A 72,089-nucleotide genomic window follows, 5' to 3' on the forward strand; every position below is an offset into this window, starting at 1 on the left:
ATCGCAGGCAGTGCTCTACTTACCAGAGCCGGATGCGGTGTCAGTAGGTCCGCCCCCTAGGCTTGATGTAGTGATGTCACAGGTGGAGGAGGTGGAGAAAGAACAGGGTGCAGTGCCGTCTTGTCATAACACTGCGTGCCAGGTCTCCAGGTCTTCCTGATCATTTCTGCAGTGTTATCACCAGACACCAGAGTAGTAAGCACAATGTATGGTGTAGGGTGTATGGTGTACGGTGTGGCCCCCTGGACCCATGTGCACTGCAACCAGAACCAATGGGCTAAAGGCTTTATGATTCCTTCTTAAATGGAACCCTAAGCAAGACAGTGTCACAAATAAATGATTCACATTTGTCTTTAGTTTTAGAATGCATAAGTGATTAGGAATGTAAATGAGCAATATTAATGTATTTAAAAATGAATGTAGTGATAAGTCTGTAAGGTTCTAGACAGGTATAAGCTTTGAAGGACATAGCAACGTGAACATATTCATCATGACTTATTGAACAAAGATAGAACTGGCAGCGTTGCCTAATTACCATTAGTACTTGCTGTGCTTATGTGATAAGAACCAGTTATTTATCTATTCCTAAGGGGAATCTCACCTCATCTCTCAATGAGTGATTAGGGTATTTCACATCAAGGCAATGATACTCAAGGAAAATATGATAGTGCATCTACTGTATATTGGGTGCAGGGTATACACACCAAACCCCCAGCATGCATTTCTTAATACTTACTGCTCAGGAATCCTACATTGGAGGTAGCAGCCCAGCTTCGTGCCTACAACAGCTGCCGTTTCCCTTAAGGATAGGCGCACTTACTGGTACTGATAAAAGCAAGAAAAGAAAAGAATGTCCCAAGGCGCAAACTGAGAGTCCTTGCAGCCCCAACGTTAATGGAGGATCGCTGGATGTCCTCCTTTTGTAGGTAACTGTTGCTGGAAGAATAATGTTGATGGCACTTGACTCCGTATGTTATGTAGCAATATAGATATAACGTGGTGGATAAAGAAAAGAAAAAACGGTGTCAGTTACTCTGTCAAGGTTTCTGATATCTGATGCTAAGGGGGATACGATGACATCGTACCAGACTCGCTGGGTAAAATGGTAAGATCCTGTGCATCAAGGTTTCTTAATCGGGTCACCCTCTGTGTACAAATTCATATATGGGTAGGTGGCGTACCATACTCACATAGGGATAGAGGAAGAGAATCCTATATTGGTTTCTTTTGGGTCCCTTCCAACTCAGAAATTCCCACAGGGATTTTTCATATGGTGATAAAATGCCGAATAGAGAAGAGAGAAATGTTTGACTCGCCTGAACCCACCTATGTATGATCGGGGATATAGGGGGAACCACTATGGCGTACTGAACTCACAATTGACAACACAGTACCAAGTGTGTAAAGGTTTCTTTTAGGGATATCACCTCAATTGGAACAATCCTTAAAATGTGCCAATGCGTACCGTTACTTACAACAAGATAAGTGGGTACATATATATATATATATATATATATATATATATATATATATAGCGGTTTCTGTCTTGATTCCTTTATATATGCTGGTCCTTAGAGTGACTGAATTCTTCCACCTGGGTTGTGACCCTGTCCACTCCTCAGGTCAGGGACGTGCAGTCAGGGGAGGCAGGGGAGGCAGAGCCTCACCTGTCATAAATCATAAAAAAAAATACAAAGATGATATTTATTACACATACTGTGTAATAAATATCTAATTAGTATTTTTTTTTTATAATCTATGGGGTAAAGTGCTGTGTGGGATTACTTGGAGGCATCGGGAGCCGTGCCTCCTGCTGACAATTGAAAACCGTCAGCAGCAGGGGCGGGGCTAAATTGCGGGGACAAAAAGAGGCTGAAAAGCCCATTGAAAAGTGACAGCGAAGCGGCACCTACTCCTCTGCCTCAGTGACAGGAACGTGCCTTCAGCCCACATACAAAGCACGCCCCTGTCACTGAGACAGATGTGATAGGACAGCGGATCAGGCTGTCACACAGTGACACCCTGTATCCGCTGTCCATGAGTCTGCAGTGTAGGGACATGTGGTGCTGTCAGCTGCCGCGCTATGTGACAGACAGTGGCACCGGGGAACCCTTCAGTGCCCACCCTTCCCCGCTTGACCCTGCTGGTGGCGAGCGCTGCTTCTGTCTATGTGACAGACAGCGGCACCGGAGAACCCTTCAGCGCCCACCCTTCCCCGTTTGACCCTGCTGGTGGCGATCGCTGCTTCTGTCTATGTGACAGACAGCGGCACCGGAGAACCCTTCAGCGCCCACCCTTCCCCGTTTGACCCTGCTGGTGGCGATCGCTGCTTCTGTCTATGTGACAGACAGCGGCACCGGAGAACCCTTCAGCGCCCACCCTTCCCCGTTTGACCCTGCTGGTGGCGATCGCTGCTTCTGTCTATGTGACAGACGGCCGCCTTTCCCCTCATCCCCCGTTGGTTTCTGCCGGTGATCACAATAGGTGCAGTATTTATTCCATGGGTATTTACTCCATCCACTCAAACATTGTAAAGACCTATTTGTAGTTTGCTTTGTTCAAATAAATAACCATAAAAGCTCTGGTTAGTAACATACTAGTGTTCAGTGCAATGGCTGAGGGAGTTATAAAGTCACGTATATTGGGCCTAATTCAGACCCAAGCGCAGATATCCAAAAATCACAGATCGAGATTTTCGAAGATCTGCACAGGTGTGCACACGCCATTGCATGTGCATGAACCGGCAGCCAGGGTGACGGGGCTCTGCATGCCTGAAGCCTCTGTCATGACAGTTGGCAGAGAGGTGAGGGAGTTGACCCGCCATACACAGAATCACAGCGGTGGCACAGCTGTCCCGTGACTGCTTAACCTCAGCCAGCTATGCCACTACATCTCACTTGGGGAACGCTGAAGCCAGGACACCGAAGGAACAAACCCAGCCACAAACGGTAACAATATATGGACAGGGGAAGGGTGATAGAAGTTTTTTTTTGTATGGGGAAAATGATAGGTGTGGCATGGGCAGGGGGTTATAAGTAAGTGTAATGATATAAGGGGGGGGGGGGGGTGTTTGATAGGCATAAGGCGTGAGGTTTTGTTTGTAGTAGAATGCGTGTTTTTGGGTGTATATATCTATATACTGAATCATCAATAGGGATGTCTTGCTCTGCCCTCCCTAGCTCACCGGCACCGATCCCTGCTACTCTGCTCCTATGCTGAGAGCGGTGTATATTTTAAATGTGGTGCAGGCCACCAGCCTATCAGAGCTCGTGGACCAGCAGCCACAGTTAGCGATTGGCCGGTGGACCCCGAGCTCTGACTGGCTCATAAGTTGTTGCCCATATTTGAAATATCTACCGGTCACGGCACCTCTACAGGCACCGCTCTCCTCCCCCGGCTTTAATAGCAGGTGTGGCATAAAGTGATTTGAGCATTAGGATGTGTGGCATAATATGTGTGGACATTATGGTGTGCAGCATATTGCGACATGGGCATTACAGTGTGTGATATAATGTGATTAGGGCATTACAGTGTGCAATATAATGTGATTAGGGCATTATTGTTTGGAGCATAATGTGATAAAGGCATTACAGGGTACGGCATAATGTGATATGGGCATTACAGTGTATGGCATAAGGTGTATGGAGCATTATGGTGTTATTGGTACTATTATGTGGCCATGTTCCTTTCCTGTGAAGCCACACCAGTGAAATGTTGGTGCACACCTTCCCTGTTTTCAGTATAGGGGGGCACCAATTCCCTTTTTGGTACAGGGCACCAAATGTCAAGTTATGGCACTGGCAGGACCCGTTCCCACTTTGCAAAAGCACCTGCCTCACCTGCCACTAACCTCACCGCACGTCACTGCCTCAGGTATTGTGGTTTTATTCATGTTTTGTATTTGCCATTTTATCTTTTTGGAATAAATCAGTGTGTTAATATAAATAAAATAAATCGGTTTCCTCTTATCCATTATACCCCATTGATGAGCTATTTTGATGAGAGAACAGCATATATAAAGGAATCAAGAAAGAAACCGCTATATATATGTACCCACTTATCTCAATGGGAAGGTCAACAGTCAAAAATGTCACTTGTCTCTTTTTTTTGTCCAATTTCAATGTTAGTCGACATGGGCACTGTATCAGTGTACTGGCTTACTGCCGGAAGGTGAATAACATAATTTAATACCATTAATGTACATAGGGGCAGATGCATTAAGCCTTAAAAAGAGATAAACACGAGGGTGATAAAGGGTGATAATTGTCCAAGCCATCAACCCCTAACTGTCATTTTTTTTTCAAACACAGACTGTAGCATGACAGTTAGAAGCTGACTGGCTGGACATTAATCACTCTTTACCAACCTCATGTTTATATATCTGCCCCAGAATTTGGTAAATGAGACTGAAAGCAATAAATATCATAACTGCAATCTCACGTCATTTGGACAGAAGAGAAAGTTTCCAACTCAACAAGAGAAAGTTTTTTCTGTTCTACAGACAGCAGCTAGAACCCTGCATAATATTAATAATAAGTCTCCTTAGCCTCGGGAAAGCTTGCTTCAAAGCTGCAGAGTTTGTAACTTAAGCATGGGAATGGTTTAGGTAATTTGCAGTTAACTACAGCAAACATTTAAAGCTTAAACCTCACTTACATTTCTATAGTGAACCAGCCAAATTTACATGACTTCAATTTATAATAGGATTCACCGTATTATGGGAATTCCTACTGGAAACATACTGTATACTGTCTCTTCTAGGTTGCTGCTCCCTTTCTTTGATGTAGCTATACATATAGATTATATTTATTTCAGGCTATCCAAACATTTAGCAGAATTCTGGGGGACTACGAGCAGGAGGGGGTGGTGGTCACACTATCAGTGAGGTGAGGCAGCATTCTGTACTGCCTCCCAGACAGTGCATGGCTGTCAGCATGCTGATTGGTTTGTTGGCTGGACTCATCCTAATTTCAACCCAGAGTGCTGCAAGTCTCAACTGTAGATTCCATAAAGTTGTGCATTTGCACAATTTGGGCAATATTGCACACTACTAAATATACGCTTTCTGCTGCAATGGCCTAAAAATATGTACACTGTCTGTCCCGGATCTTACACGCCCTCATCACACTTGTCTGACTTGGGTGGACTTTGTAATCATTCTTATTCATTTATTATTTTTTTACTGCAGGGGTGCTGCCAAGTGCTACAAATAATTCCGGGGGTACTTCTAAAGGTATCGTATTAATTCAGGGGTGCCACCATGTGTGCTGTATAATTCCAGGGGTGCTGCCATGTGTGCCATATCAATCCAGGGGTCCAGCCATGTGTGCCGTATAATTCCAGGGGTTCCGCCATGTGTGCCCTATACCTCCAGGGGTACTGCCATGTGTGCCATATCAGTCAAGTGGTGCTGCCCAGTGTCCTGTAGCAGTCCACTGGTACTACCCAGTGTGCCATATAAGTCCTGGGGTGCAGCCCTTTTTATTTTTATTAAAAGGAAAAAAGTTGTGGCTGCCCTTATTCTTTTTACTGAAGGGGAACTGCTAAATGTGCCATATCAGTCCAGGGGTGCTGCAAAGTGTAGAAAAAAAGAATAGAACCACAGGCACGGCCAAAGCTGCTGTACAGGGAGTGTGTAATTCTCCCAATTGTATATATGCAAAAGAAAAAAAGGTGGATGTACAGCGCTAGGTTTATTCCGAAAAAGTATACACTACCACATGTAAATATTTATAACATTTATTAATAAAAATGAAATTATTATTTTTATTAATAAATGTTATAAATATTTACATGTGGTAGTGTATACTTTTTCGGAATAAACCTAGCGCTGTACATCCACCTTTTTTTCTGCTGCTAAGTGTGCCATATGAGTCCAGGGCTGCTGCTAAGTGTGCCATATGAGTTCAGAGATGTTGCTAAGTGTGCCATATGAGTCCAGGAGTGCTGCTAAGTATGCCATATCAGTCCAGGGATGCATATCAGTCCAGGGGTGCTGCTAAGTGTGCCATATCAGTCCAGGGGTGCTTCTAAGTGTGCCATATCAGTCCAGGGGTGCTGCTAAGTGTGCCATATCAGTCCAGGGGTGCTGCTAAGTGTGCCATATCAGTCCAGGAGTGCTGCTAAGTGTGCCATATCAGTCCAGGTGTGCTACTAAGTGTGCCGTATGAGTCCAGGAGTGCTGCTAAGTGTGGCTTATGAGTCCAGGAGTGTTGCTGAGTACTCTACTAAGCCCGTGATAAGGTACCTGATAGTACTGCATAAAAGCAATAGACCCAATGGGAAACTGCAGCAGGGGGTAATTAATATTTGTGGTTACACCTGAATTTTTTCCCCAGGGTCACACAAACACTGATTGATAATTAGGCCCCAAACATGAACATATCTACTATTGTTCACTCCAATATTGTATCGTATTTCCTTTTTATATTTACGTATACTCTCAAAATGATTATATTGTATTGCCCACTGCAATATTCTAATATGTATAATTATACTGTATTGTCCACTGCGATATTCTAATATCTACAATTATATTGTATTGCCCACTGCAATATTCAAATATCTATAATAATACTGTATTGTCCACTGCAATATTCTAATATCTACAGTTATTTTGTATTGTCCACTGCAATATTCTAATAACTACAGTTATATTGTATTGTCCACTGCAATATTCTAATATCTATAATAATACTGTATTGTCCACTGCAATATTCTAATAACTACAGGTATATTATATTCTTCACTGCAGTATTTGACAGGATATCAGATATCTGTATACCAGGGTGTAGGGTTCCCCTTACTATTCCTCTTCTGTTTCTGAGATATAAACATCATTCTGTCTGCTGCTCACTGAGAATCTGTTGAACTTATACCGATCATTCATGACTCAAACCCATTAAGGTCTACCCTTGCCGTTGTTCTGGTTATAGATATAAGTGGCCAGGTCTGTGAAGCGTTACATTACTCAGAGCATTATTTTTAGATAGGTGCCAGCAGTTAGCTCAGGGGTGCCAAGATGCGCTGGCATACATTGCACTCAAAAATAAATCATATTCTCTAGATAAATAGACCTTCGCATTCATCAGCCGCCCTCTAGTACAAGTGCCTTTTTAACAGTGTTTACTGCACATCCAAGCATCTTCTGCTCTGCGCAGTGTAAAAGATACTTAGGGGGTGATTCAGGTTGGTTTGCAAAAGCAAACTCCTTCTTTAATGGACAGAACCATGTGCACTGCATGTGGGGCAGATGTAACATGTACAGAGAGAGTTACATTTGGGTGAATTATTTTGTTTCTGTGCAGGGTAAATAATGGCAGCTTTATTTTTACACTGCAATTTAGAATTAAGTTTGAACACACCCCACCCAAATCTAACTCTCTCTACACATGTTACATCTGCCCCACCTGCAGTGCACATGGTTTTGTACATTAGAGAGAGAATTTGCTTTTGCAAGTGAACCAGAATAAGGCCCTGAGACTCTATTGGAAACTCTACTGGGCATATATTTTATTGTTAGGATAACTGGCATAACACTAAGTCACAATGCAAAAAACTAAGTGACAGGTGATACGTGGCGCACTGCAGCCTAAAATCACAATCCCTGAAGATACACCCTTACTTCAGAATACAAAATGGAAAAGAAATGGGATATAGAAAAAAGGCGCAATAGTATACTTCAAGTTAAATACTTTCAGACTTCTCCTTTATCGAAGTGAGGTCGTTTCTCAAACAGGTGTCGGTTGACAAGTCGTGATGTTCAAGAAAATAATAAACATAAAGAAAAAAATTATGTGGTTGTCTCTTGATCAGACAAAACAAATACGTAGTGTTTCAAAATTGTGACAGTAGGTGTGGTTTCATGAGGCGTACCAGAACTCACGTTGGTTAAGGTAGTGTCCCTCGCATCAAGGTTTCTTTGGTACAGTCTCAGGTAATCCCACTCTTCATTAATCAGTGAATAATTCCTTGTATATATTGGAACCGGAATATTTTCAAACGTGCTCGAGAATGAGAAAAATATAGATAGTGTCTAGTGTTGAAAAGTGACCATATTTTTAAATTTTTTTAGGTGAGTGAGGAGCTGAACAAAAATGGTAAACTTTGACAGCGTACCTCACTTACGTTTTAATAAAGGTGAAAAACACATATAGAGGTTTCTTTAAGGAAGGGCGTACCCCTACTCACGATGTGATCTGGGATTTTCAAACCTATAAAGGTTTCTTTATGTCTCCTCCTTGTGAATTCAACTAGATTGGGGAACTTTGAAGACTGGTATGTACCACTACTGGCCCGATACCTCCAGTATTCCAGTGTGCATAAAACGTAAGAGAAAACTTAATGTGATGGGGTGCGACAAATTATGCATAAAATGGTTCAGGTACCATATAAACTTTTGCGCACCTTACTCACCCCTTCTAATAGGGGGCAAACGCCCGTAGCGCTTTTTTTATCCAAAAGGGGCTCAAGTGTGTGATGTTATCAGAATGGACCAGAACACCAGGTTGATAAAAAAGGTATATCCCCAATATTTTTAATCCAAGAAAAAATCTTTTTACAGGTCTTAAAGGCAAATCATGTGGGGTAAAGCCACAAGATACAAAAATTCCCAAAACATCAATACAATTTAAAAAGGTTTAAAAGTAATACATACATCCAGAAGTTCGTTTAAAAAGTGTGTGGCTGTTCACTCTCCTCCAACAAATTCATCTACGCGTTTCGGTCGGAATGACCTTTATCAAGATGTGTTGGAGTGGAGTGAAGAGTATTCATCGTATAAATACTGGCTCTTCACTCCACTCCAACACATCTTGATAAAGGTCATTCCGACCGAAACGCGTAGATGAATTTGTTGGAGGAGAGTGAACAGCCACACACTTTTTAAACGAACTTCCGGATGTATGTATTACTTTTAAACCTTTTTAAATTGAATTGATGTTTTGGGAATTTTTGTATCTTGTGGCTTTACCCCACATGATTTGCCTTTGGGACCTGTAAAAAGATTTTTTCTTGGATTAAAAATATTGGGGATATACCTTTTTTATCAACCTGGTGTCCTGGTCCATTCTGATAACATCACACACTTGAGCCCCTTTTGGATAAAGAAAAGAGGGGGGGAGGAGGGGGTGTGTATTGCGCTGCTGAACACAATTTTAGAATATATACTCCAGAGTGGAAGAATGACCAACGTGCAGAGAATGACACGGACACACTGCTTAAAAAAGTATAAATTTTATATAGTACATCAGATAATACATAAAACACTAATGGAAATAATCAGGAACAAAAAGATACATATATAAGAAAAATAAAAAGCACATTAAATATACGATACTTGAATTGTACAATTCATAAAATAAATAGGGGAAGAATCGGGGGCTGAATGGATAAGGCCTGATAATTAACAGTCCTTAGTGGGACTAGGAATGGACGTTTGGTTGGGGGCACTCCGCTGTTAATAAGCCACATAAAATGATAGAGGTCAGATGGTTAATAAGCGTTTCAACAAATGCTGTTAGTAAAGATTGATAAGTATGGTTAATGGAATGAATGTCTGATGAAAGGTTATTGTTTGGTAGGATGAAATGAAGAAAGGTCAACAGTCACTTTTAGCGTGTAGGTAACACGCAATATAGCAGCAGAATGGCTTGATCCGTCTTGAGAAAGTCTCCAATACCACGAAGGAGACGAAACGCGTTGACGTCATTCTACTGGGACGTTGGGGCCGCCCGCCGCCACTCACTGATACGCTGTATACACAGCCTTCCAGCGCTCTATTGAAGACCAGCGCAACCTCTACAGCAACAGCATCGCCGTCTGAACATTCGGGACGCTCCGTCCTTCCAGGAGAGAAACACCAGCCGCCGGCGCCATTAAACTTGGCGAACCATAGAGGACAACTACCGGCCGCAAAAACAAACAAAAAAAAAAAAACCCTCCTTACGGTGAACGGAGCTACCATCAGACCTGACAAGTGGCACTTCAGGGTGAGATAAAACCATTAACTCCCTGCACTCAATCGCTGCATATTACAACTGCTGCATATTTATTGCCACCTGTATGCAAACTCAGCCATTCTTCTGCTATATTGCGTGTTACCTACACGCTAAAAGTGACTGTTGACCTTTCTTCATTTCATCCTACCAAACAATAACCTTTCATCGGACATTCATTCCATTAACCATACTTATCAATCTTTACTAACAGCATTTGTTGAAACGCTTATTAACCATCTGACCTCTATCATTTTATGTGGCTTATTAACAGCGGAGTGCCCCCAACCAAACGTCCATTCCTAGTCCCACTAAGGACTGTTAATTATCAGGCCTTATCCATTCAGCCCCCGATTCTTCCCCTATTTATTTTATGAATTGTACAATTCAAGTATCGTATATTTAATGTGCTTTTTATTTTTCTTATATATGTATCTTTTTGTTCCTGATTATTTCCATTAGTTCCAATTTATACTTTTTTAAGCAGTGTGTCCGTGTCATTCTCTGCACGTTGGTCATTCTTCCACTCTGGAGTATATATTCTAAAATTGTGTTCAGCAGCGCAATACACACCCCCTCCTCCCCCCCTCTTTTCTTAGTATTGTACTTTTGTGGGCACAGGCAAACCCACAGGTGTGATCTGCAGCAGCTGTCACCCATTGGTTATATCTAAAACCTTATTGTTTTTAAATTTTGAGCGCTGGGGTTCTTGCTGACTGTGGTTTGGTTCACTTCCAACTCCACAGTCTGCAGGAAATCTTTTTCTTGTGGAAATTCCCTTTTGGATAAAGAAAGCGATACGGGCGTTTGCCCCCTATTAGAAGGGGTGAGTAAGGTGCGCAAAAGTTTATATGGTACCTGAACCATTTTATGCATAATTTGTCGCACCCCATCACATTAAGTTTTCTCTTACGTTTTATGCACACTGGAATACTGGAGGTATCGGGCCAGTAGTGGTACATACCAGTCTTTAAAGTTCCCCAATCTAGTTGAATTCACAAGGAGGAGACATAAAGAAACCTTTATAGGTTTGAAAATCCCAGATCACATAGTGAGTAGGGGTACGCCCTTCCTTAAAGAAACCTCTATATGTGTTTTTCACCTTTATTAAAACATAAGTGAGGTACGCTGTCAAAGTTTACCATTTTTGTTCAGCTCCTCACTCACCTAAAAAAATTTAAAAATATGGTCACTTTTCAACACTAGACACTATCTATATTTTTCTCATTCTCGAGCACGTTTGAAAATATTCCGGTTCCAATATATACAAGGAATTATTCACTGATTAATGAAGAGTGGGGTTACCTGAGACTGTACCAAAGAAACCTTGATGCGAGGGACACTACCTTAACCAACGTGAGTTCTGGTACGCCTCATGAAACCACACCTACTGTCACAATTTTGAGACACTACGTATTTGTTTTGTCTGATCAAGAGAAACGTTTGAGAAACGACCTCACTTCGATAAAGGAGAAGTCTGAAAGTATTTAACTTGAAGTATACTATTGCGCCTTTTGTCTATATCCCATTTCTTTTCCACTAAGTCACAATGACCTGAGTCAGACGTTCTGAGGGGGGGGGGGGGCACATCTGTGACAAACTATCGGAGGCTGGAGTTAGATGGGGAAAGGAGGCTGGAGTTACAGTTGACAGGATGCTGGAATTACATTTGGCTGGAGTTTGGAGAGACTTGGGGACAGGTCACTGGAATTAACCCTTTATCGATATTGTTGCCGAATGGCTACAACTATGTCAGGAAATTTTTTATGTTATCTCACTGTAAATCTGTCAAAATTAAGACGTTGTGGCCATTAGCAACATCAGACCAACCATTACCTTCTGGTGGTGGAAATGTAGTACTGCAGCCACAAAACATTCAACAACACAAAAATAATATCAATATCAATACGATAAATTTCCATTTAACCATTTAATGAACATGGAGAAGCGAAATTTCGATATTTGAACTGTAAAAGAGTTTCACACACCATATGGTTTAGAAGCCGCTAAGTAATTTTAAAAAAAGTCTATAAATATGTATTGATTATAGAGAGAGCGATTGAGTGAAAGAGCTGGAAAATAATTACTGTGTTTTAAAAGTTATTATATTTACAATACCGGCCGGTGTATATGGATCTATTGTTTTAATATATGTTTAATGTGGTATAAATAATTACCTGATATATATATATATATATATATATATATTCTTGCTTTTTAATAAATTAGTCATTTTCAAAAGCGCTGCTTTATTATTATTATTTTTTGGTTTATTTGTATTTGTTGTAAATTATTAATAGCATCCAACATAGACACTGTAATTAGTCAATGGAGAGCACAATCTTGTATAATCTTCAATAGCCTCATAGTAATGAGCACTCACAATTATTAGAAAGAGATTCTGATGGTGTCCTATTATCCCGAAAATTGCCTTAGGCAAAGAAGTGCAATCAAAAGTACCCTGAATTGAAGAAGAGCAAACCCATTTTGACCTTCAAATCTAAGCAGAGATAAGAGATTCGCTACAGTATGTATGCCTGGCAGAGTCCAGAGCCATTTGATAGTAGTGGTAAAGTAGAGACTGTAGTCAATATCCCAACGTTCAACATGCCAGCTGTTAGAATCCCGACAGCAGATTACGGAAGCTCAAAATTATAGGGATAAGGGTTTTCGTTAGGCATTAGGGGGAGGGTTAGTGTTAGGCTGCAGGAGGAAAGGGTTAAGGTTAGGATCAGTGGTGGAACTTGTGGGTTGTGGGCCCAGGTGCAAAAATATAATTTAGGACCCCCTCCTCCACCCAAACCCAAGTTTACAATAACTCATTGCTGGTTTGGGCAGTAGTGGGCACCTTGGTCCTCAGGGGCAAAACACCTGCTGCACCAATGGTAATTCCGCCTCTGGTTAGGATAAAGAAAGTGAAATTTAGGGTTGGGCTGTGAGAGGGGTGGATTAGTAATGGGGTTAGAATACTTGGATCTATTGAGAGTTAACATTTTGGGATTCTGCCATTTGTATTCCGTTGGCATGGTAAATGCAGGAATAACGTACCCAACCAGTACAGTATATAAAAAGGATGTAGTTTGTACTGGCGCTGGTTGATGAAGAAAAACAATATAGGACGGTATATAATTAATTATTCATTTACTGATGAATCATAAAATAACATATAAGCAATACATACATATACAAATTAATTTACATTTATTGCATTCTTTAAAAAAGACTAGTGGTGAGTAGGCTCAGTCTTATCCACCAATGTGGTGATGTAAAGATTAAAAAGTCATATAGCAGCTGATAAGGTTAGAAAAATTACCATCCTTGATCCTCCTAGTGTTTTGAATGAGGAATTTGTAATCCAATGGTTTGTGCTGGACCAAGATTATTTCCAAGATGTATATGGCTCACCTCGATATCCAAATAAGGGACCAAGCTAAATCCCACAGCCTCAGCGTTGATTAGGATTCGGTGTAAATTTGTGCCAATTTATCGGGATGGATGGATAGGTCCGCTGGATGGATGGTACCTCGTCTGCTGATTAAAAAGCTCAACGCGTTTCTCCGGTCAATTGGGTATCCGGCTTCCTCCTGAGGAAGCCGGATACCCAATTAACCGGAGAAACGCGTTGAGCTTTTTAATCAGCAGACGAGGTACCATCCATCCAGCGGACCTACCCATCCATCCCGATAAATTGGCACAAATTTACACCGAATCCTAATCAACGCTGAGGCTGTGGGATTTAGCTTGGTCCTTTATTTGGATATCGAGGTGAGCCATATACAAGGGAAGCTGAGCTCTTGAAAATACAGAGCACTGGGAAATAATCTTGGTCCAGCACAAACCATTGGATTACAAATTCCTCATTCAAAACACTAGGAGGATCAAGGATGGTAATATTTCTAACCTTATCAGCTGCTATATGACTTTTTGATCTTTACATCACCACATTGGTGGATAAGACTGAGCCTACTCACCACTAGTCTTTTTTAAAGAATGCAATAAAGAATTAGAATGCAATAAAGAATTGTTTAGCACCTTCTAGAAGGTGCTAAACAAATAAAGGTGGTCATACACAAGCAGATTTATCCTCAGATCTGGCTGGTTGGAACAAAAGCCTGGTTATGGATGAGAGCAAATGACAGTTGACCATTTGCTTGGAAATGCTGGAAAACTGACAAACTGTCACTCATCCATAACCATGTTTTTGTTCCAACCAGCCAGATCTGAATATAAATCTTACTAGTGTATGGGCACCTTTAGAAAGTTATTCTGATTGGTTGCTAGGGGCAACATCCCATCTTCAATAGAACTTCCATATTAGTACATAAACCTGTTTCTGGGGTTAAGTTAGGCTGTGGTTCTGCCTATAGAGGAGTGTGTGCGGAAATTGGGATATGGGAGCCTTAAGATATTAATAAATGTCGAAAGATTAAATTCTACACTGCGCCTGATGAAACGGGCAATTTAGTCAATCTGGAATATTTTAAAACTTATGCTGAACTTTGCACTAGGGTGAAATACCGGGGCCGAGCCTCGAATAAAAACACAATTTAAATGTCAAAAAAAAAATCCTCAGTTTTAATTATTCTGCTTCATGCAATCTGCTTAGTAGAATTTACAGGCAGGCTACGAGCTGCACTTAATTAGTTCAGTCTGTTAAAATGAAATCAGCTGATACAGTGTCGTGTGTCTCCGTCTCTCTCTCTCCTCGCAGTGTTCAAGGCCTGTAGTTATCTTAAATTACTTTATAATCCTCTTGTCCCATATCCTTATCATTTACAAACCTTAAAGCGCCAAATAATGTTGGAGTATCCTAATAATGCTTTTTATCTCGGGACACAGTCTACAAGGATTGAAAGCTATTTAAATATTGTTCCAAAGATAGAATGGATGTAAATTCTTTCTCATGCCTTGGCAGATAAATGCCTCACTGGAATGGATCAGTATGTAACTATCTCTAGAATTAAAGAACATTTGTGCCCCCCACACTCAGATATCCGCCCAAGACAGACAGGATTCATCCGATGCCAACAATGGGCACCTTTTCTGACGTTTTCGGGAAATATTACGATGTTTATTTAAAGGAGATTTCCAAATTCATTGGTCTGTATTCATTGGCTTTTAGGAACCCTCTTATATATGTCATAGACAATGGGATCTGGGCGGGATCTTACTGACCTAGGATCGTATTGTAATATATACGATCTTAATGGCTGAATGTATGTCTCTGCAGATGCAGGGAGAGAGGCTTCAAAAGAAGCCTATCCTTGGGATCTGCTTCACCAGGTGACGCATACGCGGTTATCAATGACCCCGGCTAACCTTGCTGACCGCACAGCCCCGTCGGAAATACGGTCTGTAGCTTATAAACTAAAATGGGCTATTGCCATCTAAGAATACTTTTGTCTGTTTCTCTGCTTTTATTGCTCCTTCATTTAAGCAGTTATCATATCTACCCTGTATGTATATAAAACCAAACAAGAGTATTAGAAGACCCTTATGTTTTCCATTTGTTATTGAAATGTAGACATTTTATCTTCTCAAGAAATTTGATCTAATTTATTGGCAAAGAAGCCACTTGTTGCAGATGTAACAGCTGACCACACCAGTGGCATCTTTCTACAATGGAAATCTAATAGTGTTTGTGAAGTTCTTCCCCATCCTGTTGCTGAAGATCCCATAGATGTGTCGCACTTGTAGGTTTCTTTGCTTTGACCTATTTGTCCAGTTCCTCCCAAGCCAGCTCAATGGAGTGAAAGTCTGGAGACTGTGATAGCCAGTCCATGAATTGGCTCCGACATAGCTTGGAATTAATGTTTGGGTCATTATCTTGCTGTTGGATGAGCCCTTGACCAACGAGGCTTAGACTGGAAGGTATTTCATAGCAGCCCTGTCGTTTAGGGCACCAGTCAATATGTACTTGGCTCGGGACCCAGCAAAATTGCTCCAGACCATCACACATCCTCCACCATCTTTGTCAGGTGATGGTGATATATGGTGGAAACAATTAATAGAATTGGCTTAATATATTTGGGCTTAAACAGCAGGTCTTCCAAAAAGTTGGAAAGATATAAAAAAAGGTCCCATCAGCACCACTCCTCTACCAGGAAACCTTCTGATGTCCACTCCAGGCACTCCTTCAGCCCTATTCGCACTACTAGGCCTGGAACCTGCTGCATGGAAATCCATTGCACTATTCTGACGTGGGGACCTCAGCCGCACTAAAGTAGGCATATAGAACCGGCATGGCCCACTCTTCCTCGGGCACTAATATAGCACCTATTTTCATTATCTGACTTGCATGCAAAGATTTAAAGCAGCAATTTGTTAAAAAAAAATGCCGCTTTAAATTTAGCAGCTATCTTTTTGAAATTGCACTGGTAGCTTTACATTTGGGACATATATAAATTTAAATATTGCTACGTTTTTCTTATCTTTATTTCTAACAATGTATGCTTTCTGTATATTCCATCGCGGGAGAAAGCCAGGATTAAAGTGTGTTTCGCTTTGATGGGGCCAAAAGGCTATAAACTAAATAGACTTTTTAACTTTATCACCAGCTTCCACGCTATCCCCCCCATATCTGTCAGCTTTGTTGGCGGTCAGAATGCCGCTGAATTGAGGCTAATTGTTCTACAAGTCTTGATCTCTTCTGAACGCTCAACTCTGCGCAATCAGCAGAAGCCAGAGCAGTATACGCGCTGAACTGGGCTACCAGCCCAGAGATGTTAAATGTCTTTTTTCTGTTATCTGTATATATTAAATATTCCAGACGCTTCACTGCTTCCCGTGTATGGTATGGCACGATCCTATGGATAAAAAGACACGCTGGTTTTAATAGTGATACATCCTACTTTTAGCCGTCTTTAGGGTAAGGAGAAGGGAACATCAATAGAACATTCAGGTGGATTTTGTCAGTTGCAGTAATCTTATCAGCTGAGCACACATCCTCTTCTGACTGCTCACGAAATATTATGGAATCTAAGTATCCCTGTCCAGATTTACATCAGCCTTAGCCCTTGGTGCTCATTCAGCCCTTAACTTCTACTTATCTGTTCAACCACAGACCTTTACATGTGCCCACTCCTTCACGCCAGGTGCTAAGTCATTAAAACATTCCCTCTGCGGTGTTATTTTCACAATTCTTAATCTGAAAGAACACAGACCAAACTCATTCCTCTGAATTGCAGGTTCCATTGACTTGTCTTTGAATGCCGTTTCAACCAGAAATCATGTTGTGAAAAAAAATTTGTATTATTTTTTTTTCAGTTTTTTTTTCCTCCCCCTTGACTTTCAAAATAAATAGCAGCAGCGTTTGATTGTCACAGGTTTAACAAGAAGACTACAGTATGACCTAGTTTAGGAAAAATAAAATTGTATTCAATCCTTTTCATCTGGGCACTGATGTAATATAAGGTGTTAACTAACGATGCTCGAACGGAAGTGTAAAGTTTTTCTGAATTCATTGGTTGGCTTGGTTTGAAATTTGAAAAATTCCCACAATTTTTGGGAAATATTTTGTTGATTAGAAAAGTTGAGCGGGTTCAAGGAAGTATTGGGTACTTTATGTGCACAAAATCTCATGATTGTTGGAGCCATTTCACAGCTGGATTAGGCGAAATATTTCAAATTGATTAATTTCAGTTGTTTTAACTGGTGAATTTCAAATCTCAAGTGCCCCCATCGCACAAATTGCTCATGTGCAACAACATGCACACACACACACACAACCAGACAGTCAGAGAGCAACTGGGCAGAGATAGTAGATCCCTCTCATGGGAGTGTCTTGGGCATGTAGGGTACATTTGGTTGTGTCCTATTATGTCCCACTTTGTCTGGCACAAGATCCTAATGTTGCACCTCCCGCTGATGCTGCCATCATAACGTGCAGTCCACACACTTCCTGTTCTAATGCTAGTGCAACACTAGGCCATATTTGCATAAGGATAGACATCGGAAGCTTTTGTCTGGCAATTGGTGCTTACGGCCTAATGCATTTGATGCAAGGATTGCAATGGCTGCCAACCATCGCGCTAACTACCAATGGTCACCTGATGAGCAGTAACTCAAATCAGCTGTGGGCACCCAGGAGTATTGTCTGTAACACGGCTAATTTGCTATTGCCCACATTTTCTTGTCACACTGCATGCCCACCATAGAATTGTGGATGTTGAAACCATTGGGTTGACTAGCGATGATTACATGCCATGTTAAAGTGATCCTTGAGAGGTGATGGAACTCATTTCCCCTGCCACTGAACCCCCCACAAACTACGAAATTTGTGCCATACCTCCCATACTTTATAAAGGGACAGTGTCTCAAAATAGTACCCCAATTCAAATTATGCCACACTGTAGCACTATCATATTCACATTATACTGCATATAGTGACCCTGATTCATATTACAGCACAAATTAGAGCCCCTTATTCACATTATGACACATGAGTCTCCCTTATATGTGTATGCACTCAGCAGTAGTACCGCTTGCACAAAAAGTCAACAGTTATTGCCCTTTATACACATATCTGTCTCTTTCCCTCCAGCAGTTTCCTCTCCTCTCTTCTTCACTCCAGTGGCAATGGCGACATGACGTCTCATACGCCGTGCCAGAAAGGAAGCTACTGGGACAGGCTTTTCTGTTGGAATTACTGTGCAGAGCTGTGGTGGAGGTAGAATTGGGTTCCCCCAACCATTACAGGTGGCGGAACTCAGTTCTATCCAGTTTCCCCACTTTAACCCCTGGATGGTGTCGTGCTGCCAGTATGTGACGGCCATAGGTGTAGGCACTAGAGGGGGACTTAGGGTTAGGAGGTGGAGGAGTTAGGGCTAGGCACTTACAATGGGGTTCTGGGATAGGCTGTGGAGGGGGAGTGTTAGGTTTAGGTAGCTGGGTAGGAAGTTTGCCAGCTCAGTTCATCTGATCACCAATATCCTGTCCACCTGCCATCCATACTGTATGTATCCCTGTCACAAGATGCTCCCAAATGCATTTTGCTTGTTACAGCCGGAGAGCTTCCTCTCCCCCATCAGCAGCAATCTGTACATTTTAATGGTTTAATTTTACATACAAGATAGAAATGAATTGCATAAACACAAATTCTCCAGTAACAGTATAAATATTCCGGGGGGCTTTCTCTTATGCCAGAACAAAATCAGGTCAGACGGTTTCCACAAGTAACTCCGCAGCCGGCTTTCTCCTCCTCGTTAGCATGAGATCTGGAGTGTATAAACGACGTGAATTCATTACCTGGAACTTGATCGTCAAACTGTTTTGTCTTGCAGGCAATGTACTGTACTGAATTTCCCGGCTAATATTAGCTGCACTTTACTTGACTTGAATATGTTAAAATAAATGCTTTCCAGAGAAAAATACTGAATGGGACCAGGAATCCGCGCTGAATACATTTACTGAAATTACGGTATAACGATTCTTTGGAGAAGGCCGACAAATTATGCAAATGCATCTTCCCACTGTAGTTAAACAGGGTCAACCTTGCGGTGGGTTAATTTGTGCTATTGTGGCAAAGTTGTTTACGTGTATTTGCATCTCTATGGCATCGTTTGGAATAGTTACAGGAGGACAAATGCCCGTGTCATATCATAATGGGATTTGCTAGTGTTGGCTGGTAAGTACAGCTATGTTCTCCCTCCCTGTTACCACCGTGCCAATGTGATCATCCCTGGTAGGAGCTTGTGTTACCATCTATACTCAGATAACTGCAATAGCTACAGATATTCAAAGCAAATGTTGTCTATTCTGATCAGCTTGACACATAGGGGGATATTCTGGTTGATTCGCTCGGATGTGTATTTGCATCCTTGCGAGTCAACCTAACCCCGCCTTGCAAATGTTTGTACGCCGGCCCACCATTCGCAAGGTGCGTTCCTTCGCACTGGCTGCGAATGGTTGTTTTACCTAAACATTAATTTGCAGTGTGCAAGGAAACACCCACATCACACGACACGGCGACACAGATGATGGCAATAATACAGCTAGAAGGAAGTCCAGGAACAGAGCATTTTGTACCTAATGGAATGGGTCATGTTGGAGGGTATGATATGTGCCATTGTCGAGATGCCTCACTACCTGTATCTGTTTGGAGAACAATCTCACAGACATACATTGTCACACATTATCTGACCCACTGCTGGGGGCAATTTAGAATCATATGGGGCACTCATGTCATATACAGTAACATTAGGCGTGTGCGCCACTGGATTTTTCTTCACTTAGTTTTCTATGCTATTATTCAGTGACGGAATAAGCACGGGGCGACAGGGACGGTCGCCCTGGGGCCCCCACACCAGCACTGCTGCTGGTGTGGGGCTCCTGTCGCCCCATGCTTGGGTAGTGGGATCGGGGAGCGCAGGCGGGCTGGCACAGCGCAGACGGGCAGGGGGTCCCTGCAGTGGTCTGAGCAGTCAGTACCAGGGTCCCAGCTGCGGATGGGAAGTCAGCGGCGGGGTCTCTGCAACGGATGGGAACTAGTAGCTAATACGGCTCTGAATTGCAGCCTCACACTGCCTCCCTTGACATCACACTGTCTCCCTTCACATCACACTGTCTCCCTTCACATCACACTGCCTCCCTTGACATCACACTGTCTCCCTTCACATCACACTGTCTCCCTCGACATCACACTGCCTCCCTTGACATCACACTGCCTCCCTTCACATCACACTGCCTCCCTTCACATCACACTATCTCCCTTGACATCACACTGCCACCCTTCACATCACACTGCCTCCCTTCACATCGCACTGCCTCCCTTGACATCGCACTGCCTCCCTTCACATCAGACTGTCTCCCTTCACATTACACTGCCTCCCTTGCCATCTCACTGCCCCCTTGACATCACACTGCCTCCCTTGACATCACACTGCCTCCCTTGACATCACACTGCCTCCCTTGACATCACACGGCCTCCCTTGACATCCCACTGCCTCCCTTGTCATCACACTGCCTCCCTTGACATCACACTGTCTCCCTTGACATCACACTGTCTCCCTTGACATCACACTGACTCCCTTCACATCACACTGCCTCCCTTGACATCACACTGCCTCCCTTCACATCACACTGCCTCCCTTCACATCACACTGCCTCCCTTCACATCACACTGCCTCCCTTCACATCACATTGTCTCCCTTGACATGACACTGCCACCCTTCACATCGCACTGCCTCCCTTCACATCGCACTGCCTCTCTTCACATTGCACTGCCTCCCTTCACATCGCACTGTCTCCCTTGACATCTCACTGCCTCTCTTGACATCTCACTGCCCCCTTGACATCACACTGCCTCACTTGACATCACACTGCCTCCCTTGACATCACACTGCCCCCCTTGACATCACACTGCCTACCTTGACATCCCACGGCCTCCCTTGACATCCCACGGCCTCCCTTGACATCCCACGGCCTCCCTTGTCATCACACTGCCTCCCTTGACATCACACTGTCTCCCTTGACATCACACTGTCTCCCTTCACATCAGACTGCCTCCCTTCACATCACACTGCCTCCCTTAACATCACACTGCCTCCCTTGACATCACACTGCCTCCCTTCACATCACACTGCCTCCCTTCACATCACACTGTCTCCCTTGACATTACACTGCCTCCCTTCACATTGCACTGTCTCCCTTCACATAGCACTGCCTCCCTTGACATCGCACTGCCTCCCTTGACATCGCACTGCCTCCCTTCACATCGCACTGTCTCCCTTCATATCGCACTGCCTTCCTTGACATCTCACTGCCCCCTTGACATCACACTGCCTCCCTTGACATCACACTGCCTCCCTTGACATTACACTGCCCCCCTTCACATCCCACGGCCTCCCTTCACATCACACTGTCTCCCTTCACATCACACTGCCTCCCATGACATCACACTGCCTCCCTTGACATCACACTGCCTCCCTTGACATCCCACTGCCTCCCTTGACATCACACTGTCTCCCTTGACATCACACTGTCTCCCTTGACATCACACTGCCTCCCTTCACATCCCACTGCCTCCCTTCACATCACACTGTCTCCCTTGACATCACACTGCCTCCCATGACATCCCACTGCCTTCCTTGTCATCACACTGTCTCCCTTGACATCACACTGTCTCCCTTCACATTGCACTGCCTCCCTTGACATCGCACTGCCTCCCTTCACATCACACTGTCTCCCTTCACATCACACTGCCTCCCATGACATCACACTGCCTCCCTTGACATCACACTGCCTCCCTTGACATCCCACTGCCTCCCTTGACATCACACTGTCTCCCTTGACATCACACTGTCTCCCTTGACATCACACTGCCTCCCTTCACATCCCACTGCCTCCCTTCACATCACACTGTCTCCCTTGACATCACACTGCCTCCCATGACATCCCACTGCCTTCCTTGTCATCACACTGTCTCCCTTGACATCACACTGTCTCCCTTCACATTGCACTGCCTCCCTTGACATCGCACTGCCTCCCTTCACATCGCACTGTCTCCCTTCACATCACACTGCCTTCCTTGACATTTTACTGCCCCCTTGACATCACACTGCCTCCCTTGACATCACACTGCCTCCCTTGACATCACACTGCCCCCCTTGACATCACACTGCCTCCCTTGACATCCCACTGCCTCCCTTGTCATCACACTGCCTCCCTTGACATCACACTGTCTCCCTTGACATCACACTGTCTCCCTTGACATCACACTGCCTCCCTTGACAACCCACTGCCTCCCTTCACATCACACTGTCTCCCTTCACATCCCACTGCCTCCCTTGACATCCCACTGCCTCCCTTGTCATCACACTGTCTCCCTTGACATCACACAGCCTCCCTTGACATCACACTGCCTCCCTTGACATCACACAGCCTCCCTTGACATCCCACTGTCTCCTTTGACATCACACTGTCTCCCTTGACATCACACTGTCTCCCTTGACATCACACTGCCTCACTTGACATCACACTGCCTCCCTTGACATCACACTGCCCCCCTTGACACCACACTGCCTACCTTGACATCCCACGGCCTCCCTTGACATCCCACGGCCTCCCTTGACATCCCACGGCCTCCCTTGTCATCACACTGCCTCCCTTGACATCACACTGTCTCCCTTGACATCACACTGTCTCCCTTCACATCAGACTGCCTCCCTTCACATCACACTGCCTCCCTTAACATCACACTGCCTCCCTTGACATCACACTGCCTCCCTTCACATCACACTGCCTCCCTTCACATCACACTGTCTCCCTTGACATTACACTGCCTCCCTTCACATTGCACTGCCTCTCTTCACATTGCACTGTCTCCCTTCACATTGCACTGTCTCCCTTCACATCGCACTGCCTCCCTTGACATCGCACTGCCTCCCTTGACATCGCACTGCCTCCCTTCACATCGCACTGTCTCCCTTCATATCACACTGCCTTCCTTGACATCTCACTGCCCCCTTGACATCACACTGCCTCCCTTGACATTACACTGCCCCCCTTGACATCACACTGCCTCCCTTGACATCACATGGCCTACCTTGACATCCCACTGCCTCCCTTGACATCCCACTGCCTCCCTTGTCATCACACTGCCTCCCTTGACATCACACTGTCTCCCTTGACATCACACTGCCTCCCTTCACATCCCACGGCCTCCCTTCACATCACACTGTCTCCCTTCACATCACACTGCCTCCCATGACATCACACTGCCTCCCTTGACATCACACTGCCTCTCTTGACATCCCACTGCCTCCCTTGACATCACACTGTCTCCCTTGACATCACACTGTCTCCCTTGACATCACACTGCCTCCCTTCACATCCCACTGCCTCCCTTCACATCACACTGTCTCCCTTGACATCACACTGCCTTCCTTGTCATCACACTGTCTCCCTTGACATCACACTGTCTCCCTTCACATTGCACTGCCTCCCTTGACATCGCACTGCCTCCCTTCACATCGCACTGTCTCCCTTCACATCACACTGCCTTCCTTGACATTTCACTGCCCCCTTGACATCACACTGCCTCCCTTGACATCACACTGCCTCCCTTGACATCACACTGCCCCCCTTGACATCACACTGCCTCCCTTGACATCCCACTGCCTCCCTTGTCATCACACTGCCTCCCTTGACATCACACTGTCTCCCTTGACATCACACTCTCTCCCTTGACATCACACTGCCTCCCTTCACAACCCACTGCCTCCCTTCACATCACACTGTCTCCCTTCACATCACACTGCCTCCCATGACATCACACTGCCTCCCTTGACATCCCACAGCCTCCCTTCACATCCCACTGCCTCCCTTCACATCCCACTGCCTCCCTTGTCATCACACTGTCTCCCTTGACATCACACAGCCTCCCTTGACATCCCACTGCCTCCCTTGACATCACACTGCCTCCCTTGACATCACACTGCCTCCCTTGACATCACACAGCCTCCCTTGACATCCCACTGTCTCCTTTGACATCACACTGTCTCCCTTGACATCACACTGCCTCCCTTCACATCCCACTGCCTCCCTTCACATCACACTGTCTCCCATGACATCACACTGCCTCCCTTGACATCACACAGCCTCCCTTCACATCCCACTGCCTCCTTTGACATCCCACTGCCTCCCTTGTCATCACACTATCTCCCTTGACATCACACTTCCTCCCTTGTCATCACACTGTCTCCCTTCACATCACACTGCCTCCCTTGACATCCCACTGCCTCCCTTGTCATCACACTGCCTCCCTTGACATTACACTGCCTCCCTTGACATCACACGGCCTCCCTTGACATCACAGGCTTCACATCACAGGCCTGGAAATAAAACACCCATGGATATACTATAGACTTAATTGAATTAATGAAGCCAGGTTGATAGTCAGCAAGGACCGTTTATGCTTACAGGGGCCTATGCTTGACTGAAGCATCCTATGTCTTCTTAATGTACAGTATGATTGCCATCACCTGTTTACCTATTATCTGCAAATGTGCAATAGTACTTTATATCTATGCACATGTCCAGCTGCGGGCGGCTGCCTGCTGAGAGAATATAAATAAAAAATACAATCATATTGCTGTCCATGCAATTACTATCAATGAAATATAAGCATATACTAAGTATTATTTCCCCCATGTCTCCTGCTTAGTTAAGTGTTAAACTACATCTTCAGTAGATAGATATTTTATATGCACAGTAGAAATATGTTTTCTATAAAGCACACGCCTCTCGCTGCAGCAGAAGGTTCATTCCATCTTGTTAGAGCCCTGATATGTGGTGCAATGTTTTACTTCTGTGCAGTACAGTAAATAAATACTCAGAGGAGCAGAGAGCTGACATCTTGGGCGGTCTGGCCTGGGGATTACTTGGCGGGAATGTTGTAGGAAGGAACGGCGGATACATGTTTTTCATTTGATTTCAGATATCATGGAATCATTACTTGTGGAAAAGGCAGATGAACCATTGTTCCTTTCTCTCCAGAGCTGCATCAGGGAGGGTCCGGGGGGATGGAAAATGTATTTAGAAGAACTGGTCCAATGCTGAAATAAAATGGAAAATATGTCTTATCTATAACTATGATTCATTATTACTTTTATAACAAATATCAACCATAATTGACAATTTTTTGGATGACCAATACGGGAGGGGTCCTCGATGAGGGGCATGGTGCAGTCCAGGGCCAGATTTGGACATGTACAAATCCTACACAATCATGTGATGCCGTTCTGGAAGCAGACGACTTGCTCACTTTTCCAGGTGCCAAGTAGAACCACCTGAGATTCAGGAGTCTCCCGGATTTCTCTTCCTATACAGCCTTTCTCCTCCTCTACCACTCCCTCTCCTTTTCCTCTACCCATGTCTCCTCATCTACAGTACCACCCCTCTCTCCTCTTCTACCACCTCCTCTGCTCCTATACAATCCTAGTCTCCTCCTTTACCGCCCCGTCTAAACCCCTACCACCCAGTCTTCTCCTCTACCACCCCCTCTCCACTTCTAAACCCCCCTCTCCTCCTCTACCACCCCACATCTCCTCCTCTAACCCCAGTCTCCTCCTCTTCACCCCCCTCTCATTCTCTACCCCCTCTCCTCCTATACATCCCCCTCTCCTCCAATGCCCCCTTACCTCCTCTACCACCTCCTCTCCTCCTATACATCCCCCTCTCCTCCTATGCCCCCTTACATCTTCTACAACCCCATCTCCTCCTCTACCACCTCCTCTCCTCCTCTAATCCCAGTGTCCTGGCACCCCCTCACTTTCTCTCTCTTCCCTTTCTCACTATACCTCCTCTCTCTGACTTCCACTCTCTCTATTATACCTGTCACTCATTTATTTTCCCCTCTCACCCAATACCTCTCTCCCCCCTCTCTCTCTCCTCTCATCTACCTCCTCTTTCTCTTGCCACCTCTCTCACCCCCTCTCACTTACTCTCCCCTCTCATTTTCTACACTCTCTCTATCTTCCCTCTCTCCCCCCTAGTTTTATGGCTCTCATTCTCCCCCCCTCTCTTTGTCTCTCACTGACACCTTCCCTGCCCATTTCTATCCCTCTCTCTCTTCTACTCACCTCCTCTCTTCCCTTTATCTCACTCTCCCCTTGCTCTCTATGCCTCACTCCTCTCCCCTCTCACTGTCTCTGTCTCCCGTACCTCTCACCCGCTCTCACTCCCATCCCTCTGTCCCCATTCCCTAGTTCCCTTTGTCTCTCCCTGTAGCCACCTTTGTCTCTCTATCTCTCCCCATTACCCACTGCATCACTATCTACCTCTCCCCTGTGGCACTATCTCCCCATTTCCCTCTCTCCTGTCACTCTGCCTTTCCAAGACATCACCCTCTGCCTCTCTCAATCATCTGTATACTGTTACCCACTGTCTCTCCTCGTCATTCCCTTTGAGGCCATGCCCTTGTTTTGAGGAAACGCCAACTATTTTGGGAACATGCGCAAATAACCCCCCTCCCTTCCCTGTTATGGTGCCCCCCCTGTCTTTTTGTTCTGGATCCACCCCTGCCGGCCAATGTATCAGCAGCGGCAACACCGCACAGGGCCCTGCTGCTGGATGCGGAACCACCTTCTCCCGCCCGCTGTCCTCCTCTCTGCCTGCTCCTGGCCACTGCCCAACCTTCTCCCACACCACCTCCTTCTCCCGATACACTGCAGTAAATATAAAGCCCCGCGCTGCTGGATGCGGCTCCGCCTACTGTTATGCTGGCTCCGCCCATTAATGATTTGCTGCCGCCCACATGAGGCCACTTCCAGATATTTTCCAGGGCTACTTTTAGTCCCCAATCCGCCCCTGCCCTTTTTCATGTTCTGCTACACAGTAGTACTCCGTATACATTTATGCAACACAGTAGCATTGCTTATACACAATGCCAACAGTTGTACTTCCTCTTACACATAATGCCCACAGCAATAATACCTTGTGACAGAAGTCACTGTGCCAGAAAAGAAAGCTGCTGGGAAAGTATTTTCTGTTGGAAATACTGTGCAGGACTATAATGGGGTGCCGGATGGGGTCCCAACAGTGGGGATCCGACAGTCATTTACCCAACATCGGGATCCTGAATGTTAAAATACCGACAGATGGGTTCCCGATGGCCACCGGCTATTCTCTCTCATGGGGGTCCACGACCCCCATAGAGGGAGAATAGAATAGGTGGCGAGCATAGTGAGCCACCGTGCCCGCAGCGTGGCGAGTGCAAGAGGCTTTGTTGCGCTCTCCATGCTGTCTGAGTCCGGCCAGTCAGGATCCCGACGTCGGGCTAACAACTGTCGGGATCCCGATTGTCGGAACCCTATACCACACCCCTATAATGGAGGGGGAACTAGTTCCCCCTACCATTAGAGGTGGTGGAACTCGGTTCCCCCCAGTTCCCCCCCACTTTAACCCCTGCATATTGCTATGCTTAAAAGGTAATGTACACTCCTTATACTATAAGATGCCGGTGACTTACCGACATCGGAATCCCAACTGTCAGGAGCGCGGTAGTCGGAATCCTGACTTACACAGGCTATTTTCCCTTGTGGGGGTCCACAACCCCCATAGAGGGAGAATAGAATAGGTGGCGAGCACAGCGAGCCTGCAAGGGGCTTGAATATGCTCACCCCCCGTCGGGCTCCTGACAGTTGGGATTCCGGTGACGGAGAAAGAACTGTGAGTGATCCTCAAAATATGCACTAAAAATTCCAGCATCGCTCGAAGCAACTGTTCCTTTAGTATAAATAAATACAAATACCGCCAAGTCAATTCATTGATGTTTAGTTAAATATCGCACCCAAAAAAAACAACAGTCGCTGTGAGCGGCGCTGGAATTTTTTAGCTGACATTTTGAGGATCTTTCACAGCAACGTCGACACTCAAAGGGTTAATATACAAGTTCACTGCAAGGCACAGATGAGCTGCCAGCCCCGTACACACAATGGCCCAGCACAGTAGAGAGAGTCAACTATCACAGGCACGAACACAATTCACACAGCATAAATGTGATTGGTTGTGGGCTTATGAAGCAGCTGATAGGAGCCTGACACACAGCACAGTAGCAGAAAGAGGTCCAGCTATTTCTCAGGGGGCGTCATCTAATCAGGGGGCGTGGCCATGTACCCTTAAAATAAAAAAAAAAAACAATAGTGCTTTAGGCGCCTCCCTGGCCACACTGCACCCCTGCACACAGCAGTGTGTGCTGGGTTGAGGAGAAGAGCTGCAGCTCCTGCTTCCAGATAATGGGGAGGTGACCAGGACCCCAACTGTGCCCTTCCATCAGACCAGGGCATGGGTAATTAGTACCCCCCTCCCCTGCTCGGTACCAAACATACTTCACCCATGTTCTTAAATACTTACCTCTCCAGGGTCCTGGGACAGCACCACTACAAAAATAGAATAATGGGTCTGCCGCCATTTTCTTGGAGACCTGCACATGCCCAGTAGACTTTGACTCATCCGCTGGCAGGCATTGGGGGGAGGGAACTAATTACATTTGGGCTTTTAGAAATGAAAAAGTCCTAATAAACATCTCTATATGACACCAGTACCGTGTATGGTCCCCACTGGTACTGCCCGTTTTTATATTGTAAAACATCCTGAGAATTCCAGTGTTTCTAGCCGGCGGGGTTATATGAGGGGCACAGACGATACCTTCTCTTACATGATGCCTCATCATTATGTTATTACTGTAAACATTACACCCAGGTCAGATTGACAATAAGTGTCAGGCCTATCCCAATGTATTCTCTTTTTTTTAAATACTAGGATTAATTATGAAATAGTTTAATGACAGATGTAGTAACATAGGAGAGTTTTCAGATCTGAACACTGTATTCAGAATCTATTACCAAAATAATAAGCTGACGTTATAATGGGGCCGACTTGGGGTTGCTTGTTCCAGCCCGAATTTGGCCCCAGGCTCCAATGTTAGGGGTTTGGGCATTCCCCGGAAGAGTATGGCTTTGTCTAGTTTTGCTGGGCCGTTCCCTCCAGAGGAGGTGGCCGAAGGGGTATGCACTACACAAATGAATAGGATAATGGGTTTGCCGCCATTTTCCTGGAGACCTGCACATGCCCAGTAGACTTTGACTCATCCGCTGGCAGGCAGGATAATCAATTGATGATCAATTGATTTCCCCTGCTAGCGGCCACATGCCCTGTAGCATGATAACTAACCTTAAGGTCCTCTTCTGCACATCCCTGGCCAGGGTACCTCCTATCGGTATCTCAGCCCTGGTATATGGACAGCGTTGCATGAAGCCGGGGAACCTTGTAATGCAGTCAGGCTGTCATTGTCCCTGCCCCTCATGCAGCAGCTGCAGTGCCCACCAATATTCCTGTGCTGAGCCAGACCAACAGGTCAGGCAAGTGATGCCTCCCCTTCGAATAAGACACTAAAGCAGAGGAAGATGGCATGGAGAAGACGGGGAGGGGGCACAGCTCAAGGGGCAGCAGTGAGCAGCTGCATGCCGGAACAGGAGGGGAAGTAGAGCCTCGGGATAGGCCTGGGAAGGGTTGCATGGAGAAGAGAGGCAGCAGCTGACCAGTTGCACGGACCCAGAGAGGTGGAGGAACGCCTCAACAGAGACTAAGGGGTCTATTTACCAAGCCTTGGATACAGATAAAGTACCTGCCAAACAGATCCCAAACACAGCCTGTAATATGGCAGTTAGGAGCTGATTGACTGGGGCTTTTTCTCTGCCCAAGGCTTATGAAATCAACCCTAAAGGTGCCCATAGATGGTGCGACAGGGCAGTGGGATGAGATGCTCGCTCCCGTGCATGTCCCATCGCACAGCACATAAAGTTTGTGCAGCCTGTGCTTTTAGTACTAGATTGCATCGTATCTAGCACATTGTATGCTTTTTGTACTAGTTGCTATGCAATCTAGTAATAAAAGCACAGAGTTCATCGCACCGCGTATGGGCACCTTATGCCAAGGCATGGCTACAGCGCTCCATGTCACTGCCCTGCACCTTGGACTAAATCAGGGATTACCCAAAGGGCGCCTAGCTGCGGCATTATTACAAGAGGTTGGGAATGGTCCCAGGCATCTGAGTGGGCAGTAAGTTGAGATGGGTCTCTAATCAAGCCATTCTTTTATGTTAAGCAGTTAGTACCTGCAACTGCCACCAGGTGGTTGAGCAATGACCTCATAATGGTAAATGTGTCGCAACTATCCCAGAGCTACTGTATTGGCAGTTACAGGCAGGCATTGTGGCACAGTGCTTCAGCCTACACCTGGGAAGCCAAGGGTTGCAGGTTCGGGACCCACCTCGGCGCCTGTGCCAGGGAGTAGTGCCTATTAAAGGCTCAAGAATAAGCTCTCCCGTATGCGGGGGTGGGCCCCAGACCAATGACTTCTCATCTGTAACTTTTTTATTCCTGGCAAATAACAAATGGAATCGCAGCTCTTATTAGGAAATGTCACATATCCATATTTATCATGATATTATTATCCCCAGTACAGCTGCTACATTGTGAGAGCGGGTTATGAGATTGGCTTAGCAGTTGTGTTTTACAGCATTATTAGAATGAAATGATACAACTGACATCTCAATTTGGTGTGTAAATTAGGCTAAATTTATTTAATTTTATTAAAAACACTTTATCTAACATACAGGGTGAGATTTAATAGGATGAGAGATTCAGAAAGTGAGAGATTTGGGAAGAAATCGACAGTTTTTTTAAAGCGACAATCATTTACACTGCAAAATCAAACTGGTTTTGCAGTGTAAATGATTGCAGCTTTAAAAAAACCTGGAGATTTCTCACCAAATCTCTCACTTTCTGAATCTCTCATCCTATTAAATCTCACCCACAGTTTGGTTTTTAGAATTTTCTTTTCGCAAGAAGTAAATAAAAACTAAATAAAAAGTTTTTTCTTTCTCTTCTTGCCGCTGCAGTGGGATTTGAACTCACTCTCTGCTGGGGTAGGTGGATGCTCATGTCAGCTCTTTATAGCAGAGGGAATTTTACATATGTTTCTTTTCGAGAGACCTGGATTAGCAACAGGGCAGGTGGAGCTACCACTCCAAGCCCACTATGAAAAAAGGCCCAGCGATGGAGACAACTAGTGGGGCAGGAGACTGGCGTGATAAGGGTATGAGGGTAGGGAGACACAGAAGGCTGGAGGGAACATGGGGTAGGAGGTGACACAGGGGGCACAAATCTGATTGAACCTCTGTTGTATGATGATAACATTGGTTATATTACTACACAAACAGGCATCTTCCAGACCACAGGATTTCCTACATGAAGAGCGAATACTAACTGAAGACAACCAACTGCCCAGAGAGGATCAATTTCTTCAGAGGTTCCCTATTGCAGAGAAGCCACCATATAGGTAAGGGTACTTGGTCTAGAACCAAATGCGAAATACACAAATGAAATCCCACTGTTAACGCTTCTCAATTACCGCAGCCGCTGGTTCCATAGAGCCACTGGTTCAACCAGGCTACTTAAAAAGCAGAAATAGGTCCCAAAATATAGAAAGTCCACAGCACCATAATGAATGCTACAGGTCACAAATATTAGTTTTCCACTGTAAAGGGCGAGTGTCTAATCGGTTCTATTTTCCTCCAGTCTGTAGTCAAACACTTTAATCCTCATAAACTCATAAAAAATATGTAAATGATTTTATTATATTAAAATTCTTTCTTTAAAAAAAAAAAAAAATCACAGATACAGTTTCAACATTGAGGTACTTTCAGTGTTTTACAAGGCTTTGTGATTGATATAAATCGGGTTTTAAAGTGAAATAAAGATCACTGGACCTTCAGGACGCTCTAATTAGAGTTAAGGTGCATACACACGGTGAGATTTTGACTATTACCGATTATGACTATACTAGAACACAACACCATACTGTATACAATATAGTCATAATTGGTTTGCCTGCACAGTCTATTTTTTCTTAGAATGCCGTTCCCATAGGGGCGCATCAGCATCGCAAGTGCGATTTGCTCTAACTTTTCTTCCCATTTTGAATATACAGTCAAAATCGGAAGCTTAAATCACACGGTGTGTGCACCTTTCTGCTAGGAAAATCTAGTATATGGGGAATCTCCTATAGCGTGACATCGCTGACAGCCCAGTAAGTGCACCCTGAAGGTCCGTTGAGCTTTATTTTGCTTTACCATCCGACTTATGTTAATTCCACAACCTTGTGAAATACTGAAAGCTCCTCAAAGTGGCCGGTATTTTTTATTTTATTTCACCGGAGTAATTCTTTCATAATAAAATCGGTACTTGTTTCCTATCTGGGCGCCCAGGTTTTCTACGTACGGCACCGTAATGAAATCGGATCGCATCGCATCGTACACATACACGATATTGAACGATGCGATGCGATCCGATTCGATTTCCCATAGGAAACAATGTGAAATGGCTCAATTTAGCCAAATTCTCATAGGAACAATAGTAAATGGCCCAAAAACACCCCTGAACATTGAAATGTCCCCCCAAAAGTAGTTTACGCCACCCCGCCATCAACGTGAACCCGAAGCGTGGCGAGCGCAGCGAGCCCGCGAGGGGCGGCGGTACGCGTCCTCCGACCGTTTCATGCCCTACTATCCACGTCGGCGTGGAGTGAGAATAGAATAGTGTGGCGAGCGCAGCGAGCCACCGAGCCCGAAGCGTGGCGAGCGCAGCGAGCCCCGCGAGGGGACGCGGATACCTTCACAGTTATACGCGTCCCCTCGCGGGCGACGCGGACACCTGGGAAGCCCGCGAAGGGACGCGTTTACCTGTGAAGGTATCCGCGTCCCCTCGCGGGGCTCGCCACGCTTCGGGCTCGGTGGCTCGCTGCGCTCGCCACACTATTCTATTCTCACTCCACGCCGACGTGGATAGTAGGGCATGAAAAGGTCGGAGGACGCATACCGCCGCCCCTCGCGGGCTCGCTGCGCTCGCCACGCTTCGGGTTCACGTTGATGGCGGGGTGGCGTCAACTACTTTTGGGGGGACATTTCAATGTTCAGGGGTGTTTTTGGCCCATTTACTATTGTTCCTATGATAATTTGGCTAAATTGAGCCATTTAACATTGTTTCCTATGGGAAATCGAATCGAAAAAAAAATATGTAATAGATTTTATGGTACTTGTTTCCTATCTGGGCGCCCACTAAGTTAATTGCGCACCATGCTATTCTCCGTAGAGAAATCGGATCGCATCGTATCGTACACATGCATGCGATCCGATTTCTCTACGGAGAATAGCATGGTGCGCAATTAACTTAGTGGGCGCCCAGATAGGAAACAAGTACCATAAAATCTATTACATATTTTTTTTTATGGATTTGTGACGTTTAAAGTAGTTGAATACAGACTGGAGGGAAAAGAACCTCTAAGATCAGGGATGGCCAAAAGGTCAATTGTGGTCTACCTGACGATCGTGGTGCTCCCACGGGTAGGTCGCGATCAAGTAACATGTACAGTACCTTAGCTGCTGAAGCCTCTAACAGAACAGAGGCTTCAATGTACCCATGCACTGCAAGTGTGGAGCACCTGTTACAACATGTGTGAGCAGTGGGAAGGCTAAGCGGTGGTTGGACAGTCACAGTGGCAGCAGGAGGCTCAGTGGCAGCATGAAGCTGGATGCAAGCGGCTTGGATCGTGATAGATATTAAACAGTACGTTTTCTAAGTGCGTTTCTCCACAGTCCACTAGGTTTTTTTTTATATGTTGTTATGTATTGGGAGGATGCATTAAGGGGGCACAAACTCCATCACAGGTAGCAACTGGGATGAACTTACATTTGAATTTGGGGGTGAATTTTGCTTCATTTTGTGAGGCATAATGTGAATTTTGGGTAATTGCGGAAGGCATAATGTGAATTTTGCATCATTCTGTGTGGCATAATGTGAATTTTGCATCATTCCGTGAGGCATAATGTGAATTTTGCGCCATTCCATGTGGCATAATGTGAATTTTGCGTCATTCCATGTGGCATAATGTGAATTTTGTGTCATTCCGTGAGGTATAATGTGAATTTTGCGTCATTCCATGTGGCATAATTAGAAATTTGGGTCATTCCATGTGGCATAATGTGTATGTGGCATAATTGTACTGTCAGGGGTATATTTTGCATAGGAATTAACGCAGGTAGAACACCCGTAAGTAAGTGTACAAAAAGTATATTCCATAGTTACAAAAGTTTGGACACCCATGTCTTAGGGTGTTGTCTAGGCCTTAGGGTGTTGTCTAGATGTTAAATTCCGTTTGGAATTTTCTCACTTCAATTCCACTTTGGGCTAAATTATGTTTATGGGTTGTACCCCTGGAAGTTTTTATCAAATAAATGCTTGTCCAACAATAATTTAAATGTATTTAAATGTATTGGCATATCTGTCCTCACAGTTTAATGACTCCAACCTTTTTATTAGCTTGGTTGCCCTTCTCTGGACTATTTCCAGTTCTATAATGTCCTTTTGTAGTGAGGAGCCCAAAATTGTACTCCAAATTCCCGATGAGGTCTAACCAGTGCCTTGTGAAGTGGCATACTTTTTTGTTGTCCCTACCTTTCATGCCACTTTTTATACAGGCTTCTGCCTGTCATTAAGCCCCATTTGGCTCCTTCGGTGTACACTAGGACACCTCAGTCTCCACTTTCCCAACCCCCCCCCCCCCTCAATACATGGTGGTTCTACCCCTCGCTGAATGTCCCCTCCCCCCCCCCACCTTTCCCATAAATCCTGTATTTGCCCCAGCACCTGCAGGATTTGAGTGTGACTTAATCCCCATACTCACTAGATAGCGATACAGGTGGGCAAACACACTAGACTTTTTAAAAAAAAAAATATTGCTCAGAAGGGCCCTTTTATAACGTTGTCTAGTGTGTACAGGGTTTAAACTGAACTCTGATGGATCTCGCATAATTTTTCAAGGCTGAAAAAACAGGCAAAAACCAGTGACAGTGAAAACGTTAATTGCAGAGATTTAAAGAAAAAAGAGATTTTTTTACTTTAAGAAAATTTTCCCTTAACGAATTAAGTGCAGTCAAAATTACACATTTGCATTTCAGTCTCTAAAAGCAATTGAGTTCTTCTATTACATACCAAAATTACCTCTGCAAAAGTATTTTTGTAAAAAAAAATACATTAAACTTTTAGAGTATAATATTATTCATTCCTAGAAACCAAGCATTAAACTCAAACTATAAAGCGGGCAATACATCAGAAAGACCTGCTAACAATCATGATTGTGTCCAGATTTCCCTTCAATTCAGCAGAACTGGTGGTTTTTGGACACACCATGTACTCACAATGTGCACACAAGCCCAGGCACGGATTTAGGGGGGGTGAATGGGGCGATCGCCCCTCCCCCCCCCCCCCCCCCCCATGGGTATGAAAAACACTTCTGTCGTCAGCCAGGACACCACGCAGTTTGGGCTGTGTAGTGATGTCACTGGCAGGGCGGACAGCGTTCCGGGGCAAAGAGGAGGATTGCTGCCGCTGCTAGCGGCTGCAGAAGGGGAGGAGTAGCTGCCTACTGGTCTCTCCCCTTACTCTCCGGGCTGCCACCACCTCCCCCGCTAAGAGCCTGCTTAGTGGACAGGACATGATGGACAGATCATACACCGATATGGGAGCAGCAGAACGGCAGAAGACAGAGAGCTCCGCTGCTGCCTGCTCTCTTCCATGTTAGCGGGGCAGGTGGGGAGCTGCTGCTCGCACCTGGGGGGAGACCCCAGTATGAGGAGGGTGACCATGTTCGTGAGGGGGAGTTCCTGGGATGGCAAGGTGAGCGGCAGTCACAGTGACCACAATGGAGCAGGAGAACGGAGGGGCTTCCACACCTAATAACTGTTACTCAGGGGTAGATTTATTAAGCTCGGTGATGTGATAAACTGTCTGGTTTTTATCACCGGCCAATCAGCTCTTACCTGTCATTTTTTCAAACCAAGCCTGTAACTTCACAGGTAGGAGCTGATTGGTCGGTGATAAATACCAGACAGTTTATCACTTCTCCGAGCTTAATAAATCTACCCCTCAATGTGGTGAAAATGGGAGGAGCCAAAAAGTGGGAGGGGTTATGAGTAGAGGGTATTTTCAAACTGCCCCTCCCCCTAGATGTACTGTCTAGATCCGCCCCTGCACAAGCCGTCGTACAATCCTGCTGCTGCATACAACCAAGGGGTCAGTGTTCATTGCCAAGGGTTAATGCTCATTGCCAGGTGTTAATGCTCATTGCCAAGGGTTAATGCTTGTTGCCAAGGCCTAATCCTAGTTTACAGGGATTGATACTTGTTGCCAGGGGTTATTGCTCATTGCCAAGGGTTAATGCTCATTGCCAGGTGGTAATGTTCATTGCCAAGGGCTAATGCTTGTTGGCAAGGCTTAATCCTTGTTTCCAGAGGTTAATACGTGTTGCCAGGGGTATTACTTATTGCCAAGGGTTAATGATCATTGCCAAGGGTTAATACTCATTGCCAAGGGTTAATGCTCATTGCCAGGGTTTAATGCTCATTGCCAAGGGTTATTGCTCTTTGCCAAGGGTAAATGATCATTGCCAAGGATTAATGCTCATTGCCAAGGATGACTGCTAATTTCCAGAAGTTCATGCTCATTGCCAAGGGTAATGCTCATTGCGAGGGGTTTTCATTGAAAATAAGACTTTTAAAAACAAAAGCAGTTCAACAGGTTTCCAATGTATAGGTCCATCCCATACGGTCAACAGGCACACAAGGTTGACATGGTCAGAAGGTTGACATGTAAAAGGATGACAGTGCTTAAGGACAACACAAAATTTGGTTAACACACAGATTATTTTCTTTTTATATTTTTCAAACTTTTGCTTGATTTACTATCCATATGAACTATGGCTGGGAATAAGAGTGGCGTGAGCCACATTGACTGAAGTAGTGGCGTGCCTACAAGGGTATTACTCCAAGAGCGGGCATGCAGGTGTAAATGATGCAACGGTGGGACAGGGGTGTGACTACACAAACATATCATCATGGCCCCTCGCCGCAATGCAATGTCGAGATTATCTGCACTGTTGGGCCACAATGGTGCGATTCAGCTGGAATCATGTCATTGAACCCCTGAACCAACCACTTTTGACACTGACATGAGGGGGGGTGGGGTTTGTTGGAGCATGTGGGGGTTATATGGGCAGGTGAGCCTCACAGTCATTCTGGTGTAGGCAAATATGGTCTAGCGGTAAGGGAAAGGGGCCCCTTTAAAATATTACTATGGGGCCCACAAAGTTCTAATTACGCCAGTGCTGAATTTCCCATTAGGCACGTGAGGCACGTGCCTAAAGGCGGCACATGTTTGGGGGCGGCACTTGGATGCATGTGATAGTAACTGCAAAATGTTTCCACTGTACTGCGCCAGGTTCCATCTTGAATAGAGTGTAAATGGATAGGACATGCAGATACTGCCCCTGTAAGTTGTAAGTTGGCAGGGGGGCGGCCATTATTGTTGTGCGTACGGGCGCTCTCACCCCTGAGTTACGCCCCTGGTGACAGAGCATGATCTTTCCCCTTTTAGAGCAAAACAACTTTGTACGCCGTTGCATGGATATGTAACAGAACCCAACTGCAGGAAGATTCTTCTGTTTCCTTAATCTGCCCCTCCCGACAGAAAAGTTCCACTTTACTCACTGCCAAACCATAAAAGGCTTTCGCATTGCATCCAGCTTAAGTCTAAAATCGCGGCTGCCAAAGCACCAGGCCAGCAATATGGAATGTGTACTTAATATGCATTGTTTCTCATCTACAAAGTACAACTGCTAATATAGTTCATGTGTTATTACAAAACACCGCCTTTAACCTGGTGCCAGGGGTTTTTTTTTTTAGATTCCAGAAAATATCGTTTTAATATATCATTTAGTTGCTTTGTTCTGCATGTTTGCGTGATGCAATAAACGCAATATTTTATACACCGCGCTTTCTGTGACTTTGATACATTTTCCCATTCCCCTCCCAGTCTTGGAGCATCTATTTGCATTAAAAATATATATATTTTATTATTATTATTTTTGACTTCTTCTGGTCTCCTTAGCCCACACACGCACTCGGTAATAAAACAGACACCTCCCTTTGGGGGTTCTAAAAAAAAAAAAGAAAAAAAAGTCGCAAATCCTGCTATTGCAATAAGTAAAAAGATCCGTCGTAATAAAACGTTCTTTTAAAATGGATAAAGCTTCAGCTGCCTTTAACGACCTGATTTGCTGGATAGGTCATTATTTAACAGTGTGTAAGTACTGGGTACTGTAAATAAACCTCTTGATTCATATCCCCCCAAATGCTACCTAAGGCTTTATTACCCAGCGGGTTTCAGTTCAAGTACTGTGAAGAAGTGCGCACTGCTGGCTGCGGTTTAATGGTTCAGGGATAGGGTACAATTACCTGCATCCTGGATTTCTCTAGACTCTTTAACTAATCTCATTCAGTGTTTACCAATCGCACGGCGTTAGTGCTCCCTATTCACTATTGATAGACCTGCAAAGAAGTGCTTTCCCCCCTGAGATCCATTGAACCGCAGTATATTATGTGCTACGTAACGCCACATTGGCCCCCGGGGCTTTCAGTAACTGTTTAAAACCACACTAAAGAGAGGCACAATAGTCTGAAGAGTATGTACTCTGTGCCTTGTTTGTGTAAATAGAATTTATATAGACTCAGCGGAGAACAAAGCGGTGTCTGTTTAACTCTTCCAGAACAGGCAGCGGAGGAGAATTGTACGTAATGTACTCAAACTTTCTGTATAAACTCCCCTATGGTGATAAAATGGCCGTCCATACCAGTGCCATACCATTTATAGGGCAGGATGCTGTATCATTAGTCGCCTCTCTCCGCCGGCTACCTCATTCGTACTAATCGCATCTGCACTAACACATGCGATTAGGCGATTAGTAACTCTTTTTATATGAGCTGTCCCTTTGCGATGCGGCAGTGATGGCCCGGTGGTGGGGCATGCTGGAAGGTATCCATGTCAGCACTCTGGAGAGAAGCCCATAGGCTTCTATGGGGCATCGCCAGACTTTGCGGGACATGGGCTATGCCCCCCGCCCCTGCACTGCTTAGTGTTAGCAGGACAGTGAACATGTAGTTCGCCATGCCCGCTCGCACCATGTATCTGCGCACCATGTATCTGCCCATGCAACAATGCGCATGGGCAGACGCAAAACATCGGTCCCGTATGCGAGCGTGCGGGGGACCAATTGAATTAGAATAAGGTCCACTGTGCAATTCAAGACCCCCAATTGACATTATGACATAGTGTCCCCAGTTCATATTATACCACATCACGGTGTCCCCAGTTCATATTATGTCACACTATAAGTGCCTTCTCTTCATATTGTGCTAAATTATAGTTCCCCATTTCATATTATGTAATATTATGCCCTCCAGATCATTTTGTACCACATTACAATGAACAGCTTTTGGGGTATACTGTACCTAGATACAGTATATTGCCAGCCCCCAAAGCAAAAATATACTGTATAGGAGTCCCAAAGGTGAATGTATGTACCATTTAACTGTGACAGGGAAGGTGGCCGCTCTCAGCTCTGGGCCCCATAGCAGCTGCTCCCCCTGCACCTATGGTAGCTACACCCATGTATATAACACATGTAACTGTGACAGGGAAGGTGGCCCCTCTTAGCTCTCGGACCCACAGCAGCTGCACTCCCTGCACCTATGGTAGCTACACCCCTGTATATAACACATGTAACTGTGACAGGGAAGGTGGCCCCTCCCAGCTCTGGGACCCACAGCAGCTGCACTCCCTGCACCTATGGCAGCTACACCCCTATATATTTCATATGTAAGTGTAACAGGGCAGTGACGTGCAGTGAGGTCAGTGACTGGTGAGGCAAATCCCACCGCTGAAGTCCTGCCACCGCCGCTCTCTTCCCCCTGGCCTGTAAGTAATATTCCAATATGTGTTAATACATATTGTACAGTATGGCATGACCTATATCACACCCTATAGTGACCTATTATATCTACTGTATAGTATTTAAGCACACAATAAAAAATAAGGGGCATCTGCAAATGTCACAGGGTAGTACTGGCGTGGGTTGTCATCTCATATTCCCCATAGCTGGTACATTTACTAGGGAGGTGTACAGTGCATGTGCAGTGGGCATGGAATATTGTGCCTGGGCTGGTGCTGCCCTGTAGTATAGTACCACACTTGACTATACACATGTGGATGGTGCCCAGGTCCTATTAGCATCCTTATATGGCATCACATTCTAACAGGGCATGCAACTGGTAATGGGTGAGGTGAAGTTACAGGTTACTCACTGAGAAGCCTATCCAGAAGGCCGGGGCATGAGTGTCTGACCCTGCCAGAGGTGGTGAGCACCAGGGCAGCAAACCTCGAGAGACAGCATGATCTGCGAGCGGGTGCGGTACTCACGGAGGGACAGGCTTCAGCAGCGGGGCTCAGGGAGCGGTCCTGGAGGATGCAATTAGTGACGGGGCTCAGGGAGCGGTGCCGGAGAAGGCACGTAGTGGCAGGTGGAGGAGCTTACACAGCTCATAAAAAGAGCAGACAACGGAACCAGCTGCAGCCCTGACATCCGAGGCTGAGCCGCCAGTCCAGCAGCATGGTGAGTAGTGTCAAAGCCTCGCCAGACCAGGCAGCGGGCAAGCAAGGTTCCTGCCTTGCAGGACCAGTTTGCGAACTGGCATAACCCGGAGCTACAGCAGGTACCCCATCCCCGGAGCAGGGTCTCTGAGGGTGTGCGACTGGCCTGGGGACTCGGAGTCCCCTTCACCATGGCAGCCGTAGGCATCTGCTAGGCAGGGTGCACAGTATAGATCCTCTGGCCCAATCACATCAGCTTCGGTGACAGGGGTTGCTTTCATATTGGCTGAAAGCACTCTCCTGTCCCTGAGGCACTTGTGACGGTGCCGCTTCTCATAGGTTTTTTAATGCACTTTCACAGATATCTGCTTGTCCGCACCCCCTGCCCACCCCCTGCTTCCAGATTTTCTAATGGGAAGCTGGATTCACCACTTTCGGTGCCTACAAAATCTATTTCAATTCGATATGCAGCAATAAAAATGATTAGATTAATATAAGGAAGATACTTATGACAGAATATATATCATAAGTATATTCTTTGTATTATTTTAATCTTTGATGACAGGGGAGGCACTGCCTCCCCTGCCTCCCCTGACTGCACGTCCCTGTAACAGGGAAGGTGGCCCCTCTCAGCTCTGGGCCCCATAGCAGCTGCTCTCCCTGCACCTATGGCAGCTACACCCTGTATATATATCATACAGTATGTTCGTGTAACAGGGAAGGTGGCCCCTCTCAGCTCTGGGCCCATAGCAGCTGCACTCCCTGCACCTATGGCAGCTACACCCCTAAATATAACATATATAACTGTAACAGGGAAGGTGGCCCCTCTGGACATTCCAGGAAGTTGGCAAGCACTGGCCAATGTCTCAGGGACCAATATGTTTTTTAACCCTTCCATCTGCACCCAGCATTAGCTATCTGCTAAACGCCATGTATAATGCTCCATGTTAACAAAAGAGACCAAATCCAACTTCTCTCTATAACAATCAGAAAAGTAGGAGCTTCCACTTCTGGCATATTCAGGTGTTTTCTTGTACAAATGTTGCGGAAAGTCTGTCGCATATGACGCAAATACCTTACACCAAAAGCCATTTGGAAAGACCTTCCAGATTGTCAGACTAGCGGCACTTGTGTGCCCTAGCCTCGCAATAATGCAGAATGCAGAGAGCCCAGTCGGAATCAGATGTGATCTGCATTACAGTGTGAGGAACGAGCCATCCGTTCCCATCCCTGAGAAGCGTATTCAAGGCACAGCCAAAAGTTCTGACTTATGAAACTCTCCTTTCAGTCTGTAATGAATGTACGTGCGTGTATTTTGTATTCACACTTCGTTATAAAGTGATACCTCACTTGCAAACAGTCTGACAGGTCTCCAGGCAATTAAAATGCCTCTCGCGTCTGCAGAAGATATTTGCAGGTGCACGGTAAAGGATATGAACCAGACAAAATTAGCTCATTTCTTAAAAGTATGCACAGATTTCAGGTCGAGTCACCTCATATTTTCCAAGGATTATTGCATATTATCTGTGAATAGCAGGGTCCATGGTTACATGATGACATTAGCACTGTCTAGCCTATTTAATAACCCATTTTTTTTTCATTCACTTTAGCAGTGGGATATGTGTGGTTATACAGGGACAGGTAACGGGTCCTAGCTGTAGCTGCAGAAGTGCTAGGGCCGGACTGGGACCAGAAATCGGCCCTGGCATTTTGAGCACACAGGCCCACTTGCAGCAGACGGGACCCTTGCACGGCGAAGCAGCGCGACGAAGAGGGGGCGTGGTCTCATGGAAAGGAGTCGTGTCATCAGAAAAAGGAGGCATTACACATTATGGAACACACCATAATGCCCGTTACAGAATATGACACAATATGGACCCCACAGGCTGCTCCTCCTGTATTATAATAATAATAACTAGGCCCCACAGGCTGATCCCCTGTATAATAACAGCACACAACAGGTTGCTCCCCCTGTATAATAATAATAACAGGACCCCACCGGCTGCTCCCCCGGACTAATAAAGCCAGCTTCCATGGAACAAAAATATCTTTAGCAACAGTTAACTGTGCATCATTTCTCATCCTGAGGCTCAGGATGAGAAATGATGCACAGATAACTGTTGCTAAAGTAAGGGGGAGGTTGTTGCTGGCGCCCGGCTAGTGAGAGTGAGGGCGCGCAAGAGTGCACACTGCGCAGGGCGTGGACTGCAGGCAGGGCGGTAGTGTCCTTACAGTATAGCGGCAGTGGGTATGATGGCCTCTCGCACAGGACAAACACTGCAGTCAAACGTTTGTTGGCTGTTTTGCATGTAGCCCACAACGCTGGTCAGTTGTGTACATTTTACACTGCAATTTAGCATAAAGCGAGGACACAATACTTGCCAACTTTAGAATATTAGTTTATAAATCTGCCCTGCCGTCAGTGCGACATGGTTTGGCCAAGGTGCAAATTTCTCTTCTTTTTCCTCTCCTTTCTTTGATTGGCTCCTAAACTTGTATCAGGCCCTGAATGTGCCAATCATGATGAACACCAGTTTATGCTACACTCCCATTGGACCTCACAGGACCAACCAGGATAGAAGTCCCTCGGTGTGACCATTTCTCATAAAAACAGAATTTTATTTCTTTGGGGAGTTTCCGTGTCAAGCTGTGTGCACTGGGAGGTGACCAGGGCAATGATTGGCGGTAATGTTCCAGAGCAGCCGGAGGAAGTGAAGACATGGCTCCCCTGAGCTGAATGCAAGAGGCCAGAACGTGTGTGGTACAAATCAACACAATATATTCCTTTCTGCCATCTGTCTGTGAGTTCTATCTGCCACCTGCTAATTATGCAGAGGGAGCTTCAGTTTCCTCTTGTGATTCCATCAGCCCTTCATCACCAAGGTATCGTCGTGTACCACTCACACATCTGTTACAGATCTTCCTGTAGACTTGTGCTAATATGCTAAATCCTTCATTGTGTTACTTTAAGCTAATACCGGCGGCCTCAGGTTTGTCTGCAAAAGTTCATCTGGGTATTTTCTTATTTTTCTGTTCCCTAGAATGTGAAATATTGAAGTTATTGTATTGCACGGAACCTCACACATAGTTAAAAGCAATAATATAAAATACACTTTAATCTGAAGGATTACTTACTTTCCAGGTGCTTTCTACCATTCACCCTGCCTACCAATGGAAAGTGTTATTTGCAACCTATTGGCCCATAATAATAATTATAATCATTATAATAATCATTATCAGCATCATCAGTGCAGTCTAAAATGTTACACCAATCGGATAAATTCCTGTACGTTTTTATTATTGCCTTTTTAGAATTAGGTGGAGTTATCCTTTATCTACAGTGGTACATACAGGGGGGTGTGTGCTATAGGATCCCGACAGTCATTAGCCCGATGACTGGACTCAGACAGCGGGGGGAGCGCAATGAAGGCCCTTGCTGGCTCGCGGCGCTCGCCAAGTTGCGCAAAGTCGGTCCTCAGGACCGTGCATGTTTTGCAGGTCTCCTCACAGAATCACAAGTAAAAATAATTAGCTCCACCTGTGGATCTTTCTAAATAAAATCTGATCCCTTGGAAAATATGTTTCAGTGAGTAACGAATGCACCTGTGCACCTGCCGGGTGACCTGGAAAATGTGGACTGTGTGGAGTTCTGAGGACCGAATTTGAGAACCCCTGCTGTAATATAATGCCCCAATTCAAATTATTCCACACATAGTTCACAAAATTCACATTATGCTATATAATAATGCCGAATTCACATAATGCCACACAGTAGTGTCCTTTATTCACAATACTGTACTGTAGTGCCCCTTATGCACATTGTGCCAGACAATACTGCCCCTTTATTCACATTATACCACACAGAAGTACCCCTTATTCCAGGGGTACCCAAACTTTTATTAATTACGTGGCCATAGAGCAGGGGTCAGGAACCTTTTTGACTAAGAGAGCCATGAAAGCAAAATATTTGGAAATTTATTTCAGTGAGAGCCATATAATATATTTTAAAAGTGAATTCAACTAAATGTCAGTATAAAACGCCTCTGAATTTATTCTTTTAAAATTTAAAAGAATAAATTCAGAGGCGTTTTATACTGACATTAAAATTTAAATAATGTTGTTATAATACTCACCATTAATGCGACTTCTGGTGCTGCATGGATTTGCTGATGTCTTTGTAGTCTGGTTGGTACTTGGTGAGGTTAAGCTTCATGCAAGCGTTGAGACTTTCATCCGTTAAACGTGATCGTAGATTGGACTTGATGTTTTTAAGATGTGAGAATGACTGCTCACATGCATACGTAGATCCAAACATGGTCAACACAGCAATACTCACACGCTGCAGTGTGTGGTATGTGACAGGAAGCGCGTTCCAAGTTTTGAGAATCAGCTGGTCTTCGGGTTGAAGTTTTTTCATTTCTGTCCACATGTGCTTGCTCGCCAACTCCGCTTTCTGTCGTGTGATTCTTTCCAAATCTTCATTCAGTGACTTGAACTTGTTCACCCACATGTCTGAGGCCTTCAGGTCAGCCACTTCTGCTTCAAAATCTCTGATGGAGACACCAGCAATGTAACTCAGCTCGGCTGTGTTTAGTGAACACTCGGTTGGATGGGTGATGAACTTAAAAAGACGAGCGTGCTCACGAAATTCTCCAAAGCGCGCTTTGAAGGACTGTAGGAGACTGGATGTGAAGCCAGCTAGCTGGTGGAGATCCAAGTTTTGAATGGGATCACTTGCTGTGCATGCATCTTTAAACTGGCTCAGTTTTTCAAAATGTAGTAAACGACCTGTTTCAAGATCCATAATAAAGAGCTCTAGCTTGTTTTCAAAAGCAAACACAGCTTGTTGAAGGGATAACACTGTATTTCCAATGACTTGCATTTTCACGTTGAGCTGGTTCAGATGTTCAGTCATATCTACGAGATAGTAAAACTTGAGGAGCCACTCAGTATCGGCTAGCTCAGGATGCTCGATGCCTTTCATTTGAAGGAAAGTCTGGATTTCGTTCAGGCAAGCCGCAAAACGGCTAAGCACCTTCCCTCTTGACAACCAACGCACATTGCTGTGCAAAAGCAGACCAGGATAGTTATTTCCAACTTCATCCAGCAGTGTTTTAAACTGGCGATCATTTAAGGCTCGGGCAACAATAAAGTTGATCACACGAATGACCAGCGACATCACTTCGCCAAACTGCCCGTCACACATCTGAGCACAAAGTGCCTCCTGGTGTAGAATGCAATGGAAACTTAGGATGGGTCTATTTTCATGTTCACGAAGAAGCGCCACAAATCCTTTGTTTTTCCCCACCATACACGGAGCACCATCAGTACACACTGAGAGAAGTCTATCCATAGGTAGATTTTTTTCTTGAGCAAACTCCATGAAAGACTTGAATAAATCCTCACCTCTTGTGGACCCTTTTATTGCCAGAACAGCAAGACTTTCTTCGCGCAGTGTGTCACCAACAGCATATCTTGCAATCACGCTGAACTGTGACAAATGGCTCACATCTGTTGACTCATCCAAAGCCAGGGAAAAGAACGGCGCTGCATTTATGTCCTTCACTTGCGTTTCCTCCACTTTGTTTGCCATCATGATGGTACGATCATGAACAGTTCTTGCCGACAGAGGCATGTCTTGTATCCGTTTGATTATCTTGTTTTTGTTCGGAAGATCATCAAAAAGTTCATTGGCTACATCCAGCATGAACTTTTTAGCATACTCGCCATCTGTGAATGGTTTTCCGTTCCTCACTATTGCTAAAGATCCAGCAAAGCTAGCGGAATTATAGTCACCTTGCCGGGACCATACGCGGAGTTGCTGCTGGCTAGCTTGCACCCTGCTCAGTAGCTCTTGGCACGCTTTCTTTCTGCTGTCTCCCGCAGGGTATTTTGATGCAAAGGTAGCATGGCGCGTGTCGAAGTGCCGCTTTACATTTGACCGTTTCATCGATGCAATTTTGTCATTGCAAATTAGACACACCGCAGAACCTGCTCTCTCCACAAAGGCAAATTCTTCGGTCCATTCGTCCTGAAATGTACGATACTCGTCATCTTTTTTTCTTTTCGCCATCTTGTGGGCGGCCCTGTGAGCGGTGGTAGATTATAACTGCTGAGAGTGTAGGGGGGTGGTGCTGTGGATGGTTGCCCCTACCCAGGCTTTCTTCAACCGCAGGACCTGAAGAGAAAGGGGTCTCCTCTGATTGATTAAGCCGGGCCCAAAATCTTAAATAAGAGAGGGCATATCCCAGTGTAGGTTTGAGGTGGGCATTAGCTGCTGCAGCTACCCCCTTAGGGAGTCTGTCTGTTGTCCCTATCTGACAGCAGCAAGGAGTCAGGAGGGGCTTGGATAAAGGGGTATAGGGAGCTCCAGTGAACTGGCTGCCTATCAGGGTCCCCGCCAGTCCCCTTCTCACCAGCACACTAACGGTCCGCAGCGCGTCAGCCACGCCACAGCAAACCAACTCCGGGTCCCCGCCGGGTTCCCCCGCGTCTCTTGGGGCCACAAGGTGGAGGTGAGGGCACAGAGAGTGAGGCCGTTGAGAATCTTCCGGCGGTAGAACCGCCGGGCGGGGACACAGATGCCGCCGGGCTCCTCTCCTAATTGAGCTCCCGGCTTCCACCACCGGACCAGGCCACAACCTGCAAGCGCACTTAAAAGTGCACTCCGGCTCCGCGGCTCGGGTCGGTGGATTCGGGATGGTGGTAGGTGGCCTTGGGAGGTCGAGAAGGGTGGGTATCAGGGCAGGTTCAGGGCTGATTACCAGGGTCTAGGACGGGAGCTCCTCTCAGCCGCGTCCGGTCCGAGCGCCAGCCAGGCCACGCCTCCGCTCAATTAAAATAATGGGCGAGCCATATGAAATCATCAAAAGAGCCACACCTGGCTCGCGAGCCATTGGTTCCCGACCCCTGCCATAGAGTATCAGCATTTTTTTTCAAAGTTTATTGAGAATCATACCTTGTACGAATGATTGCCCCTTTAGAAAAGAGTCTGAGTTCAGCCGGCATCCCGCACAGCTGCGGAACTCAGGCAGCATTGCATCCAGCTCTTGGTTTCACTAACTGGGCTGAGTGCTCTTAGCCAAAAATGCAAGAAAAACTGAAAATGCGGTAAAAACCCGTTAACAGGGTTTATACCGCATTTTCATATAATCTAAAGGTCCTCCATCGGGGCAGCGCTGCGGAGGGTGTATAGAACCCTATGGGCTTCTAACGCGAACCACCACCACCCCAAACGGACCCCCGCCACCCGGCATGGACCCCCAATGACACCCCCCCCCCCCTCACCTGTGTCCGGGCAGCACAGCGATGTGACCTCCTCCTCCCTGCACTGTAAATCCTCTTCCGGGTGCAGGGAGGAGGAGAGCCCACCCGCCCGCAGCAGCAGCGCATAAGCCGGGTAAGGGAAGGGGGGAGCCGCCGGGACCCGCTGCACATTGCTGGCTCACCGCAAAGGTCAGTTTTTAACGCAAGAGCTGTCCTTTGCAATAATTATCGCATATGTTAGAGCATATGCGATAATTATGTCAGTGGTAGCTGGCGGTGTGCGGGGGGCGCGGATGTTAGAGAATCCCGCCCAATATGCTTTAAGGCCTATTGGGATTATATACAATTTAACGCAAAGTTCCAAATGATTTTCAAATTTTGAGTTCAGCGCTGTGATATATCTCTGATGTTTCGGATATAATATTGCTTTTTTGGGATAGCACAGAGTTGAGCTACCATTCGGAGGTCTAACAGGAGCTGGACTTTCTTTGAACACTCAATATAATTTGCCCATAAAAAATTATTTAGTTTCATATAAAATATTTTGAATTATAGACATTAAATTATTACATCACCTGGTGTCGCAAGCTGTGAGAAGTATATCCCAATGGGTTCTATGGCTAATTCGTCCTGTTACAGTATAATAGTAACAGCCAGTACCTCAGTAACAGGGGATGTGACGTGATCCAGACGTTCAGCCAAGGTAGACTGGACACATGCTTCAGTAAATATGGACTTGCCTGTGAAGGTAGGCATCAGGCATAGGTAACTGCTGTCACAAGCAGTTGGGCTCATTTTGGCAAGAACGGCCGGGAATTGACGAGCTCCCGGCCGCAGCTCACCTCTTCCCGGCCGCAGCTCACAGCCACGCCCCCTTCTCGTCCCGCCGCAGGTGAGACATTGAATCCTGCCTGCAAATTCTCGGTCGAGCACAGCGAGGACAGGATCACGGCTGTCGGGCCAGCTCGACAGCCATTACCCAACATTGAATACCCCCCATAGGGTTTGGAAGCTACAGTTACAGACTTTGCTTTGCTCTATGAAACGGTGGTAATTGTTCCCTAGCACGGTGCCAGCGATAAAAATTGTATCCATTGGGCCCTAAAAAATCGCGTCGATCGCATCGCATGCAACCAAATCGCATGCGATGCGATCGACGCGATCGACCTGATTTAACATTGGCCCCAATGTTAAATGCCCCCCAGACCCCAATTTTCATTGTATCCCCACCCTGATGGGTCAAACGCCCCCCCATTGTTAACGCCACCCCACGATGAACGCCAACCCAAAGCGTGGCGAGCGATGTGTATAGCAACTTTTTCATACCCCCACTATCCACATCGGCGTGGAGTTGATTTTATATATCCTAGCCTGAAGCGTGGCGAGCGCAGAGAACCCCCCGAGGGGACGCGCATTACTTCACAGGTATTACGCGTCCCCTCGCCATGCTTCGGGCTCGGTGGCTCGCTGCTATATAAAATCAACTCCACGCCGACGTGGATAGTGGGGGTAGGAAAAGGTCGGAGGACGCGTACCGCCGCCCCTCGCGGGCTCGCCACGCTTCGGGTTGGCGTTCATCATGGGGTGGCATTAACAATGGGGGGGGGGGGCATTTGACATACAAATTACTCATCAGGGTGGGTATAAAATAAAAAATCAGGTACATTGGGCCATTTAACATTGTTCCCTATGTAAAATCGGGTCCATCGCATCGGTCACATTGTATGCCATTATAGTGGCATAAAATGGACCCGATTTTACATAGGAATTTAACATTGAATACAATGCATTCAATGTTAAATCGCCTCGGTCGCGTTGGTCGCATCGCATACCTTAAGTTAAGGTATGCGTTGACCCACGACGCCGTGCTAGGAAACAAGTACCGAAATGTTTCATGTATGTGCTGTAACTCAATGTGAGAACAGTGAAGTTACCATGAGACCACTATTATTGTACCAGGGTCTGGTCTGCCTCAGACATGCCAAATGCACCTGGTGATTGATTACTCCCAGACTTCCCAACAAGAACGATCTGATACACTACAGATCTTCATGCCCAGGAGAGAACAAGGCCAATCAATGCCTGTTACTATTATCCATCGCATTATTTCTCACACTGATATGTGACGTTACTCAGCCAGAACTCTACTTGGACTTAGAACATCACCAGTCAAACCCCGGCGGGCAGCAGAGGAATCTTTTTTCAACTCATGTCAACATTTTGACTCTCGACCTTGCCTAACTTTTGTCAACATTCCAACCCTGGCGACCTTAGCCAAGTCGAACGATTTCAGGTGTCAACCTAAGGCCTGTCGACCTTCAATGGTTGACACAATATATGTCAACCTAAATTGGGTCGACACAATGACCCATACCAGCCAAATTCATCATGAACTTGAACAAATGAAGAAGAAAAATATCCTAAATCTTCAGTGTGTGCATAGAAATCTCCGGCGCGGTAATGTCTCATTTAAATGCAAGATAAGACAAGCGCGCTTAGTTAATTAAAAAACAAATGTCTTATCGCTCGTCACTTATCCCAAACTTCACCCAACTGGGAGAATACAGTCAATGACTTTTTGTTGTGCGGCGATTGTTTAAAAACAAATTAAATTATGACTTGCACATTATTATAACATTTCTATAACAAAGAAACGCACTTTTCATTAGTGTGAGATACTGGATTACAGACTGTTCTCTTTTCTCATACACAAGACTGTTCTGCAGGAGCGTTACAAAAGGGCCTAATTCAGACCTGATTGCACGGCTGGGGATCATCGATAGTACGCATGCGCAAGGCCACCCTGCGATAAAATCCTGCTACTTTTTTGATCGCTGGCTATTCGCGAGTTGATTGACAGAAAGCCGGCGTTTGTGGGTAGTAACTGTCCGTTTTCTGGGAGTGACGGGGAAATTGAAGATGTACTGTGCACAGGTGTTTTAGGGGAAGTCATGTGACACACTGTTAAAACTTAACAGCATTGGCAATCTTCCATGCATAGCATACTATTCAGATACTGAGTGTCGACAAGTAACTACTGCTCCCCCAATAGTGCAAGAGACACATATGCCCCCAATAGTGCCAGATACACATATGCTCCCATGGTGCCAGATATGCACAATAGTGCCAGGTGTAACCTCACAGTGCCAGAAACAGGTATGCCCCCACGGTGCCAGGTATGCCTCCATGGTGCAAGAACCACATATGCCCCCAATGTGCCAGAATTTCCCAGCTGCAGCACAACTCACCATTGTTGCTCCTCCAGCTGACGGGGAGCGGAGAGTCAGTGGGCGGTATTCAATGAGCCTGATTCGCCATGTTTTTATGGCGAATTTGTGCTGTTTGGCGAATTTTTGACTAAAACGGTAAATCACCCTATTCAATGACCAGATGGCAAATACATTTGAAGTTTTTTTTCGCCATGATTCACCGAGTAGCAATCGCTATCTTTTTATGGAGAAGTGGAATGTGAACTTTTAAAATAAAGTGTTTTGTTTTTTACATTTGGTGTAAAAAAATCAGGAATTTTATTCTGAGGAGGGGCATGCTATTTTTATTCATGTGCTGTAAGCACATGAATATATATTTAATTAAAAAAAAATTTTTTTTTTTTTTACACAGCAGCCAGCAGGGGGCGCCGGAGCCGAGCCGCTCATTAGATATTCATATATTCACTGCACCCGATCGTTACATTTGCACGATCGGGTGTAGTGAATATACCCGGTCCCCTGCTGGCACCCCCGGGAGTCAGCCTGTGCTGCCTGGCACCCGGGGAGCCCACCTCCCCCCCACATACGCTCTGGGGAAGGCAGAGAGACTTCCATCTCCCTGCCTGCCATCGTCCTCAGGCTCCCTGCGGCGTTTGCCACAGGAGCTCATATTCGCCGGTCAGGGGCAGCGAGCCCCTGACTCGTTGAATACCGGAGCCGGCGAGGCTCCGGAACGTGGCGAATGTGCAGCGAATCCTAAACAGGATTCGCTGCAACTCGCCGGTATTCACATTGAATACCGCCCAGTGTCTCCCTTCTGGTTGTCAGTCTGTCTCCTGCTCCTCCTCTGTAGCCGCTACCTCCACCGATTCCCTTCTGAGGTGAGGAGAGCACAGCATATCACGCGTCCTTCCTTCCCCTCACTTCTCTGTGACTGAAGGAAAGCGGTAGGCAATGGAGGGACGGGCGGGCGGCTGTAGAGTGGTCTAGCCACCCGGATCGAGCGACGGGTTGGCGGCCACTGGTCTATAGTATCGACTGTAGTAATCATTTAAATAATTTAAATAAGTGGTCAGGAAAAGGTTAAACATACCATAATAAATACAAAAAACATAATAGAACCAGTGCTGCACTTTCTAAGCACACATCCTCCCACCTCATGGTGAGGCTCCTGTCTCTTCTTCTCTGTAGATACTCTCTGGTCCAGTGCAATGACTGAGGACTCAGATCCACAAACACAGCAAACTTGGTAGAAGACGCTGCTACCACTGGGCATGTGCAGCAGCTCCACTCTGTTCCTTACACTGCATGATGTGGCGGCAGCTCTGGTAATAGTATTACAGTATATACCATTGCTATTGCCATCATTTCAGACACTTGACAAGAAGAGGGGGTTTCCGGGCAACCGGAAACCCCTCTGCATTTGCATATTAGGGGGTAAATGTAATAGGGTGCAGACCCCGCTACATGGGATCAATAATACCCCACAAAGAAACCAAATCATTTTATTTAAATCAACTCATCAGGGTTTCAATTCTGGAATGTCAGTGTTGTCATGCTCTCCCAGAACCGGTATTACACAAACGTTACGCTTTACCGTTACCCGCTGGTAATTCTTAAGTACTGTCAAAATGTTGACAATTCGCTACGCACAGCCAAAGTAATGTCCCTCAAAGGCGTAAGATGTTCACTGGTCTTTGTCCGCCATCTATCTCTCCTCTGTGATTTGTGTTAGGGTAAAGGGTAATAAGTAGAACACTTACACTTTTCCATGTCTCTTTCACAGAATAAAACAAATGATATCCCCAATAACACCGTTTTAGAGATGGCCCAGATGGCTGAGCAGAGCAGCTACGGACGGCACAGGAAACCTCTGTTTATTATGATATAAATGAGGTGCATTTATGGGGCCTCACATGTTGCAGAGTTGTATTTGGCACAAGACTGACATAAGAAAACTTGAAACGTCTCTGGTGTTAGAATGTCTGGTGTTGGAATGTGTCTGTGTGGGGCAGTGTTAATGTAGAATTCTTCTCAGGCAATAATTTGCTCCACTTACACTTAGAGGTGCACACGTGTTCCCTTTCATAATTGATAAGAGCATTGATGGGTCTTTAACTTAAAAGGCAATGGAGTTTTTAGGGCAATTATAGGCAGTATGAATGTACTGTAAGGCGGGTTACTGGTGATGAATGTAAGGCGGGTTACTGGTGATGAATGTAAGGTGGGTTACTGGTGATGAATGTAAGGCGGGTTACTGGTGATGAATGTAAGGCGGGTTACTGGTGATGAATGGGAGGCGGGTTACTGGTGATGAATGGGAGGCGGGTTACTGGTGATGAATGGGAGGCGGGTTACTGGTGATGAATGGGAGGCGGGTTACTGGTGATGAATGGGAGGCGGGTTACTGGTGATGAATGTAAGGTGGGTTACTGGTGATGAATGTAAGGCGGGTTACTGGTGATGAATGTGAGGCGGGTTACTGGTGATGAATGGGAGGCGGGTTACTGGTGATGATTGAGAGGCGGGTTACTGGTGATGAATGTAAGGCGGGTTACTGGTGATGATTGGGAGGCGGGTTACTGGTGATGATTGAGAGGCGGGTTACTGGTGATGAATGTAAGGCGGGTTACTGGTGATGAATGTAAGGCGGGTTACTGGTGATGAATGGGAGGCGGGTTACTGGTGATGAATGGGAGGCGGGTTACTGGTGATGAATGGGAGGCGGGTTACTGGTGATGAATGTAAGGTGGGTTACTGGTGATGAATGGGAGGCAGGTTACTGGTGATGAATGGGAGGCGGGTTACTGGTGATGAATGTAAGGCGGGTTACTGGCGATGAATGTAAGGCGGGTTACTGGTGATGAATGTAAGGCGGGTTACTGGTGATGAATGTGAGGCGGGTTACTGGTGATGAATGGGAGGCGGGTTACTGGTGATGAATGTAAGGCGGGTTACTGGTGATGAATGGGAGGCGGGTTACTGGTGATGAATGGGAGGCGGGTTACTGGTGATGAATGGGAGGCGGGTTACTGGTGATGAATGGGAGGCGGGTTACTGGTGATGAATGTGAGGCGGGTTACTGGTGATGAATGGGAGGCGGGTTACTGGTGATGAATGGGAGGCGGGTTACTGGTGATGAATGTGAGGCGGGTTACTGGTGATGAATGGGAGGCGGGTTACTGGTGATGATTGAGAGGCGGGTTACTGGTGATGATTGGGAGGCGGGTTACTGGTGATGAATGGGAGGCGGGTTACTGGTGATGAATGGGAGGCGGGTTACTGGTGATGAATGGGAGGCGGGTTACTGGTGATGAATGGGAGGCGGGTTACTGGTGATGAATGTAAGGCGGGTTACTGGTGATGAATGGGAGGCGGGTTACTGGTGATGAATGTAAGGCGGGTTACTGGTGATGAATATAATGCGGGTTACTGGTGATGAATGGGAGGCGGGTTACTGGTGATGAATGTAAGGCGGGTTACTGGTGATGAATGTGAGGCAGGTTACTGGTGATGAATGTAAGGCGGGTTACTGGTGATGAATGTAAGGCGGGTTACTGGTGATGAATGTAAGGTGGGTTACTGGTGATGAATGTAAGGCGGGTTACTGGTGATGAATGGGAGGCGGGTTACTGGTGATGAATGTAAGGCGGGTTACTGGTGATGAATGTAAGGCGGGTTACTGGTGATGAATGTAAGGCGGGTTACTGGTGATGAATGGGAGGCGGGTTACTGGTGATGAATGGGAGGCGGGTTACTGGTGATGAATGTAAGGCGGGTTACTGGTGATGAATGGGAGGCGGGTTACTGGTGATGAATGTAAGGCGGGTTACTGGTGATGAATGGGAGGCGGGTTACTGGTGATGAATGGTAGGCAGGTTACTGGTGATGAATGTAAGGCGGGTTACTGGTGATGAATGTAAGGCGGGTTACTGGTGATGAATGGGAGGCGGGTTACTGGTGATGAATGTAAGGCGGGTTACTGGTGATGAATGGGAGGCGGGTTACTGGTGATGAATGTAAGGCGGGTTACTGGTGATGAATGGGAGGTGGGTTACTGGTGATGAATGGGAGGCGGGTTACTGGTGATGAATGTGAGGCAGGTTACTGGTGATGAATGTAAGGCGGGTTACTGGTGATGAATGTAAGGCGGGTTACTGGTGATGAATGGGAGGCGGGTTACTGGTGATGAATGTAAGGCGGGTTACTGGTGATGAATGGGAGGCGGGTTACTGGTGATGAATGTAAGGCGGGTTACTGGTGATGAATGGGAGGTGGGTTACTGGTGATGAATGGTAGGCAGGTTACTGGTGATGAATGGTAGGCGGGTTACTGGTGATGATTGGGAGGCGGGTTACTGGTGATGAATGGGAGGCGGGTTACTGGTGATGAATGGTAGGCAGGTTACTGGTGATGAATGGTAGGCGGGTTACTGGTGATGATTGGGAGGCGGGTTACTGGTGATGAATGTAAGGCGGGTTACTGGTGATGATTGGGAGGCGGGTTACTGGTGATGAATGGGAGGCGGGTTACTGGTGATGAATGGGAGGCGGGGTATTCTGAAAATGGTACTTGTGTATTATGGCGGCGCCCATCGCATCGCATACCATAACGCATGCAATGTTATGCGATGCGATGCGATTTCGTGCCATAGTGTGCGATGGCATACAATTTTCAAATTGTATGCCATTGTACATGGCATACAATGCCATACGATGCGATGCGATGAAACATTGTATAAGCACCCTAATGGGTGCTTATACAATGTTAAGCACCCTAATGGGTGCTTACAATGTTAAATGCACCCCCACGCCACCCCCCCACTATAAACGTGAACCCGAAGCGTGGCGAGGGGCGGCGGTACGCGTCCTACGACCTTTTCATACCCCCACTATACACGTCGGCGTGGAGTTGAGAATAGAAAGTGTGGCGAGCGCAGCGAGCCACCGAGCCCGAAGCGTGGCGAGGGGACGCGGATACCTTCACAGGTTTCCGCGTCCCCTGGCGGGCTTCACAGGTGTCCGCGTGGCGAGCCACGCGAGGGGACGCGGACACCTGTGAAGCCCGCCAGGGGACGCGTATACCTGTGAAGGTATCCGCGTCCCCTCGCGGGGCTCGCTGCGCTCGCCAGGCTTCGGGCTCGGTGGCTCGCTGCGCTCGCCACACTTTCTATTCTCAACTCCACGCCGACGTGGATAGTGGGGGTATGAAAAGGTCGTAGGACGCGTACCGCCGCCGCTCGCCACGCTTCGGGTTCACGTTTATAGTGGGGGGGTGGCGTGGGGGTGCATTTAACATTGTAAGCACCCATTAGGGTGCTCAAAAGCACCCTTTAGGGTGCTTATACGATTTTTCATTGCATAGGGGGTCAAAATTGAATCGCATCGCATGCCATCGGGTACATGGCATGCGATGCGATGCGTTCATCGCACGATGCTGAAATCGGGCGCCGCCAAAATACACAAGTACCCTGAAAATATTTGATAAAAAAAAGCCCCTCAGTGTCCTGACACCTGAAGGGTCAAGTTTCAAGAATCTGTAACCTAAATGGTCACCAACAATGGCAAGCTCCATTTGAACCCCACAGGATCTACCTGTGGGGTTCCCACTCATGACTTGGATCTTCCAGCTGTAAAGAACTAGCACCACAAAAATATATCAACCAAAGTAGCACCACTGTCTCTGCCCTGCTGGCACTGGCTGTTCTTTTGATGATCCTACATCTGAATTTATATTCTGACTATAAGAATCCAGATCTTTGAGCTATAAGAACACCAGTGCCACATAAGGCACCAACCCCAACACTGCTGCCATCATGACCCCCCAACAGCACATATTGCGACCCTACACCACCTGCACCCCCTATAAACAGTCTCCCATATAACCAATGACTGACACAAGTTTGCTGCACTCACAGTCGATGGCATATAGCTAAATACCATAGCATACATTTCCTTGAGGAACACTCACTGACCATATTCACACACACTCATATATTACCATCAAGCATATTACAGTCCACGCTCCACATGAAAATGTATCATCCACCTTGATGCACATCCACCAGCCCCCCCCCCTCCCCCCCCCCCACCACTATTGGCACACATTCTGCGGAGGAGCGCTAGGCAGAGGCGGAACTACCATTGGTGCAGCAGGTGCATTGCACCGGGGCCCCTGACAACCAAGGGGCCCACTGCTGCATAAAACCATCAATGAGTTATGGTGAACCTGGGTTGGGGTGGAGGAGGGGGCCCAGATTATATATGTGCACCTGGGCCCACAACCCACAAGTTCCGCCACTGGCGCTAGGTATTTATCTCTCTGCTCAGTAGACTACCCCACAGAGTTTGGGTATCAGTAACCTCCTATACAGCTTCATTCTACACCACTGTCCCCTATTACCTTATAGACTGGGCCACAGAGAAGCACAATCCAAGCACCCCTTTCACATATCACCATTTGCATAAAGACGTAGAAAGCGCATAATGCTCACACAATTCCATGCTACTCAGGTTATTCAAAAGCAGCGGGTGAAGGAGAGAACCTGCGGGTAATGAGAAGTAATGGGTGACAGCAGAGAAAGGTAGAGGATGATGGGGAGGGCATTGGGTAACAGAGAGAATCAATGGGGATAATAAGGAGAAGCAGCAGGTAATGGGGAGAAGCTGTGGGTGACAAGAAGCTGTGGGTAACAGGGAGAGGCAGTTAGTATTATTTATTTACAGGTTCTTATGTAGCGCAGCAGATTCCGTTGCGCTTTACAATTGTAACGAAGAAGCAGCAGGGTGAAGCAGGAGAAGCAGCAGGGTGATGGGGAGAAGCAGCGGGTGATGTGGAGAAGCAGCGGGTGATGTGGAGAAGGTGGTAGTGACAGGGAGAAGCAGTAGGTGAGAGGTAGATGGTGACAGGGAGAGGCAGTAGGTAAAGGGGAGAAGCAGTAGGTGAGAGGTAGATGGTGACAGGGAGAGGCAGTTGGTGACAGAAAGAAGCAGTGGGTATTGGGGAGCATGAACAGCAGAAAGATACACTAAGGAGGTCATTCGAATTTCACAACTTTGCAAGACAACTAAATGCTGCCTGAAGGAATGCCTGCCCCCAGCTTGCACGCTGATTTTCCCCGCTGGCATGTGATTGAATGTTTTGCATAAACATCCATTCGCAAAATTCTGTGCGAGGCTGAAATAAGTCGATGGTCGCCGACCGCAAATCTAAGTCACTCTCTGTCGGCTCAGATATGCAGCGCCCAGCTATGTGAGCAGGACGGGCAGCTGACAACCGGTGATGTCAGCTGCCCACCCCCGGCACCTGCGTCATCATTTGCATGTGAACGCCCAGTGTTTGCATGGGAACGTCCATGAAACGCTGGCCGTTCCCATGGTCGAGACCCGTGCCCACCGCTCTCCACGCCCCCCACCCGCACTGCTCCGAGCGAACGGGCCGGCGACTATGCATCCGTTCGCCAACAGAGCTTGCACATGCGCATAAATGTTTGAATCAAAAGCTTTTGCTTTTTATCTTTCAGTTTATTTTATATTAAATACGATTTTCCTCCATTACTGCAGTAGTCCAGTTTTTATCAAAACACCGTTAAAGATTTCAGACAAAGACTGCACTGATTAAAGTATAAGAGAAATGTCATTTTGCCCTTATATAAGAGTTGTGATATATGGCTTACTGCGCTTCTCACCGTGATCTGTGTTCTTTCACGTTTTCATTTGAAAACTCTTAAAGTCAGAGACAAAAACATACATTTATAGCCATAATGCATTAAACTAAAAGGTTTTCTACGAGCTTAATTCACTAAGGGACCTCTGTGTATTTGCCCTGGTTTATTTCATATGACCTTGCTAAGTTATACTTAACAGATTTTCACTTAACAGCTAGGAGTGAAGCACATTCCTTCTCCCTTTAATTGCCTTGTTCATGTATTAGAAATGCAAACATGATTTATGCGCAGCATTAACTTCCTCTAATCCCCACATATTGTCACCATAGATTACTACCTGCTCAGCGGAATTGTTTGCACAGCTGAAAATGTCAACTGTTCAAGTCATCCTTTCCAATATATATATCCATAGCAACAAACCTGTCATCCTTACTGATGAACATTTCATGTTAAAACCTTAATTTAAAAAAAGATTTAAAAAACTAGCAAATTATAATACGGTGCAAGGGGGTTCCTATCGCAGCACGGACAGTGTAAGTGTAATTCAGTGGCGTAACTAACATTTTTGCGCCCCACCCACCACTAAAACTTGTGTGCCTCACCTCTTACTCCCCCCCCCCCCCCCCTCTTACCCACTCACTGCTGCATCTGCCGCCGCTGGCCCGCCGGGACCAGCAGATCCTCCAGTCTGCGCGGTCCAGTCCCGGTGCTTCTCCTGTATCTCACTGTTACATTTAAAATACCACTCACAAAATGGCTGCCACCTTACAGCAGACAGTTATTTAGGCTGCAAGAGGAGGCTACCTAATAACAGTCTGCTGTGAGGTGGGCAGCCCTTTTGTGATGGGTATTTGCGCCAGGACTGTAGACAGGAAGCTCTGCTGGTCCCGGCAAGTCGGCAGCAAGAATCTCGGCAGCCCCATTAGCGGCAATAGCTTCTGCAGACCCCGCGGTGCCCAAACTTACCCAGCGTCTCCAAGCCACAGCGGGGTCTGGGGAGCTATAGTTACGCCACTAGTGTAATGGTTAGCATTACTGCCTCACATCACTGAGGTCATGGGTTCGATTCCCACCATGGCCTTAACTGTGGAGTTTGGGATGTGATGCATACATTATACAGTCTGCATTTCCTTTTGGCTGAGATCTTCAGAAATATGGCACCAGCACTGGAGACAGCAAAAACAGCAGTGCCGCCCTTGCCATAAGAAAACATTGCAGGAAAGATTGCGTCACTAGCAGCATGTAGCGTGGGAGGGGGCAAGTATGTAGTAGATTTTGCATTGCATTTAGTAACTTTTTCCCCAGGTGCAATTTTCAAAGGACAATGGTCCTACCGAAGCTACGAGTGTAAAAAAAAAAAAAAATTCCCAACCTGCTTCCAAGTAACCTGAAAATGGAATTTTAAAATAATTAAAACATGAATAATTACCGTAATGGGCACAAATTCCGCATGCATATTTTATGAAATGCTAAGATTTTTGTTGAGCCTGAATCCACCTTTGAAGTTTCGGAGTCAGCAATATGGCCTATATGTTTAATGAAATTTAGAAAGAATTGAGAAGTTAAAAGGTACGTTTCATGTTGTTCTTCCTGTTATATCACAAGGACATTTGTAGAAGGAAGGTAGAAAAAATATGGATGGAATTTGTAATATCTTATACTAAGTGGAACTAATGACTATTAACTCCCAAGCTGCAACATCTTAAAATACCTGTAACATTATTATTATTATTATTATTATTATTATTATTATTATTATTATTATAAATTTATGTATTTATTTATGTAGCTCACACATAAGGGTCAATGCATTATTATGTGAGAGTTTCTCATGCCTGTTATTCATCGATTGGATTTTGCAGAGGACCAAACCTGTGGGCTCAAAAAAGGGGAGTATGTACAGTATGGACGGTGTATGTATGTATGTACAGTATGGATGGTGTATGTATGTACAGTATGGATGATGTATGTATGTAAACAAGTTATATTTTATTCTATGTTCTATGTCAGTGTGTTTATTTGAGTATTGGTCCTGCTGTAGAACTACAAGTCCCAGTGGGCCCTTTATTGCCCTGTATACTGGGACTTGTGGTTCTCCAAGTCCACAGCAGAACTCAATACTTTACCTTTAAATCTTTTTTAACTCTTAAATGGACTTTGAACCCAGCACCCACTGCCCAGGAGGGCTGGGGATATCCCTGGACTTCAGCACTGGCCAGGGTTGGTGTAGGGGGGGACATCTTTTATTGGTTGGGTCCCCACTCCCCAAGAGACCCGGCCAAGGCTGATCAGCCGTGGGACTTTAAAAAAAAGTGCTTCCTGGCTGCTGGAGCTCGGTCTGGTTATAAAAATATGAGGGCCCTTACTCTTTTTGTCCGTCCCCGTCCCCCCCCGTCCCCGTCCCCGTCCCCCGTATTTTTATAATCAGGACCGATCCAAAAGGCCGGTGCTGGTTTCTGAAAAACAGTGGAACCCCAGTTGTTTCCCCCCCTGTATTTCTGGAACCAGCACCGGCTCAAACAGCCCAGGGCTAGTTATACTTGTGTGTGTTTGAATTTTAGGCGAATTCAGCCATACAAATTATTGGAAATTAGACGATCTGATAGAACTCTATGGCCATTTGTGGCTGAGTTCTATCGATGATCTACTCATTGAACCTGATGTACGTAAAAATCGCAAATCGGATTGCCAGTTGCCAGGTTGCAACCACAAGTAGGATCAAATGGGTATGAATGGGTGCATTCACACCCATCCGATCTTAGTAAATTTTTGCTAAAGGGTCTCATTAATCAAAGGAGAAACAAAGATATTGATGTTCGTTTTGACTCTGAGTCAAGGAGCCCTCCGGTGTCATGTCCTGTAGCTGCTGCTCTGAGTGAGTCCTGACTGGCCCTGCCTGGGACCTGAGCCCTCCGCTATGAGCATGTAATCCCCATTGGCATCAAGCATGAAGGCCCTGGCATCGTGCATGAAACCCTGGCATTGCCCATGAAACCTCTAGCAACATAGAAAGTAACATGTAGGTAAGTGGCACTTATGTAGCATAATATGTAATAGCCATTACAGTGTGTTGTATAATATGTAATGGGCATCACTGTGTGTAGCATAGGGGGGAATTTACTAAAGGAAATTTGTAAAAAATAGGTGTATTTGTATCCAGAAATACACTTATTTTTTACATTTACTATGCCTAAAATATGGCAATTCGTAGTCGTATTGATGTGCTATCAATACGAATACGAATTGCCGTATTTTCGGGATTGTAAGTGTCAAAAATAAGTGTATTTCTGGATACAAATACACCTATTTTTTACAAATTTCCTTTAGTAAATTTCCCCCATAATGTGTAATGGGTATCATGATGTATGGCATAATGGCCCTTATTCTGATTGAGTGGGACGGTTACGAATTTTTCAGGAGCACCGAGTGTTCTTAACCCCGCCTATCGTACGGATCGCTCATGCCGTCTGAATGCGGTAGGACGCCAATCGAATAGACCGCGAGTGGATGTTTCATGTGAAAACCCACTTGCTGGCCTGTTGGAACCTCCCCCATCCTCCGATGGTCACCAACCATCGAATGATGGACTAAGCAGTCAGGCAGCCATGAGTGCTCCAGACCACTTGGACAGTTATCCGTGTGAAAGCAGGGATATGGGCGGGCAGCTGATATCTGGCTATGTTAGCTGTCCGCACCCCCACACATGCATCACGGTTGGATTTCCATACGCACGCCCAGCGTTTTCATGGGAACGCCCATGAAATGAGGGGCGTACGCATATGGTAATGAGCCCAAACAGCCCTTCACGCCCCTCTCCACCCCTTGCTCAGATGGTTCCATACGATCGTTTTCCGTACGGAATTCACACCGTGTTCTGATGTGCGAGCCGTACGCACATGTGCAGAAGCGCCTCTGCACATGTGCACACACAAAACATCGACCAGCCGTCCGTCCACACACGCAGCCGCCCGACTCAATCAGAATTAGAGCCAATGTGCAATGGGCATTACGGTGAGAGGCATAATATGTAATGGGCATCAAAATGTATGGCATAATATATAATGGGCATCATGATGCATGGCATAATGTGTAATGGGCATCATGGTGTGAGGCACAATGTTTAATGGGCATCACTGTGTGTGGCATAATGTGTAATGGCCATTATGGTCAAGAATATAAATGAAGCAAAGGTTAAAAAAAACCATAATAAGACAGGTCAAGGGGTGGGCTGGGGGAGGGTCAATGGTTGGGCTGTGGGTGGGTCCAGGGGTGGGCCACTGTCCGGGAATCTATCAACACAAAGGTGGTAGTTTTCTCCTATTTATCATGATTCCTTATAGGCATCATTGTGTGAGAAGAAGATCTGTTTGTTGTGTCAGGTTCCCAGGGAGTTATCTGTCTCCACAGCAGAAGATGAGTCAGGCGCTTATCACGTTGCCAGCAACTATCTATCAATCTGGCGATATTTGCTGATCACTAAGCTTGTCTATGACACTATCCTAAACAAATGTGATCCTAAGAATTACACTGACTATTAATCCGCTAACAACAAATTGAGCGAGTGTTGAAAAGGTTTACATGGAGGGTGTGTAGCAGAAAGAGGCTCCGGCAGGCTAGTGCTGACTAGTTGTAGCACAAAGCTGTAGCGAGCATTCCTTGCATGAATGAGAATGACTTCTTTCAGTCTATGGGCCTAATTAAGAACCACTCGGAAGGGGCCAAATTCGGTCCTGTACCGATGGGAGGGAGTCTGTGCATGTGCGTATTTGGGAAGGGGAGGGAGGGGGTGGTCAGGAGGCGGCTGGAGGGGAACACCCAGCGTTTTATGGGCATCCCCATAAAAATGCTTGGAGTGCCCCTGGGAACGTAGGCTTGGCGTTCCCTGCTCAGGGCGGGCAGCTGATGTCACATGACGTCAGCGCCGGCCCCGTCTTCGGCTGATAGCGGATGCAAAGCAAATGAACAGAAGAATATAAATAACATCAGTACAGATAGAGCCGCTGTCATTCAGCCGGTGGGTTGGTGGAGGCCGGCAGCTGGCGATTCTATCCACCGGAAGGAGCTCTCCGTCGCCTCTGGTCACCTCCCTGCCACCTCCCCGCACCCCCCCTAATCCTGGCCGTCTCCCTGAAGCAGAGACAGGCAGGGTTTCCGCTCCCCGCCGCCGGGTGACTGGGACGCGTGTGCGTGTGAGACGCTCGCGCATCCCAGTCAGATGGAGCGCCGGTATGAGAGGCGCTCCATCTGTATTGGGAGTGACTATCCTTTACATTCGTCACAGAATAAAGGGTACTTGTTTCCTAGCACGGCGCCTGCGATTTTGATTGTATCCATCGGGTCCAAAAAAATCGCGTCCATCGCATGAAACCAAATCACATGCGATGCGATGGACGCGATCAATGCGATTTTTACATTGAAACCAATGTAAAAAGGTCCCTGAGACACAGTTTTTGTAGGAAATCAGCAAGGAGGTCGGAGGTGGAGATTCTGGTGGTCTTAATACCGATATTGGCATCCTGATGAAGGGAATCACGACTGTCCCCCTAACCCTCCCTCCCCACAGCCTAATCCTAATCCTCCCTGCTAGTGCGTAATCCAAAATCCCCAAATTTTATGCCAATTCACTGTCCTAACCTTGACGTTCCCTTCTAAGTGCCTAACCCACACACCTACACCTTAGGCCTTACCCTAACAGGACATCTTCCTAATGGTACTGCATGATGGATAAGTACCTGCCTGCATTTCTCAGCCTTGAGGACACCATTAACCTTGACCAAATCCCCAACTTCATTTCCTGAAATGCAACCCCAAACTTTCAAGGAACCGCCACCATGTGTTATACACCTGCCTGCAGACACTACTAAATGTACTTTCTATCCCTTCGGAGAACAAACGGTCTTCTGGTAAAACCAAATAATTTTTCTTCACTCAAGTGTCCATGTTTGTGTGGCCTTGTGTCCACATCAAGGTTGTGGCTTTTTGGCTGCAATTCTTCCTTGAATACCTCTCCTGGCCAGACTTCTCAAAACAGTATATGGGCGTACCTGAGTCCTACTGGTTTCTGTCAGTTCTGAGCTGATGGCCCTGCTGGACATCTTACGATTTCAAAGGAAAGTAAGCATGATGTGTCTTTCAACTGAAGAGACTGCACCATGTGTTAATAAAGGTAGGGATGACGTTGAAATCAGCATATCCTCCAACTGTTCTATTATGGCCAGTACAGTACCTTTTATATGGCCTGCACTGGCCAAAAAGGGCTTTATACCAGGTTTTTGGGTCTCCAACTGTCTATTGAAAGTATAGGAAAGGGGGTGTGACGAATGGCATAATGACAAATTTTGCGCCCCTATGATGGAAGATTTTGGCGCCCCCTCCTCCAGTTAAGTCACCCCCCACCCTGCCTTACCCTTTCTGCATCTGTGATTGGGACCCACAGATCTGCTTGTCTGCGTCCCAGCGCTCCTCCTGGCTCCTTATGAAAAAAATGTCCCTCAAAAAATGGCGGCCCCCTTACAGCAGACCATTTTTAAGGATGCTAGAGGAGCACGGGCTCCTCTTGCATCCTCAAAAACTGGCTGCTGTAAGGGGGCTGCCATTTTCTGAGGGACATTTTTTCATAAGGAGCCAGGAGGAGAATCGGGATGCAGACAAGTATATCTGCAGGTCTCGACTCCTGGCCACAAATGCAGCGGGGGGTAAAGAAGGTCCTGGCAGGCGGCAGCTTAACAATAGCCCTACAGACACCCGGCACCCACACTTACTCAGCGCCTCCCTGCCACCTCGGGGTCTGCAGCGCTATTGTTACGCCTTGGCATGACCATGCCTCCATTAACAGTGGCCACGCCTCCTTTCTGAATTTGTACCGATTTCTGCCCTTCAGATGTTGGAGAGTATTAAACAGTATAACTTATCGTAAAAATTCTCAATAGGAAGCACAATGTATCCTTAGAGCTGCAATCTAGAATACGAAGTTACTTTAAAGTTATTGACCTAACCCACACACCTAGTATAACTTACTAAGTCGCTGCCTAACGTGACAAAATGATCTGTGCCTGTGTGGGGTCTGGAATTCCAGCCAGAGATAATAGATTGTAGAGATGGGGACATCCTCCTCTGTGATGGGACAGATTGCATGTAGCGTCATTGTGATTCACACCTGGTGCCAGGTGATTTTCGTCTTTTTTTTTACTCTGAGCTCTATCTATATAATACAATGGCCTTAAACCATGTATGCACGCCACAGGAAACACATCTATCACAGGGTAACATGTGAATTTAATTAATAGGTTGCTGTGTTAACTGATGTTTTACCTCATTCACACCTTGGCACGCCCTCCTTCACTCAGCGCCCTTCGTGTTATCTATGTTCTCAGTTACGTATCCTATTTATAGTCATTGTGATTCATGTATGCGACTGTGCTGGAAGCCTTCTTTTACTTTGGTAATTCATGTTTCTCTCTCTCTCTCTCTCTCTCTCTCTCTCTCTCTCTCTCTCTCTCTCTCTCTCTCTCTCTCTCTCTCTCTCTCTCTCTATATATATATATATACTAGGTGATTCATCGCTCTTCACACCGTCGTAAGGGGCTGCGCCCCCTTAATTTGTGAACGTTTGTATATGAGAAATATGGTTAGAATTGTATGAAAGATGCCCTGTATTGCAACTTAGGTGTCCGCGAATCGCGGGAGGGGGGGTCGCGGAGGGTGCCGCGAATTGCAGGAGGGGGGGTCGCGGGGGGTGCCGCGAATTGCAGGAGGGGGGGTTGTGGGCGGGTGGATGCTGCGAATCGCGGGAGGGGAGGGATTGCAGAGAATCGCTGGAGGGGGGTCGCGGGGTGGGTTGCCGCAAATCGCGGGAGGGGGGTTACGGGGGCGGGGGTTGCGGCGAATCATGGTAGGGGGGGTCGCGGGGGGTGTGCCGTGAATCACGGGAGGGGGGGTCACGGGGTGGGGTGTCGAGAATCGCGGGGGGGTGTGTGTGTGCCGTGAATCGCGGGAGTGGGGGTTGCGGGAGAAAAAAATCAACACAGAAAGGTCAACACATGTAAATGTTGACATAAGTGTGGCACTTCATTGGTGTCCATGTCGACACATGAGAATGAATATGAAAATATTCAAAAAATGAAAAAAAAAAAGGGATTGCAGAGAATCGCTGGAGGGGGGTCGCGGGGTGGGTTGCCGCAAATCGCGGGAGGGGGGTTACGGGGGCGGGGGTTGCGGCGAATCATGGTAGGGGGGGTCGCGGGGGGTGTGCCGTGAATCACGGGAGGGGGGGTCACGGGGTGGGGTGTCGAGAATCGCGGGGGTGGGGGTTGCGGGAGAAAAAAATCAACACAGAAAGGTCAACACATGTAAATGTTGACATAAGTGTGGCACTTCATTGGTGTCCATGTCGACACATGAGAATGAATATGAAAATATTCAAAAAATGAAAACAAAAACTTCAAAAACTCATGTCAACCTTTTTCATTGTCGACCATAGCCATGTCAGTGTTTTCCATGTGCAATTTAATTCTGGAGCTGCCGCGAATCACGGGGGGTGCCGCGAATTGCGGGAGGGGGGGGTCGCGGGGTTGGGTGCCGCGAATCGCGGGAGGGCGGGGTTCACAGGGGTTCCGGTGGGGGGTTGCCGCGAATTGCGGGAGGTGGGGGGTCACGGGGGGTGCCGCGAATCGCGGGAGGGGGGGTTGCGGGGGGTGTGACGCGAATCGCCACAAGAAAAAATCAACACAGAAAGGTCAACACATGTAAATGTTGACATAAGTGTGCCACTTCATTGGTGTCCATGTTGACACATGACAATGAATATGAAAACATTCAAAAAATGAAATAAATCTTCAAAAACTCATGTCAACCTTTTTCATTGTCGACCATAGCCGTGCCAGTGTTTTGCATGTGCCATTTAATCCTGGGGCTGCCGCGAATCGCGGGGGGTGCCGCGATTTGCGGGAGGGGGGGGGTTGCGGGGGGTGGGTGCCGCGAATCGCGGGAGGGCGGGGTTCACAGGGGTTCCGGTGGGGGGTTGCCGCGAATTGCGGGAGGTGGGGGGTCACGGGGGGTGCCGTGAATCACGGGAGGGGGGGGTCACGGGGTGGGGTGCCGAGAATCGCGGGGGAGGTGTGTGTGTGTGTGCCGTGAATCGCGGGAGTGGGGGGGGTGTGACGCGAATCGCCACAAGAAAAAATCAACACAGAAAGGTCAACACATGTAAATGTTGACATAAGTGTGCCACTTCATTGGTGTCCATGTCGACACATGACAATGAATATGAAAAAATTAAAAAAATTTAAAATAAATCTTCAAAAACTCATGTCAACCTTTTTCATTGTCGACCATAGCCATGTCAGTGTTTTGCATGTGCCATTTAATCCTGGGGCTGCTGCAAATTGCGGGGGGGGTGCCGCGAATCGCGGGAGGGGGGTCGCAGGGGGGGTGCCGCCAATCGTGCAAGGGGAGGTCGCGGGGGGAGGAGGGACACAATGCTCTGTTTCTAGACTTCCCCTTAATGTATGATTGCCATCACCTGTTTTAAACAGGTTAATTTCTCAGAAAGGTGTTCAGCACAGATGAAGGCAATCACACATTAAGAGGAAAGTCCAGGAACAGAGCGTTATAGACACAGACACCCACTTTGAGTGACAGATGTAGCCAAATATATAGGAGATATATATATATATATGTGTGTGTGTGTGTGTGTGTGTGACCTCATATGGTTAATAAGAGATTTATTCATGGAGGTGATTACCTGAAACACTTGCTAACTTTCATTAATACAGAGAGTAACTATAAATCAGTCATGTCTAAACGATGGCGCTCCAGCTGTTGTGAAACTACACGTCCCATCATGCCTTGCCACAGTTTTGCTATTAGGGAATGCTAAAACGATGGCAAGGCATGCTGGGATGTGTAGTTTTACAGCTTGGGTATGCCTGCATTAAATAGACTGTTAGTTACTATAATCAGCCAGTAAAGAATAGTCATTCACTTACTAACATGTTGTCACTTGGCAGTAGGTCAGTAAAATATAAATAATCAGTATATCAGACAGTTACTAACATGTTTCCCTACAGTAAAATCAAGACCATTACCTAGTCAGTAAGTGATTACAGTTGGCTATACGATAGCCTCCATCAGTGGCTGAACTACCATTGATGCAGCAGGTGAAGTGCACTGGGGCCCCTAAGGACTAAGTGGCCCACTGCTGCCCCTGTCACCCTCTTCTTGTCACCCACTGGTTTTCCCTGTCACACTCTACCTTACGCTGCCTCTCTCTGTAACTTCCTGCCTCTTCCGGTCACCCACTGTTTTCACTGTCACACTCTGGGCGGTATTCAATGAGGCTGATTCGCCAGGTTTTTATGGCGATTTTGTGCTGTAAGGCGAATTTCTGACTAAAACGGTGAATCACCCTATTCAATGACCAGATGGCGAATACATTTCAAGGTTTTTTTCTCCATGATTCACCGAGTAGCAATCGCTATCTTTTTATGGTGAAGTGAAATGTGAACTTTTAAAATAAAGTGTTTTGTTTTTTACATTTGGTGTAAAAAAATCAGGAATTTTATTCTGAGGAGGGGCATGCTATTTTTATTCATGTGCTGTAAGCACATGAATATATATTTAATTTAAAAAAAAAAAAATTTTTTTACACAGACCAGCCGAGCCGCTCATTAGATATTTCATATATTCACTTCACCCGATCATTACATATTCATGATCGGGTGTAGTGAATATACCCGGTCCCCTGCTGGCACCCCCGGGGGGCAGCCTGTGATGCCTGGTGCCCGGGGAGCCCAACTCCCCCCCACAAACGTTCTGGGGCAGGCAAGGAGATTTCCATCTCCCTGCCTGCCACCGTCCTCAGGCTCCCTGCGGCATCGCCGCAGGAGTTAAAATTCGCCGGTCAGGGGCAGCGAGCCCCTGACTCGTTGAATACTGGAGCCGGCGAGGCTCTGGAACGCGGCGACCAGTGGCGAATGTGCAGCGAATCCTAAACAGGATTCGCTGCACATCGCCAAAATCATCATTGAATACCGCCCTCTGTCTCAACCTGCCACTCCCTGTGTTGATTATTGTGAACTTGGTAGGGGTCGAGGAGGATGACAGTGCAACCACCATATATGAAGAAAACTGGGTGACTTTATGATAATTGGAGGGCCTCTGTGACGCTGCACAATGTTTGGATGTCATATCCATTCCCAGAACGAAGTCAGATGAATGATGCTGGATTGGATTGGACAGACTTTTTCTGCCATGTTCAGTGGGGAACAATCATTTTTCAGATCCATATACTGAATGATAATCTCAGAGTAGTTTGGTCAGCGGTGTACTCCCTTAACCTGCCCTGGTAATCCACTAAGGGCTGCCATCAGAAATTGTGAAGCCTGGGACAAAGGGCCTTATTCTAGACAAAATCCTTCTTAGATGGACAAAACCATGTGCACTGCAGGGGGGGCAGATGTAAAATGTGCAGAGAGAATTAGATTTGGGTGAGTTATTTTGTTACTGTGCAGGGTAAATACTGGCTGCTTTATTTTTACACTGCAATATAGATCTCACTTTGATTCTAATCTCTCTGCACAAGTAACATCTGCCCCCCTGCAGTGCACATGGTTTTGTCCATCTAAGAAGGATTGAACTAGAATAAGGCCCAAAATGTCACATATAGATGGAGCGCCTGCAGGCATAGGTGCCGATTCTGAGGGTGCTCAAGAGCCCGAGCACCCACAGAAATTTGATGAGCACCCATGGGTCCGAGTCCGTATTAACTTGATAATTTGCGGCTGCAGCACCCGCATCGCCGGACCCTCCGCCTGGGAAACAGGATGGCGGGAAGAGTGTATTCCGTCCGCGGAGTGTCACGATCCGAGCTGTCAGACAGACTTTCTTACCGGCTAAGTGCCTCCGCAGGTTCAGCTTGCGGTCCAGACATCATCTCTGCCGGCGTCCTGTGTCTCCCAGTGACAGTCCCCAGTGCACGGCAATCCACCTGTCCGCCGCCATTGCTCCCAGTATCCAGCATGGTGTGCACAAACACACTTTCCCGCCATAGCAGACATGGGGGCTGCCATGTTCTTTCCAGTCACATGTCTGTGCTGTCCAATCCTGTTGGTTCTGATCTCCCTGTCATACTTCCTCGGCCAATCCTGGCCACCCAGTGGGGATAAGTATGCTGGGAGCTCTCAGAACCATTGCTAGTGCTTCAGTTGTCTCCAGTGTATGGTCAGCTGTCCTTGTCTCCGTGCAAGTGTATTTCCTGCTGGTGTTGTCTTCTCTGCTGCAGTATATTCCAGGCATTCCATCTCCTGTGAAGTCCAGGTTATTACATCACCTGTGTTCCTGCTTCGACATCCCAGCGATCAAGCCTAGCTCCGGGACTCTGGTCCTTCCGATGTTCTAACATCGCCCACCATCGATGCTCCGACATCATCTGTAAGTCCGATACTCCGGATCTCCAGCTTCCAAGCTTCCGTCCGTCATTCCGGACCCACAGTCTACCATTCCGTATCCGATGTTCCACCATCGATTCCACATCATCCATCTGTAAAGTATTGCTATCTGTACAGACTGTATAACATCTCCTGCATACTTTACTGCCTGTTTATATATACAACCATCTGCTAAATAAAACTCGGTTGTATTTTACCACTGACTGTTTATTGGCTTCGGGTGCACTGTCGCGCATCCCATGCGCAAGGGTCCTCTCCAACCTCCCCGGTTCAGGTACCGGTCCAGGTCCCCACCAGAGGTCTCAGTCTCGTCGACTCAGACCCCTGGTGTGACACGGAGTAATATGCGGACATGGGGCGGGCTAGCCTGTGCGTGCTCTGTGCCTGCTGCACAGCGGTGGTGTCTGATGTCAGATGACAGCATCGCGCATTGACTGAGTAGCTCAGCAATGTCCCACCGCACTACC

At 46.4% G+C, this 72,089-nt stretch overlaps 1 long non-coding RNA gene across 1 annotated transcript; it reads left to right on the forward strand.

Annotated features, from left to right (window-relative positions):
* The first annotated feature begins 2,623 nt into the window (after nucleotides 1–2,623).
* LOC146079743 (uncharacterized) lies at nucleotides 2,624–53,470 on the forward strand. The gene is made up of 3 exons (XR_014474724.1): nucleotides 2,624–2,948; nucleotides 31,717–31,835; nucleotides 53,297–53,470. It is a non-coding gene; the product is annotated as an uncharacterized LOC146079743 (long non-coding RNA).
* The last annotated feature ends 18,619 nt before the right edge of the window (nucleotides 53,471–72,089 follow it).

The sequence above is a fragment of the Crinia signifera genome, chromosome 5 (assembly GCF_055691185.1).
Source record: "Crinia signifera chromosome 5, ASM5569118v1, whole genome shotgun sequence".
In the NCBI taxonomy this organism is placed as follows: Eukaryota; Metazoa; Chordata; class Amphibia; order Anura; family Myobatrachidae; genus Crinia; species Crinia signifera.